This window comes from Amblyomma maculatum, chromosome 10 (genome assembly GCF_055883805.1).
Source record: "Amblyomma maculatum isolate TAMU_Amacu chromosome 10, ASM5588380v1, whole genome shotgun sequence".
Taxonomy (NCBI): domain Eukaryota; kingdom Metazoa; phylum Arthropoda; class Arachnida; order Ixodida; family Ixodidae; genus Amblyomma; species Amblyomma maculatum.
In genome coordinates, this window is record NC_139353.1 from 120,878,334 (window position 1) to 120,950,422 (window position 72,089).

The 72,089-nt window shown below is 47.1% G+C and overlaps 1 protein-coding gene and 1 pseudogene across 1 annotated transcript; one reads left to right on the forward strand and one right to left on the reverse strand.

Moving 5' to 3' along the window:
* Window positions 1-3,142: 3,142 nt before the first annotated feature.
* Window positions 3,143-52,142, forward strand: LOC146177361 (neprilysin-3-like). Its single transcript, XM_084581533.1, has 4 exons — window positions 3,143-4,096; window positions 5,112-5,543; window positions 26,719-26,898; window positions 51,713-52,142. Exons 1-4 carry the CDS (start codon window positions 3,158-3,160, stop codon window positions 51,899-51,901), a joined length of 1,740 nt encoding a protein of 579 aa, XP_084437659.1. The 5' UTR covers window positions 3,143-3,157; the 3' UTR covers window positions 51,902-52,142.
* A 19,812-nt stretch (window positions 52,143-71,954) lies between these two features.
* LOC146177362 (uncharacterized) overlaps window positions 71,955-72,089 on the reverse strand; it is a 5,045-nt pseudogene continuing 4,910 nt past the window's right edge.

Below are 72,089 nucleotides of genomic sequence, written 5' to 3' on the forward strand. Positions count from 1 at the left end.
TTTCCACCGATTTAGGAGGCCCGGTACTCCCCGCTCCTGGCACGCAGGCCTGAGGAACGGGGGCTGGAACCTCCGCGACTAAGGAATATACATTGGTTATTCGCGGCCTCAGACGCCAGGCGGACGGCTTTTTGCTGGTCAGTGGGGACGTCGCTTCGCAGCAGGGTTACCCAGGCTTCTCTACTTTTAATGTTGTCCCTAGCGCCCGGAGACTTAGGGCATTCCCAAAATATATGGTCGAGGGTCCCCCTCGCTTCGCAGGTTTTACATTTATCATTTTTTCTCTCATCTATCTGGGTGTGAAACAACCAGACAGGGTTCGGGAAATTTGCGGCTTGTAATCGCCGCCAGGCTATGGCCTCTTTATTATTTCAGCTAGGATATGGTGGCGGCATCAGACGTCTTCCTAATCTATAATTTTCGATTATTTATTTATAGGTTTGCAAACGTTCGTCCATCGCCTGGCAGTCGGGCAGCTCCGCGTTTGCCCGGCAGTAGAGATCTCGGGCTAAATCATGGGCCGCCTCGTTGCCAGGGACGGACATGTGTGCTGGGACCAAAATTAGGGTGATTTTGCGATCGAGTTTAGCTGCAGCTGTTAGAATTCGGGCGGCTTCTTGCGAAACCCTGCCTTTTCCGATATTCCAGAGAGCAGTTTTACTGTCGCTAAAGATCAATCTAGCCTTCGCTCCGACGCAAGCGAGTGCTGCTGAGAACAGTCTCTCGCTTATGACGTGTGATGCGTGATCTGTGATCGGCGCTGCAGTGGAGGGCTCTTGATTTATTCAGACAATCTTCGATTATTTAACATGCATGTAATGTTTATGTGGCTGAAACGTAGAGGGAAATGAAAAGGTTCTACTTAAGTTGAGATTAAATCTTAGAGCTATGAAGCGGAAAACGATAGCTATAACATTATGTTGCGTTAAGAGATAGGAAGCCTGCAGAGTGGGTCAGAAAAGAAGCTCGAATTATTGACATTCGCATCGAAATCAAGAATAATCATTCATACTCAGAATATGTAGTCCAAAAGATAGAATAACCGGTGGTCGCTGGGGGCAGAACGTTGGATTCCAAAGTGCAGGAAAGCATCATTTTAACAAGAAACTCTGAAATCTGGTTCATCCCGCGTTTCCGCACTAATTATAAAAACCAGTCACTAATATAACCTCACAACACTTCTAAATAGGTACATCTATGATACAAAGCCTACACTACACCAGTTGAGGAACCAATTTATTAACATATAGAATAAAAATCACACGAGAATGTACTCTACGTTGATCTGTTTCAACACATTTCTCTCTGTCTCTTGTATTTTATAACTTGAGTGTTTTCCTTCAACTTGCATATGTGCTATAGTGTTTTAAATACTGTATAACTGACGAGTGTTTGACATTTCATCTGGTATCAGTGATTATGTATCTGGAATTATTTATAATCTGCTTTAAATACTGTATATCTTGGTTTTTTGAACGTCTGTGCATCGCACGTGCGAACATGTCGGTTTTCGTTGTTCCGGTTGTGTTTTTACCGAATTCTTTTCATGCTTACCACGCTCTACATTGATTTTGTTTTTATTTTTATTTTTATTTTCTGTAATGGTCACCTGGGCCTCGTCAAGCTGCCCGAGCAGCTTTTAGCCCGGGTGCTAAAACCAGCACGCACCTGGTGAAAATATACGATTTGATTTGATTTGATTTGAAAATACGCGCTACAGGAGGCGGAAAAAAAGTAGGTTGGAGGTTAAGTTTTCAGGGTAAAGTAGATGCAGATAGCACAGGACGGAGTAATTAAAAGAATATGGGAGAGGCATTTGGCCTGCAGTGGGCCTAGCCTGGCTGATGATGATAATGATATCGCCTGCTGACGTTGAAAAATGTTTGAATGGGTGGATGAAAATTTCATGCCCGCGGTAATGTAACTCTAGCAGTGGACCGATTTGCTTGTAGAGGCGAAGGCGTGGTCGCCATATATTACAGAGAATCAATAGTGCTTGCATAAAGTCTGCATCTCTGCTTTCCGGACACCTGGCACAAAACATTTCAATGGGCGAGCAACATATTATTACCGGCTACATAGCCAACACACGCACGACCGGTGACAATGCGGAAAACACGTGCCAATCGCCTGTGGCTCTGTCGCGAAAGCTTGTTACAATGGAGAAGAATTGATCTTTGTATCCGACCGTAAAGACAGACGCAGCAGTGCCCGAACGCCCTCGCACTGCTCTTCAAGTTTATTAGTTTAGCTCTCTGTACAGCTAGTCCTAGCCAGCATTGCCGAAACACGAAGGCAAATGCCCTGCACCTCTACCTGTTTCTTTTTAGCCTTTTAGCCTTCACTGCAGAGCCACTGAACACCTTCAGTGAGTATGCGATGGCCTGTCCCGTGCAAAACCGTATAGTACATCAGGCGTATCAATTCAGATTTCGTGCATTGAAGCGTACTATGCAGAGATTGAGTTGTTTCTAACAAGTCTCTCCCCTGGTTTTGCGTTACGCTACATCAATAGCGGCCAGCCTGTCAAAAGATAGCGAATTAAACGCAATGACGGATTTTAGGAGGCTTGTGGACCATGCTGCTACCAGGAGCGCAAATACACGTGCAAAACTTTTGCTTTGAATTTCAATTACGCATTCTTTCGGTGTACTGGGCGTGAGGCTCTTAATAATCGCAGGCTTAACAAAGCGACTAAGCTGAGGAATATTCCGAATTAGAGGCGTAGTTACCGTCATACTACTGCGGCGTGGCTAGGCTGGATTCGTTGATTATTTCTAGATATTTTTTTATAATTCACAAGCTCACGATTAAAAAGACAACGCAATGAAATAAAATCCTCCGGCTATCTTCGCTGCGGTCAATGGCACACTGCGCACGTATTCGGTGATCAGTTGCACTCGTTAGTACAAGCACGCTAGAGCCTTGTAGATGACATGAATACCAGTTCTAGGAGACGATGTCATGTGACTGGTTTATATATATGCAAGCGTACCATAACATATAAGCAGCATTACAGATTATCGGTATTTATCACAGGGGTCTCATTGAGAGTCAGCTGGACAATATGGTGGATCCATGCGACGATTTTGCTGCCCACGTCTGTGGAAAATGGGCGCCGCCAAAGGATTCCTCGGTTCTCTCCTACTCTGCACTTATGAACATGGTCACGATGTGGCTCAGAAAGCTACCCGGTACATTGGACAAGAGCTCCACCCAGCTGCCAGTAGGGAAGAAAGCGGCAGCCATGTTCAACAGCTGCATGACGCAGTCCGGCTCGTACATAGGCGTCCTGAAGGATTTCATGCGTGAGCACGGCCTTGCGTGGCAGGAGACGCCTAGCGATAAAGATCCTATTGAAGTGCTCTTCGATCTCGCCTTCAACTGGTTCGTGAGCATTTGGTTCTCGCTGAAAATTCTCCCAGGTACCCCAGACAACCACCAGAAGCGGCGAATACTTATCGCTCCCAATGAGCGCATGCTCCAGTGGCGGAATATATTCATCTCAATACCAAAGAAGTATTTCGAAACTGTCTACAACAGCATGTTCCAGCTTTTCAGCAACGACAGCAAGGTATCTCCATCGCCTGGAGAAATAGAGGAAGACTATAAAATGCTCCAGGCCGTTTTCGACATTTACCTTACAAAGCCCTCGCGTAAAGCCCTCCTTCCCCTCAAGGTGACCTTCGGTGGTGTGGAGAGTCTTAGGGACGTAGTGGGTTTGAAGTCTATCAAAAATTCCCTGAACACCAAACTAGGCATCACCCCGCCCTTCACGATGGACGAGCTAATGCTCGTAAGCGACTTGTCGCCGCTCAGGGCTACCTACAAGGTATTTCGCCAAGCCGAGGTTCATGCTTGGCGCCGCCACTTTGCCCTACTCTTCCTGCACGCGTACGCGCCTGTGGCGGACCCAGAGGCCATCCTGTTGTTGCTACATGGCAGCAAGCACTGGGCGCGAGAGCAGCGGCGGCTTTTCTGTGCCAGTCAGGTGGAGGCCAGCTACAAGCTGTTGGTTGCAGCAATGGCGACGGTCGCGTACTTCTCTCGAGACGAGCGAAGGAGCGTCGACAGGCACCTGGATGGCATTCTGGAGGTACATGTACACGTTTTTCTCATGGTGCCAAGATATTATGTTGAGAATACGATTTGCAGCGGCTGATATCTTGTTTTTACGCGCAAGGTGTTTCGCAAATAACTGTGATAAACCGGTAAACAATTTAGGTAAACGAAGTTATTTGCAAACTTACCAGGCAGAATAAACACGATTTGAATTTTTGTAAAACACATGAAATTAACCAATATTTTATTTCGCACTGTTTAGTACACCCGCGCGCACTTTGCGGAAAATACTGTAGATAAGGCATTTACAACTGCTTTTATGATTTTTCTGAAGACAATATACTGGATAACTTCCAAAAAACAGCGCAAGGATGTTGAGGGGACAGCGTTAACGGCTTCATCCTCCAGAAGCTCCGGCGCCGGCGTGCTCGCTATGGGCTCATTGGGAGAAAAATCACGTGGATGCCTTGGGAAGATTGTATTTGCAAGTGATATGACCGTTAATTGATTGATCAGCGGAATTTGTAGCATTAGCTTTCTCTTGAAGCGATATTCCGACAAGCAATCATTAGACAACGCCTGAATGTTCCTACGATTTGGTTAAAGAATGCTATTTTACGATGGTATCCAAAAAAATTTGAACGCTGTAAAAGATTTCTCATTAATCGAACTGCAATGAGCATGCGCTCGAGCGAAAGCCCGTAGACGCCAAAAAGACACCGTCACGTCAGACCCTTATGTGTGCATTCAGTTTCCTCCGAACGTTTCTTCGGCATATATTTTCGGTGCACTCCTAGTGCCCTCCAGGTTGAAGTAATCTTTTTACGATAAATGAGTAGCTTCTTGGATTGGTGGCCGCGGGCTTGAACCACTGTGCGTATGACGTTTTACTTTCTTTAACTGAGCTCTTTCAGCAAGCGTTCTCAGTATTGGAGGCTGAAACCGCAGGGCGCAAAGTGATTCTAGACTGAATAGATACCAACATTTCAAACCCATTTTAGGCGTGCGGTAGATAGCAGAAAAACACTAAGCAACTCCTCTATTTGCAGATGGTCGTGGAAAAGACCCGAGGTGCATCGTGGTTGGACAAAGAAACCACTCACGTGGCCGTTGAGAAGCTGAGCAACGTCCGCAGGGTGTTGTGGCCAGCCGATAAATTCTTAACGGCGCAAGGACTTGAAGAGGCCTATGCTAACTTCACTGAGACCGCCTCCTCATTTGCAGAGTTCTGGATTAAAACCCGTCGAAGTTTGCGAGGCCTAGTCGGCTCTGACATTGGCTTTCTGGAGCAGCGGATCCGCGACAGCACTACGGAGCCTTACGTCCAGTACATGGACTTGCTGAATGAAGTATCCCTTTCTGTGGGAGCTCTCGCACCGCCTATGTACTACAAAGACGGAACAAAAGCCATGCTGTACGGTGGTCTGGGCTACGTCTACGCCAAGCAGCTAGTAGGAGCTCTGGACTCTGAAGGGGTCAAGGTAGGGGGACTCAATATGGTTGTAAGGAGTAAAAATAATGGATTATCCTTGTTACGCGGTAATATTTTGATGGTAATATTTCTTAGAGAGCAGCTCTTTGAGGCCCGTTCTTTCTGCGCGGCGTCGCCGTCGGCGATCGCTCGTAACCACGCTCTGCACTGCGCATGCGCGCTCCGCCGCGAAGGGCTCACCGAGTGGAGCAGGTGAGGAGCAGGTTTACCACCACCACCGGCAAGCGACTGCCGCTGGTGGTGGTAAAACATTTATTGTGGGAACCAGCATACATTACAAGGGTTGAGGTGGTTCCTTATCCCGGCTGATGTCTGTCAGGCCGTGTCTGGCAGCGACCGCTTCAACCCAGTCAACCAGTATCTTTTGCGCTGCTGGGTCCGATCTGGAGACCGCGATCTCCCAAACCTCTTGGTCCGTGAGGCCCCATCCGTCAGGCCGTGTCTGGCAGTGACCTCTACAGCCCAGTTAACCAGCATATTTTGCGCTGCTGGGTCCGAGCTGAAGATAGCGATCTCCCAACCCTCTTGGTCCCTGAGGCCCCATTGTGGCACTGGCTTCAAATCTTCGCACAGAAACATTATGTAATTGAAGGTGGCTCTAGGTGCGCCACATAGAGAGCATGTGGGGTCGTACAAGCCTGGGTGTTCCAAGGCCAACCAAGCTGGGGAGGGAAAGGTTCTGGCTTGTAACTGTCGCCAGATTATGTATTGGGGTTTTGAAAGAGAGGTGTGAGGTTGGGGATATAAGAGTTGTTGTTCTAGGTAGTGAAGTGTTATGTCATGATAGGTGAGAAGTCTGTCCCGTTTGCTTCCCCAGTCTTCGGTATGCCCAGGTCGGTTGACGTGCGCTCGAGCAGTTGAGTGGGCTGCCTCGTCACTGGGGTTGCCTGAAAGGCCTGGTACCCAAACAATGTGAATGGGTCGGGGAGCTGTGGAACCAGAGGTTAAGATTTTAGGGGCGGCTGCGTGTATTTTCCCTGTTGCGAAATTTTGAATGGGCGTTTTAGAATCGGTGAAAATGAGTGTGGCAGTGGAAGAGAAGATGGTGTTACGACCGTGCATCATCCGCACTCGCGCGCTCTATTGTTCGCCTGTGGGCATGGCTAAGTGCTGTGGATATGTGCTGTTAGTACAAGGGCGCTAAGTGAGCCTGTTTCCAGGAATCCTTTTGTGTAAGCCTGTTTTGCTTTGTGGACACCCTGCAAATCCCAAATTGACCCTGTCAAGAGAACGTCTAGAAAAACACAAAGAAATGCCCCCCTGCGGGAAATAGCCGGAAGTGCTTTCGTTCAATTGTTCACCCTTCCCGTCGAGAAGCGCTATGGTCAAGTAAGGAATTCCTATTGTCCAAAGGAGGCGACAGACTGACACGTCCGCTGACGTACAGGACAAGAAAGGAGCAAGGTGATTACGGCCATTAGAGGATTTCCCGGGAATGCAGGAAAGATTTGCAATTGCCGGAAAGGGACAATGCTGGGAGCAGTAAGCGGCGCGCACATGCACTTGGGTTTCTGAGAAGTAAATCCACTTGCCGGAACCAGCCTATCGATTCTTGGCTGAAGAATAGAAATGTACCTCCTCGCCGTTCCCAAGCTTTTCCCGCCATCAAGTGACCAGGCCCAACGAAACAATGCCGGGCCAGTCAGTGCTTCAGACCATCAGTGCAGTGATGTGTTCGATTGGATGCCGATATCCGAGGGGCGTGCCCTGGATTTGGTTGGTCAGCATCTTCAGAGAGGGGCTGGACATAGGGGGTTTTAAGGACGTTGCAGAGCACGAAATGTCGCTCTGAGCCCTGGGTAAATGGCTCATCCAGTCGCTTCTCGCTATGAACTCTTAACGCTTGCCATTTTGCTGTTGTACCCTTCTTTTTCGTGTAAATAATCATGTAAATAAGTTTTCTCAAAGTGCCATTAAACCTGCTTGTATATATTTTACCAACTTCGAAGATTCAGTCCTTCTTCAACCCCGAGTCTCTGCACGCTACCAAGTGAAGGCCGGGTCGACTTAGCTCCAGCGTCACGACAACTGGTGACCAGCGTTGGGATCTGGATCTACAAGCTACAACATCTGGTGATTCGAGGTGGATCAGAATCTACAAGCCACAACATCTGGCGATCGGAGGTGGCATCTCAAGCAACAAGCAGGAGCAACAATCGGCCAACAAGAGGGCAGCTCGGAACGTCGATCGCATGTGTGGGTGAGTGCTTGGCTTTTCTTCTGATGTGGACCAGGTTCTAGAACAGGGTTAGATTTTAGAACTGGTCAAGAGAGTGTGGAAACGCCTTTAGGTTTGGTAGTTTGCACAGTTGTTTTGGAAGTAGCCGACACTCGGAGCGATCATGGACCTACAAAAGCTGCAGAAACCGGACCTGTTGCTATTGTGTGAGGAATTGGGAATTGATACAAGTGGTTTGGCACGAAAACTCTTGATTATAAAGGCAATCACTGATCTGGGAACCGATGATGAGGAGCTCAGTGAAGCATGGAAGCTCATCGGTCAAAAAAAGGAACAGCTCAGACTGCAGAAAGAGCGTGAAATTAAAAGAAAAGCAAAAAGGCTGGAGCTAGAAATTGAGCTCCGGAAATTAGAACTAGAGTTGAGCAAGAGGTCGGGCAATTGTCCCCAGCTAGCGGTACCTCTTCTCAACAAGGAGGCAGATTTCAAGATGTCAAAGTACATGCAGCCATATGTGATATCAGGGGATATCGGTCTGTATCTGGCTACCTTTGAGCGAACCTGCGAAAAACTGTCCTTCCAGCGAGACACTTGGTCTCAGAGATTATTGACGGTTCTGCCCTGCGAGGCAGCGGAGGTTGTCGCGCGGCTGAGCAAGGAGGACGCGGACAACTACGAGAAGGTCAAAACTTGCCTTCTGAGAAAGTATAGGCTTAGCGCCGAGGCGTTCAGACAACGTTTTCGGAACGCTACTAAGTCCAGGGACGAGAGTTACCCTGAATTCCTGTACAATTTAAGAGTCAATTTGGGCGAGTGGCTAAAGAGCACAGATTCCTACAGTGATAGGGACGCTGTAGTCGAGCGAATTCTTTTGGAGCAGTTTTATAACTGCCTCCCAGAAAAAGAAAGAAATTGGTTACAGGACCGAGGCGACATTAAGTCGGCAACTGAAGATGCCGAACTCATTGAGGAGTATGCTTCGCGCCGACAATTCAGCAACCCAGCAGTGGATAGGCCGCGCAATCCCAAGTTGAGTGTGAATAACCGTCAGGAAAGGCACTTTGCTAGAGTTGGAAACGAAGAAAGGAAGGTTTCTTCTGGCAAACTCCCTAGCAAGGACGGCAGTGAGAAAAGTGGGGAAGTGACCAACGCGCAGCACACAAAGAATAAGCTTGAGGCTAGGAAGCCGCTCACATGCTTTAGGTGTAATGAGCAGGGTCACATTGCCGTCAACTGCCGGAAAGAAAAGATTGCTTTCTCGTGTGTCAGTGACTGCGATGAAAATATGCAGCTTTTGGAACCCTACCTGCATGACCAAGTAGTAAACGGGAAGCCTTGCAAGGTACTGCGCGATTCGGCCGCAACGATGGATGTTGTCCATCCGGCGTATGTGTCGCCTTCCGACTATACAGGACAGTGTGCGTGGATCCGCCAGGTAGTGGAGGAACAGAGTGTGTGCTTGCCAATCGCGAACGTGGTCATCGAGGGCCTTTTCGGCAAGTTAACAACCGAGGCTGCCGTTTCAGGAAAGCTTCCTAAGTGCTATCCGTATTTGTTCTCCAACAAATCGGACATGCTACTGCGAAAGAGGGGCATCCTTTTCGGAGACAGAGTTGTGCAAGCCTTAACACGTTCAAAGGCGCGAGAACTAGCTACACTGCTCATTCCAGAAGAATCCACAGCGGAGGAAACGGCAGTTAAAACAGTGGTAGATGCGGAAGATAGCAGGTCAGAAAACTTTGAGAGCGAGGCATCTCAGATAAGTCAACTTGAAAGTGAGCTTGATGAGACGCGGAATGAGGACGTTCTTGAGAGTAACCTCTTGCCGCCGGTGTCTAGTAATCTCACGAGACTTTTAAGTGGAACTCGAGAGGACTTAGCTATGGAGCAAGCCAATGATCCCAAGATACAGGAGATAAGGGAGCGCCAGCGCGCCACTAAGACAGCAAAGAATATTTCTTTTGAGATGAGAAAGGGAGTGCTGTATCGCTTATTCAAGGATAAGCGCGGAGTAGAGCGGGACCAATTAGTCGTTCCCCAAAAGTACCGCGGAGACTTACTGCGACTTTCCTATGGCAGCTCGTGGTCATGCCACCTTGGAATAAAGAAAACAAAGCAGAGGCTGTTGCAAGAATACTATTGGCCTGGATGTTTTAAGGACACGGAAAATTTTGTACGGTCATGCGACACGTGCCAGCGGGTTGGAAAGGCGCAAGATAAGTGGAAAGCTCCGATGGTGTTAGTACCAATCATTACCGAGCCGTTTCACCGGTTAGTAATAGATGTAGTTGGGCCACTTCCTGTGACAGAGTCAGGGTACCGTTATATCCTCACTATGTTATGCCCAGCCACAAAGTTTCCAGAGGCTGTTCCGCTGCGCGAGGTGACGTCCGAGAGTGTAGTGGATTCGCTGCTGTCAGTGTTTGGACGAGTTGGATTCCCTTCCGAGGTGCAAAGTGATCAGGGTAGCGTTTTCACGAGTGTCCTCACCACCTCATTTCTCGAGCGATGCGGCATTAAGGTAGTGCATAGCTCGATCCATCATCCGCAGAGCAACAGCGTAGAAAGATGGCACTCTGTTCTCAAACGAGTCCTGAGGGGACTGTGCTATGAAAACAAGCGCGAATGGGATACCTGCCTGCCTGCAGCGCTTTTCGCTTTGCGGTCATTGCCGCACGAATCCACTGGATTTAGCCCAGCAGAGTTGGTGTACGGAAGGTCACTGCGCTCACCTTTGCGAATGGTGCGCGAAGCCTGGGAGGGGCGCGGAGAAGACCCAACAGTAGTAGAATTCATTCTGAACCTCTTGAATCGCTTACATAACACTAAGGAACTCGTTGAGGCCAGCATGAAGTCAGCCCAGGCTCTTTCCAAAGTGTACTATGATAAGTCAGCCCGTCAAAGGACGTTTTGTATCGGAGACCAGGTGATGTTGCTGAGAAGTTCAAGGCAGAATAAGCTCGAGGTACAGTGGGAAGGACCGGCTGAAGTCGTTGCAAAGCTTTCTAACACTAACTACGCAGTCCCCGGTAGGCGTAAAGAAGTGCGCATTTATCATTGCAATCTTATGTGCAGAGGGAAGCAGTGGTAAATCTAACGTTAAACCTTCCGGAGGAGATGGGGGACAACTTGATTTGCCTCAGCGGAAAAGGAAGCAACGCTCAGGAGCTTCTCAAAAAGACGGAGCAGAGAGGAGAACTAAAGAAATCCCAGCTGTCCGATCTGGGGGAAATAATAACAGAGTTTGAGGCCTGCTTCGTGGACAGGCCAGGCAGGACTGATTTGACTGAGCACGATATTGAGCTGACTTCAGACGTGCCAGTGCGATCAAGGTGCTACCGATTTTCTCCAAGGCAAAGAGAAATTCTGGATAGGGAAGTAACTCGCATGCTGGAATTGGGAGTAATAAAACCCTCGGAAAGCGATTATGCTTCGCCTATGATCTTAGTAGAAGCTCCAGGTAAAGACCCTAGGCCTGTGGTAGACTACCGAAAGCTAAATTCTCTCACCAGGGATCAAGTGTATCCTATTCCGAATATTGAGGAGAGAGTAGAACAGGTCAGTAGAGCGGCATATGTGACTACGCTGGACCTTACTCGAGGATACTGGCAACTACCGCTCACTGAACGCGCCAGCAGATACGCGGCTTTCGTCACTCCGACGGGCAGCTACCAGCCAACAATGATGAGTTTCGGGCTCAAAAATGCTCCATTTTGGTTTTCCCGATTCATGGATAGGGTTTTAAAGCGGTGTGAAACATTCGCAGTGCCTTATTTAGATGACATTACGGTTTTTTCCGACTCATGGGCGGACCATATGGTACATCTAAGAGCTGTACTGAGCCTTTTGCGTCAAGCTGGACTTACCGTAAAGGCCGAGAAATGTTGCCTGGCAAGGGCGACCGTGGACTACTTGGGTCACAATGTAGGTCAAGGTTTCAGGAAACCCAGCGAGATTAAGATTTCTGCGGTAGCAGACTACCCGCGGCCGAGCACGAAGACGGAAATTAGAGCATTCCTGGGTCCTACTGGGTACTACAATCACTACATCCCTAACTATTCAGCTTTGGCTAGCCCTCTGACCGACACTCTCCGCAAGACAGAGCCGACAAATGTAGTCTGGAACGAACAAAAGGAAGCATCCTTCTTAAACCTCAAGGCTGTGCTGATTAGCCGTCCGGTATTGCGAGCTCCAGACTACGACCGAGAATTCACGGTCCAGTGTGATGCAAGTGATCGAGGGCTAGGTGCTGTTCTCTGCCAGAGAGATGACGACGGTAATGAGCACCCCATGCTCTACCTGAGCAGAAAACTGAGTTCTAGAGAGAGGGCTTATTGCGCGTCAGAGAAAGAGTGCGCTTGCAATGTATGGGCCATTCAAAAATTGCAGTGCTATCTTGGAGGGGCCAAATTCACCGTAGAGACGGACCATTGTCCTCTGGCTTGGCTGCAAACTGCGACATCGAAGAACAGTCGCCTTCTTAGGTGGAGCTTGATTTTACAGCAGTACAATTTTGAAATAAGATACAAAAAGGGGAAATTAAATGGGAATGCGGACGCGCTTAGCCGCTGTTTCTAAGCGGTCCGAGGTGTTCCTCACCATGTATCCAAATTGATAATCAGGATTTTTTTTTTTCTCGTGCACTTGTACATGTGTGACTATGTAAAGCAGCACATTTGGTTTTCTAGGAATACGTGGGTCCTGAACGTCTTGAGAGTGGGCTTTTCTCGAACAACAATGGCAGTTTTCTTTTAACCTGGTCTCTTCAGACGGGAGCCGAGTGCTTGCTTCGACATGTGGTTGAGTTTCAGACAGCTCGAGCAATTTGGCCTACGACAATCAAGACAACGCGACAAGCAACAGCGAGCTTCAAGCGTTCATGTGCAGGCCATTAAGTCGTCTCTTCATGCAGCAGCTGCGACTGCTGCCCTCCTAGACTCTTCTGGCGGGGGAGGAGGCTGTTACGACCGTGCATCATCCGCACTTGCGCGCTCTATTGTTCGCCTGTGGGCATGGATAAGTGCTGTGGATATGTGCTGTTGGTACAAGGGCGCTAAGTGAGCCTGTTTCCAGGAATCCTTTTGTGTAAGCCTGTTTTGCTTTGTGGACACCCTGCAAATGCCAAATTGACCCTGTTAAGAGAACGTCTAGAAAAACACAAAGAAATGTCCCCCTGCGGGAAATAGCCGGAAGTGCTTTCGTTCAATTGTTCACCCTTCCCGTCGAGAAGCGCTATGGTCAAGTAAGGAATGCCTATTGTCCAAAGGAGGCGACAAAGTGACACGTCCGCTGACGTACAGGACAAGAAAGGAGCAAGGTGATTACGGCCATTAGAGGATTTCCCGGGAATGCAGGAAAGATTTGCAATTGCCGGAAAGGGACAATGCTGGGAGCAGTAAGCGGCGCGCACGTGCACTTGGGTTTCTGAGAAGTAAATCCACTTGCCGGAACCAGCCTATCGATTCTTGGCTGAAGAATAGAAATGTACCTCCTCGCCGTTCCCAAGCTTTTCCCGCCAACAAGTGACCAGACCCAACGAAACAATGCCGGGCCAGTCAGTGCTTCAGACCATCAGTGCAGTGATGTGTTCGATTGGATGCTGATATCTGAGGGGCGTGCCCTGGATTTGGTTGGTCAGTATCTTCAGAGAGGGGCTGGACATAGGGAGTTTTAAGGACGTTGCAGAGCACGAAATGTCGCTCTGAGCCCTGGGTAAACGGCTCATCCAGTCGCTTCTCGCTATGAACTCTTAACGCTTGCCATTTTGCTGTTGTACTCTTCTTTTTCGTGTTTTCGTGTAAATAATCATGTAAATAAGTTTTCTCAAAGTGCCATTAAACCTGCTTGTATATATTTTACCAACTTCGAAGATTCAGTCCTTCTTCAACCCCGAGTCTCTGCACGCTACCAAGTGAAGGCCGGGTGGACTTAGCCCCAGCGTCACGACAATGGCTAGCGCTATGGCTGCCTCTTCGGCGTCTGTTGACGTTTTTGCTTTCCATCGCATGCCCCCGGTATGAAAGTGAATTGTGCCCATAGCGTCGGTAAGTGATGTTTTCACCGGAGCACTGGCTGGCCAGCACCACCCGAACCGAAATGCGTAGCCGCCGCCATTTGCCACTGTGAACCGCCTGTCTATATAAATAGCTTACTAACGTGAAAGCGTTACTATGCTATGTTCACAGGTTTCTGTGCGTCCGCAAAATCGTGTCCGCAGCAGTTGCGGCTAATAAAGAAGAGATAGAGGTTAATTAGTGGTAAAATCGATGTACGCTGACGTAATTTTGCTGCAGAAAAAATATTGAGGCCAATAAGCTAATTAGGTAATAATTAGAATAACTGGTTCACAGGTTCGAGGGGCTTACGAACCTCGATGAAGTCGTGAGCTCTGCTGTGTAGGGCCACCCAAGATAGACAGGTCACGGCAGAGAGTTCTGACAAAATGTGATTCACTGGAGAAGGTAATATCAACCCACTCCAGTATTTCCTGCCAAGAAAACCCTATGGCCAGTCACAATACCATTAAAGATATGGCGCCGGAAGATGAGCCCCCCAGGTTGGAAGGCGTCCCACATGTTACTGGGGATGAACAAAGGGCGATTCCTTGTAGCTCCAGGGCGAATGAAGCGGCTGGGCTAAAGCAAAAAGGACGCTCAGTTGTGGATGTGTCGGGAAGCGACCGGAAAGTCCGATGTTGCAAGGAGATATATCACATAGCAACATTGAATGTAAGATCTATGACGCAAGGTAAACTGGATGTCGTCCAGCGAGAAATGGACAGATTCAACATTCATATCTTGGGTATCAGCGAGCTCAAGTGGACCGGAATGGGAGAATTTAACTCCGGCGACAATTATGTCTTTTATTGTGGGCACGAATCCAAGAGAAAGAATGGGGTCGCTCTCGTAGTAAACAGAAGAATGGACAAAGCAGTGCTAGGGTACAACCCCAAAAACGGCCGAATGATTTCACTTCGGATCCAAGGTCACCCTTTCAACATAACAGTTATCCAAGTCTATGCACCCACCACTACTGCTGAAGAAGCTGACGTTGAGAGATTTTTTGCGGACCTACAATGCCTTTTAGACCGCACCGCATCATCAGACGTCGTTTTTCTCATAGAAGACTGGAATGCTAAGGTCGGGAGTGAAGAAATATCCCGAATTATAGGCAAGTTCGGTCTTGGCGAGCCAAATGAAGCTGGGCAGAGGCTAGTAGAGTTTTGTCAAGAAAACAACGTGACCATAGCGAATACTCATTTTCAACAGCACAAGAGGCGCCTGTACACATGGACTTCACCGCACGGTCTGTACAGGAATCAGATCGATTGTATTCTTTGCCGGCACAGATGGAGAAGCGCTATACAAGCAGTAAAACAAGGCCTGGGGCCGATTGTGGCACCAATCATCAGCTTCTTGTTGAAAAAATTAAGCTTCGATTGATAAAAACGAAGAAAACTAGAAGGCCTTTCAGGTATGATCGGGATCAAATTCTATTAGAATATGCTGTGGAAGTGAGGAATCGATTTCAAGAATTAGATCTAGAAGACAGAGCGCCCGAAGAGATGTGGACTGATGTTCGTGATATAATACAAGAAGTTGCTACTAAGGTAGTTCAAAAGCAAAAGAAATGCATGAAAGCAAACTGGTTATCTGAAGAGGCTTAGCAAATAGCTGAGGAAAGGAGGATGGCAAAAGTTATCGGGGAATGAGAAAGAGACAAGGTTCTCAATGCGGATTTTCAGAAAATAGCAAGGAGAGATAAGAATGCCTTCCTGAACATACAGTGCCAAGCCGTTGAGGGCAACAGCCAATCAAGGAACACAAGAGCTCTGTATAAGACAATCAAAGATATCAAAGAAAGCTTCTGTGCTAAGCTGTTCGTGATAAAGGACAAACGAGACAAGGACCTCACTGAAGCCTCAGAGATAAAGAAGAGGTGGCAGGAATACACAGAAGAACTGTACAAGAATGACCCGAATGTGCAAACCCAACATAAGACGGTAGTGATTACTGATCTCGAGCCGGGCATCCTGAAGAGTGAAGTTGAATGGGCCTTAGCCAGCCTTGCTAAGAACAAAGCCAGCGGAATTGATGGCATTCCAGCTGAGTTGCTTCACAACCTCAACCATGGCGCTGTTAACATTCTGCATACATTATCTCAGAAGATTTGGACAACCCTGCAGTGGCCACAGGATTGGAGGAGGTCAGTTTAAATCCCCATTCAAAAGAAAGGCAGTGCTAAAGATTGTTCTACCTACCGCACGATCGCGCTTATTTCGCATGCTAGCAAGGTGATGCTGAAAATCCTCCAAGGAAGGCTGCAGCAGTATGCGGATCGGGAGCTTCCGGACGTGCAAGCTGGGTTTCGCAAGGGCGAAGGAACTAGAGACCAAATTGCCAACTTTCGTTTGATCATGGAAGAAGCAAGAGAGTTCCAGAAACCCATCTACTTCTGCTTTATTCATTATGCGAAAGCGTTTGACTGCGTAGATCACAGCAGATTGTAGCAAGCTCTCCAAGAGATGGGAGTTCCAATTAACCTCATCTGTCTCCTCAGGAACCTGTATGAAGGACAAGAGGCCACAGTCAGAACTGGACATGGTCTTACTGATTGGTTTCCGATTGAGAAAGGAGTGAGGCAAGGCTGCATACTGTCGCCCTGCCTATTTAACCTATATGCAGAGTGCATCATGAGGAAGGCCGGTCTGGACGAGTCTTCAGCTGGAGTGAAGATTGCTGGAAAACGTATCAACAACCTTAGATATGCGGATGATACCACTTTAATGGCAGAAAGTGAAATGGAACTCAAGAGACTTCTGATGCGCGTACAAGAAGGGAGTGAGAAGTTTGTGCTGAAACTGAACATTAAAAAGACAAAGATCATGGCGTCTTGCCCTATCAGGTCCTGGAGCATCAATGGACAAGAAGTGGAAGCTGTGACAGATTTTCTCTTCTTGGGCTTCAAGATTACCTCGGAAGGAGACTGCAGACATGAAATTTGGAGGCGCCTGCTTCTGGGAAACAGAGAAATGGTTAGCCTTGACCGCCTAGTAAAGAGCAGAGACACTAGTCTGCCAACCAAGATCCGTATAACTCGTGCTATGGTCTTTCCAGTTGTGATGTTGAAAAAGGCTGACCGCCGAAGAATTGACGCGTTTGAATTGTGGTGCTGGCAGAGACTCTTGAGAGTTCCTTGGACTGCCAGAAGATCAAATCAGTCGATATTGTCGACCATAAACCCTGACTGCTCATTGAAGGGTCAAATTCTAAAGTTAAAGCTCAGCTACTTTGGTCATCTCATGTGAAGAGAGGAGTCGCTGGAGAAAGATTTGATGTTGGGAAAGGTTGAGGGTCGCCGGAGAAGTGGTAGGCAGCGAACGCGATGGTTAGATGGCATCCTCGAGGCACTGCAGATGAAGTTATGGGATGTTAGGAAGATAGCGAGAGACCGGAAAGCGTGGCGTGACATGGTCCATAGGGTCACGAAGAGTCGGACACGACTGAACGACTGAACTGAACTGAAGCAGTGATTTAATGTGAGGTAGAGGACGTGATATCACGCACCCGAAAGTAGAGCCGGAAAAAGGCATAGGAAGGGACTGACGCACAATTTAAAAGTACAGTCCCGATCAATATGAAGGTGATCGCGCGAGCGTCGACCAGCGGGCATTTTGATCTGCATAGCGGCTGCTATCGGAACTGCGACGATAAAGATTACGTTGTCTTCTTTCTCTTGTAGGCTCTTCCGGGCTACAACCGCCACCCCTATGACTATCTCGGCAGCCTTTTTCTGTGGTTCTCTGGGCTTCAGCTTATCTGCATTGCACAACATTTTTCAATTTTTGCCAATATAGCAGGGGCAGGTTTTTCTTCCGTCACAGGTTTTGATAACACTGTAACTGTTTCTACAGCTCACATGCGCCGGACTGGTAATGCATAGAAAAAAAAGTCACCGGGCGTCCTCACAAGATTACGACACGTGCGCATCTGTGTGCGCCCCGCCGGGGTGGTGCAGTGGTAAGACACCCGACTACTGTCCGGAGTTCCCGGGTTCGAATGCGACCATGGCGGCTGCGTTTCGATGGAGGCGAAACGAAGAGGCGCCCGAGTGCTGTGCGATGTCAGCGCACGTTAAAGATCACCAGGTGGTTAAAAAAACTCCGTAGCCCTCCACAACGGCTCCTGTTTCTATCTTTCCACCTTCGCTCCCACCTTCCTCCCTTCCCTTACAACGAGGTTGAGGCGTCCACAGAAAACAAGTAGGATAGTTACCGCGCCTTTCCCTTCCTATAAATCAATCAATCAATAAATCGACAGCATGAGCCATTAAAGTTTTTCGCCTTAATAGCGAAGAAAGAAAACGAAGAGCGAGAAAAAAAAGACGCGCGTCGCAACAGCCGTCGTCCACCACCAAACGGTAGCGGGTGCAATGACGGCCTACAACAGATAAAAAATCTGATGGCAGGCTTGCCCTCGTCGCAAGCAACGGTGACCTACCAGTCTCAGCCCCGTAGGGCCGGGGACAGCCACCCCCAGTACTAACGCCTCCTAGACATCTGGGTCTGTTTCTGTTTTCTGTGTGGTGCGGCATTGAAGGAAGCGGCAAATGAAAGGGCGCACGGGCACCTGTATCAGACGCCCCGTGGGATCAGCTTAGTATATGCATGAATCACTTTGCGACACCATGACCAGTCATGACGGTACATCGCACGCCACTTGTCGAACACAACCAGCATTTCGTTGAACGCATTAAATTGCACGGTCGTTGTGCAATTCAGCTGCAGAAAACAAAAAGCGCTGTATCTGTCACTCGCGGAATCCCGCTATCATTCTCTATGTAGACGAGGAGAATCATGAAGACCGTTTCACGATCCGCGGCGTGGCGAAGTGGTAAAGCGCTCGGCTGGGGATGCAAGGGATGGAGGTTCGGTTCCCCGGTGGAAGATAAGGCTTTAATAATTTATTTTATTGCGAAAGCAATACTACTTTCACCTTCAAGCCTTTGCGATGCGACGGCGGAGCACATGAAATGACCTTTCGCATGACCTCTGTGTGACGTCACGCCTCAAAGCTGGGCGACCAACTCGCGCCGTCCGTGAGAGATGGCGGTGCGCATGAACGGCGGCCTAACTCCCACTCACTCCTCCAGGAGCGCCACAGGTGTTATGACGTCACGCCTCAAAGCTGGGCGACCAACTCGCGCCGTCCGTGAGAGATGGCGGTGCGCATGAACGGCGGCCTAACTCCCGCTCTCTCCGCCAGGAGCGCCACAGGTGTTATGACGTCACGCCTCAAAGTTGTGGTAGAGAATCTTTCATATTGGGCGATTCTCACCGCTTCAGCAACTTCCGTTCAGCTATTATGCACTCCCATTTCTATCAGGCGTTCCGTAGAAGAGAGATGGGTAGACCCAGCGCCCTCTTGACGCAACGCCTGATGAGTGCGTCTATCTTATCTTTTTCATTGGTCCTGATATTGAGGAACGGTGTGGCATAGCATATTCGACTTATTATGTACGCCTGCATCAGTCTCAAGAGGCTTCTCTCTTTGAGGCCTCTGCCTTTGAATGCAATCCTCCTAAATATCCCTGTTACTTGCGTCGCGTAGGTAGTGAGTTTTTTATCGTTCCGTCATTATACCCGTCCTCTTGAATAAAAAGTCCGAGGATTCTGATTTGCTGGTCTCTTGGTACGGTTTTGCCGTCGACCTTAATTTATACGTTAATGTCGCCCTTGCACCTCATTGAGTTTGGATTATATATGAAAAGTTCGGATTTTTGCAGAGAGCACGCAAGACCCCTTTCGGCCGCGCAGGACTCAATGGTGTCCGCCGCCGCCTGTAGGCGTTCCTCTGTGCTGCCATCGCTGCCATTGTTCATCCAGAGATTAACGTCGTCCGCGTAAATGCTGAACTTCAGGTCTTTTATGACATTAAGAACGACAGGAAGGCCTCTCATCACCACGTTAAAAAGGAAGGGGGAGAGCGCCGAGCCTTGCGGAGTTCCTTTAATTTTTTATTTCCGAGGTGGACAGTGGGGGATTCTAGGTCCTGAAACTTTAGTTTCAACGTCCTGTTCGTCAGGAAATCCATTGCGTAATTATATGTCCTCTCGCCGACTCCTAATTCCTGTAGTCCCGCGAGAATTGCCTGGTGTTTTACGTTATCAAATGCTTTTGTTAGATCTAGTGCTAGAATTACCTTCGCGTATCTGGATTTCGAGTCAGTTATGTCATGTTGTAATCGGAGCATTACATCCTGTGTGCACAAGCCCGGTCGGAACCCGACCATATCGTTCGGCCACAGGTCGTTTTTCTCCATGAAATTAGTTAGCCTTCTTTGTATTACGCATTCCATAAGCTTTCCAATGCATGAGGTTAGAGAAATAGGTCTGAGGTTTTCTGATTTGGGGGCTTGCCAGGTTTTGGAATTAGCTGGGGAAGCGACCGCTACTCTATACTTGCATGTAGTTGGTGAGTGCCGTTATGGAAGCGTCGTCTAGGTTTCGTAGCATTTTATTTGTTATTCCATCGGGGCCGGGAGCTGATCGCGTCTTTAAGCTCAGGATTTCGGCTCTAACTTCCGCTTCTGAGATGGGCGCGTCGAGGGCCTCGTTAGGTGGGCCCGTGTATTGCCTAAGAGGGAGGGATGTTGTATCGCCGACATATGAATCTACGAGTTTAGTTATTAGTTCCGCGTCAGTCCCCTCGAACGCGTGTCTTGCCTTTGCTATTGTTGTGTTTGACTGTGTTTTCGAACTGTCGGGATCAAGAAGATATCGTAACAGGCTCCACGTCTTTGAAAGGCTCATGTTGCCCTCCATTTCATCGCACCTGTTACACCAGTTTTGCTCGCAGAGTTTAATTGCATAATCCTCAATTTCCTTATTGTGCCTGGCTATTTTTCGCCTTAGGTTTCGGTTCCATCTCTGACACCGGAGGCGTCTTTCCATACCTTTTTTTGCTTCCCACATGTGTAGGAGTTTCCTGTCGACTGTTTTCGGTGCATCGTCCCCCTCTAGGGTAATGGTAGCGGATTTAACGTGGTGCATGAGGGTTTCTGCCCAATCGTCGATATTTTCGATATTTTCGTCCATGTTTGCAGATTCCCTAATTTGTCTGAATTTCTGCCATTAGATTGCGCTGATGATCTTTTCTCGTCTTACTTTGACTCCCCGTTTAAGCGTTATTTCGAGGACGTAATGATCGCTTCCAAATTTGAGCTCTGTGTTCTTCCACCTAAGTTTCTCTATTTTTTGGTGAATGTTAAGTCTGGGGTTGTGTCTTTGCTCACACTGTTTCCCACCCTGGTCGGGCAGCCAGAGTCTGTCTACAGGGTGAGGTTTAATTCGTGAAAATCTTCCCATAACTGCCTGCCCTTCATCATCATCAGCCTGATTATACCCACTGCAGGGCGAAGGCCTCTCCCATATCTCTCCACTTAACCCGGTTCTGTGCTAGCTGCATCCACTTGACCCCTGCGAACTTCTTAATCTCATCCGCCCACCTAACTTTCTGCCGCCCCCTGCTACGCTTTCCTTCCCTTGGAATCCAGTTTGTTACCCTCAGCGACCATCGGTTATCCTCTCTTCGCACTACATGTCCTGCCCATGTCCATTTCTTCTTCTTAATTTCCACTAGAATGTCGTTAACTTGAGTTATTTCTCTGACCCACTCTGCACGCTTTCTATCTCTTAATGTTACCCCTACCATTTTTCGTTCCATAGCCCTCTGGGTTGTCCTCAACTTAAGTAGAACTCTCTTGGTTAGCCTCCACGTTTCAGCCCCATAGGTGAGTACAGGCAAGATGCAACTGTTGTATACTTTCCTCTTGAGCGATACCGGTAAGCTGCTAGTCATAATCTGCGAGTGCTTGCCAAATGCGCTCCATCCCAATCTTATTCTTCTTGCTATTTCCTTTTCATGGTCCGGATCTGCGGTTACTACCTGTCCTAAGTAGATATATTCGCCTACTACTTCCAGTATTTCGCTACCTAATGTAAACTCCTGTTCCTTCCCGAGGCTGTTGAACATTACCTTAGTCTTCTGCATATTGATTTTCAAGCCTACCTTTCTACTTTTCCTGTGTAGGTCATCAATCATTATTTGCAGTTCATCTCCCGAGTTGCTTAGCAAGGCAATGTCATCAGCAAATCGCAGATTACTGAGGTATTCTCCATCTAGCCTTATCCCTAACTGCTCCCATTCCAAGTCTCTGAATACTTCCTCTAAACAAGCTGTGAATAGTACTGGGGAGATTGTGTCTCCTTGCCTAACACCTTTCTTTATGGGAATTTTGTTACTTTCTTTATGCAGAACTATGGTTGCTGTGCAGCCACTATATATATCTTTCAGCACTTTCACGTACGGCTCGTCTACCCCCTGATTTCGCAATGCCTGCATCACCGCCGAGGTTTCAACTGAGTCAAATGCTTTTCGTAATCAATGAATGCTATGTATAAGGGCTGGTTATATTCCGCGCATTTTTCTATCACCTGATTGATGGTATGGATATGATCGATAGTAGAGTACCGTTTCCGAAACCCTGCTTGATCCTTTGCTTGATTGCAGTCTAAGGTTGTCCTAAGGTTGTCCTGGCCTGCCCTTCGGATCTTGCCTATTATATCCCCACTCTTGGTGGCAGGCGTTGAAGTCTCGTACAATTAGCAGGGGGTTAGCTCCGGCTGCCTTCACTGCTTTGCGAAATAATGTCTTCAACCTAACTTTGCGCTGCTGAGGAGAGCTATATATGTTTAGGACGAAAATACTGGGTTCCTTCTTCCTGCCCGTGATGATTTCAACGAAAACCGCCTCATTGTCGCGAGAACTAATTTCATGTTCGATCACCGCTACGTTCCTTTTGACGAATGTAGTAACCCGGGATTTTTCTCCCCGTCCACTAGCAAACGCTTGATATCCTGATAATTTAATTACTCCTTTGCCAGTTTCCTGTAGGGCTACGGCTAGAGGTTTTTCAACTATTTACTCGAGATGTTGTTGCACTAACGCTCGTTTGCGCGGGAATCCTCGGCAGTTCCACTGCCATACCGTCGAATTAATCTTTGGTTGCGTTTTGGCCATGTTGGAATTGGTCAAGCATCCCTTCTCTCACTGTTTGCCTTTCTGCCATAGCAGCAAGAGCCGCGTTTATTTGTTTAGATTGTTCCTGTATTCGGTTTAGGGCGCCTATGATGTTGGTCGTGCCTGTCTCGAGCCGCTCGAGTCTCGCCCCGTATTTGGCGTCTAGTCTACGCTCTATTGCCGCCAGCGAATCCGTTTCCCCGCCTCTTCGTTTCTGCGGGGGAGGTGGCCTGCACTGTTCAGTGATCATTGCGTCCTCCTCCGTTCCTGACGCTGCGGGTGGTGTCAGCACCTTTGGCGTCGCAGGTGGAGGGGTCGGTTTGGCTACTTGTTTTGAGGGGGGAGCCTGGCGAGGGAGCCCCGAAATTTGGCTGTGATTTGGATTGGTGGAGGTCCTGGGTGAGTTTCTTAATTATCTCCCTCAGTTCCTCAACTTCCTTTCTTAACTTTTCTATTTCTTAATCTTTTTCTATGTTTTCCTCATCTTTGGCCTGGGGAACCCCACAGCTGAAAATCACGGTTTTACTGTCCCCGCTCGGGCTTCGATTTTGGGTGGTCGACGGGTTCCTGGGTCCCTGGAGTTAGCCATGACTCTGGATTTGGACCCCGACCTGGACTTGGATCCGGCCGGACCGCTCCCTGCTGTTGCGGGAGCTTGAACTGTGCAGTCGGTTGGCATCTTCCAACTGGCTGGCTGGCTGGCTGGGCTGGGCTGGGCTGGGCTGGGCTGGGCTGGGCTGGGCTTGGCTTGGCTTGGCTTGGCTTGGCTGGCTGGCTGGCTGCTGCTGCTGCTGGGCAATTTTCTGCTCCCAGTGACATTTTTTTTGTTCTGGTAGGGAGTCCTTTAGAGTTCTCTGCACTTCTTGTCGCCAAGCTGATGGTCTTTAATGCACAGCTGACATTTTATTTTGCAGGTGTGTCCCTGATCTGGGCGCTCTTCTCCGCATCCTCTGCACTTAGCGTTATTCGGATCTGGGCAGAAATCTTCGCGGTGCCCTAGGCGCCCGCATGCGTTGCAAACCTCGTGTTTCTTCCTATATAATACACATCTTTGCCATGTAAGTGAGAGTTTCACCCACCTCGGAACCTCTGTTTTTTCAAACAGTATGAGCACGGTGGTTGAGCTCCTGCCCAGGCGCCTGGCTCCAGCACGGGGGGGGGGGGGGGGGGTTGCCTTTTATCGTGCGTAGCCGTTGCACTATTTCTTCCTCGATGCGAAGGGGAATGTCGTGTACCACCCCCTTACTGCAGTCTTCGGGCATAGCGACGTACGTCGTGATTTCAATTTTCTGGCCCTCGAATTGAGGACGCGTAGTGCGACGTATTTTCTTTTCCGTTCTTCGCTGTCTATTTCGATGAGGATAGACTGCTGTTTTGTGTTGACCGAGAAGGTGTCTTCCGCGGCCTCTCTGATGTTTATATTCGCGGTGCGAGCGATAACTCCGCAAGTTCAATGTTGCCGTACTTACGTAAACGGCTGACTACTCCCCGTGGGCGGATAATTATTTTGTCAGTTCCGTCGGGTATCTTGATCGATTGCCTTTCAACCGACTTTGCTGCCAGTCTCTTTCCGGCGAGCTTGGACGCAGAAATATAGACACGAAGCAGAAACATAGACACAGCTGAAGAAGTCGCAATAGCGCTCGCTTGCGTCGGAACGAAGGCTAGATTGATCTTTAGCGACAGTAAAACTTCTTTCTGGAATATCGGAAAAGGCAAGGTCTCACAAGAAGCCGCCCGAATTCTAAAAGCTGCATAAAATCGATCGCAAAATCACCCTAATTTGGGTCCCAGCACACACGTCCGTCCCCGGCAACGAGGCGGCCCATAATTTAACCCGAGATCTCTACATCCGCGCAAACGCGGAGCCGCCCGACTGCCAGGTGATGGACGAACATTTGCAAACCTATAAAGAAATAATCGAAAATTACAGATTAGGAAGGGATCTGATGCCGCCACCGGATCCTAGCCTAAATAATAAAGAGGCCATAGCCTGACGGCAATTACAAGCTGAAAATTTCCTGAACCCTGTCTGGTTGTTTCACACCCAGATAGATGAGAGAAAAAACGATAAATGTAAAGCCTGCGAAGCGAGGGGGACCCTAGATCATATGCCCTAAGTCTCCGGGCGCTAGGGACAACATTAAAAGTAGAGAAGCCTGGGTAACCCTGCTGCGAAGCGACGTTCCCGCTGACCAGCAGAAAGCCGTCCGCCTGGCGGCTGAGGCCGCGAATAACCAATGTATATTCGCCAGTCCTTAGTCGCGGAGGTTCCAGCCCCCGTTCCTCAGGCCTGCGTGCCAGGAGCGGGGCGTAGGGGGCCTCCTAAATCGGTGGAAATTAAAGTTTTAATCAATCACCAATCAATTGTGGTAGAGAAGCCTAGGAAGCCCTGCTGCGGAGCGAGGTCCCTGCTCCACAGCTACAAGCCATCCGCCTGGAGGATGAAGCCCCGAAGAGCCACGACCTCTTTGCCTGCTTCTGATCGCGGAGGTCTCTGCTCCCGTCCCTTAGGCCTGCGTGCCGGGGGCGGGAATTGGGGGCCTCCTTATCTGGTGGAAAAATACAGTTGTTATCATCATCATCTAGGCGACGAACTCGCGCCGTCCGTGAGAGACGGCGGTGCGCATGAACGGTGGCCTAACTCCCGCTCTCTCCGCCAGGAGCGCCACAGGTGTTGAGACGTTACACAGCTGTATAAAGCGGCGACCGATTCGCGCCTTCCGTGAGGGCGCGCGTCTTTCTCTCTCTCTTCCTTTTCTTTCTTCTCTATTTTCTCTCCTGTCTGCACGAGGCAGTGGAGGTGGCTCAGCTACAGAGCCAGTAACAGGTCCGTGCATTTTCGCTTCCTTCTCCCTACAGCCACAACAACGTCCGTGAGAGACGGCGGTGCGCATGACTACGATGCCGCCTACTGCTAAGGATGCTTTCGCAACCTACCGGGCTTAACCAAACTAAGCCTCTGCCAACTTTTTTAAGTATCCATTCAGTGCCGATGGGGCATAAGACTTCTGGTTGGTCGCTTCGAATGGTGACGTCACTTCTTGGTCGGCCAATCAGGTGCGCCGCTCGTGCGGACCGCTTATGTCAAGGAGCCATTGTTGTGGCTGTAAGAAGAAATGCACGGGCCTGCTACAGGCTCTGTAGCTGAGCCACCTCAGCTGTCTCGTGCAGACAGAAAAAGAACATGGAGAAAAAAAGAAGAGGAAGAGAAGAGAGAGAAATAACATTTATTGGTACATGTCAAGAGGTTGGCGAGGATGCGAGGCGCAGCTCTTACCCAGCCATGTCCTCCCCCTCAGCTGTACTGAACTAGAATACTCATATTCTAGTTCACTATACCCTCAGCTGTCGACCTGGATCTCTTGGATCTGAGCAACGGCCAGGGTGAGGCGAATGACTTCACGTGGCCCTTCTTCGTCCTGCTTGAGAGGTAGTGCCTCCCAGAACTCATTTGTTCTGTCAGGTCCTTCAAATCTAGCACAATTCCTCTTTCTACCTGCCCGTGTTCTAGCGTTGTTTTAAAACTATGTTCAAGCAATTCGCCCGACAAGCCACTATGCTTGATCCTTATGAATGCGTCTGCTTAGCCTAAGATTAGCGTGCCTGTCTCGGCCTCCAAAATCTCTACAAGATTTATTCTTATTGCCACTTGTCACCTCAAATGAGCAAACCGAGTCGCAGCTCCTGCCAGCTTTTTGATATAATATGGTCTAGTAACGCGTCACGCGCCATAGAACAAGCTATGCTCGCCCATGTCAGCTGCCAGCTACCATCTGCCAGAGCCATATGCCCGTAATGTCTGAACAAAAATGTGACGCTGGCACCTGATCCTCGTCGACATGTGCCCGCAAACGTTACTTCGTCAAAACAAGGTTACATATCTTTATTGCATATATTACACAGGTAGACCCTCTCGGAAACGTCGTGTCCTCCTGGCTGAGTCAGGCGGTGAAGCCCGAGTTCGAGAAGCGCGTCTTCGGCTGTCTACGAGGTGGCACCAATCTTTTCCCTGAGGTGCCTGGGATGGAAGTGGCCTATGCCGCCTTCAAGCGAGACTACAACAGCGGCTCCCAACTATCTGAGGTGGGAAACAGAAACGAAAATATTTCAGGGTACCACTGAAATGGAATAATAATAATCAATTTTTTTATAAATGTAAGGATGAAGTTCCAATAAGGCGGACAGAGAGCCGAGAAAGAGGAAGAGGAAGTGCTTTTGCGGACCACCTGACTCCAAGTTTAGCCACCACCGTTATTTTGTCAACAACAATAATAATAATAATAATTAGTGGTAATAATGAGAATAATGATATTTATTATTATTATTATTTCAAGGAAGGACAAGGCGCAGTATCTATCACTTGTTCTTTGGACAGGTGAGTCAAAGTTGAGAGAGAAAAAGGTGCTGTAGTGGAAGGCTTCGAAGTAACTGTAAAAGAATTTTGATCATGGGAAGGCCCTAATCTTTTTCGAGAGAGGGAGAATGAGACAGGGGAATGTTCTTTTCTCTCACTTTCTTCTCACCCTCAAGACAGAGAGAGTAGAGTAAGGTAGAAATGGGAAAACAGAGGGCAGGGAAAAAGGAAGAGGAGAGGGATAGAGAAAGTTTCTCCCTCTTTCCGTCTCTCTCTCTCAGTGAGAGAGACCTCTCCCTCTTTCTCCAAAGAGAGAGAGTAGAGATTCTGTTTCTCGGTACTATTATTATCAACACTAATTATAACTATCTGTAACTATACGCAGAACCTCAGTGATATCTCTGGGAATTCCGCGCAGCCTCCCAGACACATCTCGCGCACGGATCTTGCACACACTCTCTGCGGGTACCACTCATGAGCTGTTAAAAAATTTCTCCTTCATAACTAACTGTAATATTAACTAAGAGCACTTTATCGTGAGCCGCGTGTGTCGATGGCCTCGTTATTTCATTATGGTTCCTTTTTATCATTCTTAAAGGTTATTTTCTGAGCAAAATTAAGACATGCCGAACTTCACAACAATGCGTAGGCACAATGCCTGAATTATTCACGACCAAACTAGTTTTGAGGACTGTTCTGCATCGACCACTGCTGACTCTACCGAGTTTCGCGATCAAATGTAATTTGTGTCTTTTTTTCCAAAATGTTTCAATTCTTGCAACTACAACGCTAATAGCTCTCAGAAAAAATTGTCACTTTGATCTTGGGCTTACAACCGACAATCCGAACGGCTTTCCATGTCATCGGAACAACAGAAACTGTAAACATTTAGTTGCGCACATTATTAGGCTTTTGCAGCTTACAATTTGAAATCATGCTATTCAATATTTTTTATGTTCGCAGATAACGTACAAGTAGGGCTTCAAAGAATTCGCCTCCAAGGAAATAACGGAAGCAGGTGCAAAGCGCATTGAATGCTGATGTGAAACAGATATCCAAATTATGTGGCACCACCATGCATCCTGCATTATATTTTAGCTGAAGACATTTTTTCTACTGGCTTCATGCTGAAAAAAAAATCTTGTAAATGAGGGTCGCACCGCTGCCGTGCCTCTGAGCAGTAGAACGTTTTCTCCATATTTCGCAAGCAGTGAAAAGGACAGCTTCGAGCCGCCCTCTGGCCAGCGAAAATACGTTTTGATATGGCAAGCTTTGTTCACGTAGCCATAAGATGTATTTAAGTGGAATTTGCTGCGATCCATTTATAGGATGATTTCTCTCGTCCAAATAGTCATTATGAAATATTATTACGATGGGGTATTGACGTCGGAGCGCTGCACAGGTCGAGGCGGCAGAGAGCTCAGTTGGTAAACGGCTGCGAGTCCGGCACGGGCACGATAGTATCCTCGTCTTTCTCAACGTCTTTTTCCCTTTCTTCTTCTATGTGTTTTCCTCTTCCTCAGGATTGCTAAATTTCCCCCCGGGAAAGCCGAAGCCCCCCTGGGCGAGGGAGTTAGTCGTTTCCATGGGATTGGCACGGCTTCATCTGGGCGACATGAGAGAATTCCGTTGTAGCTGAGCGACGACCAGATGCGGTCATGCGTGCGATTTCGTAAGTCAGGTCACTGATGCGATCGAGAACAACGTAAGGGCCACCGTAATGCGCCAACATTGTCTGGTCTAAACCACGTTTCCGGAGAGGTCGCCAAGGCCACACTACGTCTCCAGGTGCGTAAGACACCTGGCGATGCTGTCTGTCGTACCGAGCTTTGGAACGGTTTTGCGAAGCCAGAATCCGCAAACGGGTGAGACGCGAGCTTCTTCGGCCCAGCAAAGAGTTTCGGCGATGCAATGTTCATCATGGACAGAATAGGGAAGAATGGTGTCGAGGGAATACCGAGGATCACGGGCATAGAGAAGAAAGCGACAGAATTGTATCCCAGTTCTTGTGGTCGGATGCAATGTACATAGAGAGCATGTTGACGAGTGTGTGGTTGATGCGATCCGTCAAACCGTTGGTTTTAGGGTGGTATGGTGTGAAGTGTCGAAAATGGGACGAGCACAAACGGAGAACCTCTTCCACAACATCTACCGTAAACTGCCGATCTCGATCACTGATGATCACTCGCGGAGGTCCATGGCGCAGGATGACGGAACGGAGCAAGAACATGGACACGTGATGAGCGATGGCTGAAGGAAGAGCGGCCGTTTCGCAGTAGCGGGTGAGATAGTCGGCGCTAAACACGATCCAGCGATTTCCATTACAGGATTTCGGGAAGGGACCCATAAGGTCGAATACAACTTTCACAAATGCACCATGTGGTGGAGTCGCAGGATGCAGCAGGCCTTGTGGCGTGGACGTAGGCCGTTTGTGCCGTTGGCATTCAGTGCAGCTCGCTACATATCGCTCAGTCGTCTGGCGCATCTTCGGCCAATAAAACCGGTCACGGGCACGGTGGAGAGTTCGTGCAGAGCCCAGGTGACCGGACGTGGGGTCGTCATGCATGGCACGCAGGATGCACGAGCGGTAACTCTCGGGAACCACAAGTAGAAAATTCGTGCCGGTGCTGGAATAACGTTTTTTGTACAGAAGGCCATCACGGAGACAGAATGGGCTGGTATCTGTGGAATCCCGCGCAGCCGCAAGCAGTGGCTCGAGGCTTATGTCAGTCTCTTTCGCAGTCCACAGCGCCGAGGCGTCAGGAAACTGGAACAACGGAGGAGATGTAGTGATCGAAGTCAGCAGAGTCACATTCGGTCGTGGGAAGGGGGAGACGTGATAGGCACTCTGCATCGGCATGTTTGCGGCCACTCTTGTACGAGACAGTGAAATCGTATTCCTGCAGACGAAGGGCCCAGCGTTCCAGACGACCAGATGGATCACGAAGGTTGACGAGCCAACAGAGGGCATGATGGTCCGTCCCAATCGTGAAATGGCGTCCATATAGATAGCACCGAAACCGCTGAACAACAGCGAGACACTCTTGCTCCGTAACAGTGTAGATACGCTCAGGTTTGCTGAGGGAACGGCTTGCATACGCAATTACACGCTCGCCTTTTGGCGAACGTTGCACAAGCATAGCGCCAACACCGATCCCACTTGCATCAGTGTGAACTTCCGTCGGAGCGGAGGGTTGAAGTGGCTTAGTATGGGACGTGACGTAAGCAGAAACTGAGGTCCAGTCGAAAGGGACGTCCTTTTCTAGAAGGAACGTCAGAGGGTAAGCGACATCGGAAAATTTTGGGATGAATCATCGAAAGTAGGAGCAGAGCCCCAGAAACCTGCGGAGCTCCTTTTGATTCTGGGGTCTTTCAAATGCTGCGACTGCTGCAGTTTCTGTGGATCTGGCCGAACTCCATCGCGGTCGACGAGATGTCCGAGTACCAGCGCTTGACGCTCGCCAAAACGGCACCTTTTAGAATTCAGGACAAGGCCAGCCTTCTGCAGGCAATCTAAACAATAGCGAGTCGCGTGTTATGTTCAGTAAAAGTCTGGCCAAAAATAAGAACGTCGTCTAAATAGCACATGCAGATTTCCCACTTGAGGCCATGCAGTACTGTGTCCATAAATCTCATAAATACTGTGTCCATAAAAGGGGCCGGCGCATTACATAGGCCGAAGGGCATCACATTGAATTTAAATAGGCCATCCGGCGTAACAAATGCAGTTTTTTCTTTATCAGCGGGGTCCATCGGAATCTGCCAATACCCCGATCGCATATCAACCAAAGAGAAATAAGATGCAGAGAAAAGGCAATCTAAGGCACCGTCGATGTGCGAGAGAGGATACACATCCTTTTTAGTAATGGAGTTGAGGCGACGGTAGTCGATGCAGAACCTCCATGTTCCGTCCTTCTTTTTCACCAATATCACGGGAGCTGCCGAAGGACTGGAGGACTCCTGAATTACGCCCCTGTTCAACATGTGTTTAACTTGCTCGGTGATAACCTGGTGCTCTGACGGCGACACGCGATACGGCTTTTGGCGGATCGGTTGGGCAGAAGCCAACGCTTCACGTTCGTAGTATGCACGCGCGTTTATCTTATGGTGAAAATTGAGAAATATATCTTGCCACCTCTGGTCTTCTAATGTTGAGCTTACACCATGCGGTGCCCCGTCACGGTGGTGAAGTGCTTAATTTACCCGACTACTGCGCCAAATTGCCCGGGTTCGAACCCGACCGCCGGTGGCTGCGTTTCGATGGAGGCGAAACGAAGAGACGTCCATGCACTGTTTTTGTTGTCGTTGTGGCTGTAGGAAGAAGGAAAAGAAAATGCACGGGCTTGCTACTGGTTCTGCAGCTGAGCCCCCTCCGCTGCTTCGTGCGAACAGAAGAAAGCAGAGAAGAAAGAAAAGGGAGACGGAGAGAAAGATGCGCCGCAACAGCCGTCGCACACCATCTAAGTGGTGGCGGGGGCAAATACGGCCTACAAAAGATATAAACTCGGTGCCTAGCTAGTCCCCTCGCAGGCGGCATTCACCTACCATCCCAGCCCTGCAGTTGTTGTGGCTGTAGGAAGAAAGAAAAGAAAATGCACGGGCCTGCTACTGGCTCTGTAGCTGAGCCACCTCCGCGGCCTCGTGAGACATGAGAAAATAGAAAAGAAAGAAAAGGAAGAGGGAGAGAACGGCGCGCGCCGCAACTACTGTGAACTAGTCACTGTACCGGAACAACAGCCGTTGTCCACCACCGAAGCGGTAGCGGGTGCAATGACGGCCTACAACAGATAAAAAAATTCCGTGGCAGGCTACTCCCCGCTGCAAGCGGCGGTGACCTACCTGTCCCAGCCCCATCAGAGGAGTTCCCCCGAAGGCCCAGGAACGGTTCCCCAGGTTGTTGAAATTATTCCGTAGCCCTCCACTAGGGCTCCTCCTTCTCTCTTAGTGCTTTCACTCCCACCTTCCTCTCCCTTCCTTTACGGCGCAAAAACGTGTGACAGATAGTGCGCCTTTCCTTTCCTCTTAAGCAATTGTTATTATTCAGGTTCCACAGAACAAGTGTGACGATAGTTCGCCTTTCCTTTCCTGTGAACCAATTATCATTGCTGTATTACCATGCGGTTCTGCTGGGTACCTAAGTGTACTTCAACTGCAAGAAAGAAAGCATGATAATAGCGCGAAAAAGACAGACAAGACAGGGTACGAGCTGGATTCTGGCTGCAGACTCCCGCTATTACATGCTGTCATTGTTTAAGCACACTGTGGGGTCCGCGCCAATTAACCTTAGACGGACTTGTGCTCCTTTTAGAGAAGTCCGGCTCTTTTCTTGGCAGTGACTTCTCTAAAAGGCCCAAAACCCTTGGCTCCCTGTTGTCACAGTCAGCGGCTTCAGGAGCAGTGACACAGCTGGCACTAGCTCTAGAAGCAACTGAATTCGAGGCAGCAACATCAAGTCAAACAACGGGCAGCAAGTTACTGTCGTCCGCAGTTTCTTCTGGAACTGTGCTAATAGCACTCACTGGTACCTCTGAGTAGCCTCCAGGGCCCAATGGGGCTGCTGGATTCCCACCGGTCTGTAAAAAATTACCGACGATTACGTTACTTCCTAATGCGAAATTTGAGCGCAGCAAATAAGCTGTTTCACCTTTTCGATAGATTGAGGCAAAGAAATCGAGCAACACATGTATGCGCTATCACAGAATTTTTTTTTATTTTTCACACGTATTCCTTTGCCTAAGCGCTTTTTTTTATTTTTCACACGTAGCCTGCCTAAGCGCTTTGACTGTAGGCGGCATCTCATGGCTTGACGAGAGGAGCGGAGTCAGGCCGTAACTGCCACCGCGGAAGGCGACGATGAACCCCCGCTCTTATGGTATGACGTCACGCAGTGCGCAGCGCCACTAGTGAGAGGAACGAAGTCAGGCCGTAACTGCCACCGCGCAAGGCGACGGCGCGAGTTGAGCCCCCCCTCTTACACAGATGGTAGGACGTCACACAGCCAGGTCACGGTAAAGGTCAAGCGTGGCTGCCACAGCCGCGCCTTTTGACGGGCTAAGGTGGCAGCTAAAGTAGTATTGCTTCGCAATAAAAGCAAGTCAGTAGTGATCCAGTTACGTTTGACAACGCTGCAGATTGCGCCATTCATGTGACGAGTGTCTCAAGCTTCTGCATAAAGATCGCACTTTTCTTGCTGTGTTGCGTTGCGCAACTGCAAATATTACAGGATGACTCAGTAAAAACAGGGATAAAAGTCTTTGCTTCACCTCTGTAATTTTCTTTTATTTTTTGTGGTGATACCGCGTGCATAGCTACTACTCCACAGTTTACATGTGTGCAGAGGCATTGAAGTCAGAGGGGAAATTTTTAGAAGGCCAGAAAGTTCAGGCTACATACACAACGTAAACAGCAGCCTACCATACTATAACAATAAGTAGTACAGACTGGACATAAAGATTCGAAGCTACAGAAATAATTACTGTATAAAACTTATCCGCACATCAACCTGACAGCACATTGCTTGCAAGTGTGGCGAGTCCAAAAAAATTCAAGCATTGCAAACAGACAAGCTACAACAATTATTTAGGATAAAAAGCCCCGTAGCCTAAATGAGGATCATCATTATGTCATGAAGGTATGTAGATAAGGGTTTACACATTGAAATGAAATACAAACAGAGCTGAACTTTATAAAAGAATTCTTCAACAAAATGCGAAAAAAAAGAAACAGTACTATGTGAATGTCGTAGTGGGTGCAATTAAACTAAACGTCTCTCCAACAAGCACAACATACATGCATGTATAGTGGCAAGGCAAACGAGCCTCTGATGTGCTCTCTAGTGCAGACGTTTGTAATGTACTGCCTACTAATGCAGCACCTCTGTATTTTGCGGAAACATTGGCAATGTAATGCTCAGCACGTTTATACATGAAAAGTAATTGTATTTTTATTGTCGGTAAATATTTGATTTGTATTAGTGTTCAATTCGTTATCAATAATTTTTGCTTTTTAATGACGTCACGCTTTGGTGGGTGATGACATTTGATCGACAGCCTGAGTGTTTCAACGGACGGACGCACAGTAATGAGCCTTGGCGTTCCTTGGCGCACGTTTGTTGCAGCGCTCATTCACGTTTACGATTAGCGGTACGGCGTCGCTCCTGTCCGCGGCGTTCTATAGCTACGGGGCATTCTGACACAAGCCTGAAGCAGATTCGACACGCACAAACTTGCTACGTTTGACAGCAAATCTGTATAAATCTACGACCGTTCAGATGAACAGGCGGCCATCTTAATCCGTAACAATTGTCCCTCCACAGCTCTCGCTTCAATCCCTTTGCTCTCCCACTCGAGATATTGTTGAAGTAAAAATCTTCCCCCTGGTCAAAAACACTTCGACGTGGCATCAGCCTATTTCCGGCCGGGTAACGTCATGTCACAACCCTGTATCTGGCTCCTTGACCTTGAAAACGCAGCCCACCCCTATCCTATTCTTATCGGCAGAGCTTTCAACGCACATCACGTAGCCTGGAGCTCATCTCAGTCTAATCAACGTTGTAAATATCTATATGACAACCTCGATTAAACTCCTTACCCTATGCAGCGAACCTAACACGCCGGCCCGTATCGACCTCCATCCCTCTTAAGCGGACACGACACTGGACCTTACATTCTCATCTCCGCGTCTTCTTCGCCGCTGGCAAGTCCTTTCTAATTCGTGGGGTAGTGATCACTTGCCCATCTTGCTCAATCTCAATCGCAGATATTGTCACGTAGTGGTGACGAGGTCGACGACAAAATAAAGGGGGTCGATGATTGCACTAAGGAAACTCTTTATTTGGGCTGACTTGCGCCCGCAAAAGAACTAAGCAACTCGGCGGCGGCGATAGAAACAAACGTGCTCGTCGATCGTCGAACAAAGAATGCTCGTCACACTCGTCAAAGCTCAATTTAAAGGCTGCACAGAACAATCTAGATAACGTCGCAGACTGCTACCAGCACGGGCTGGAACATTGTGGAAAGGCACCCGAGTGGCCGGAACCTTCGCGACAGATCTCGGTGCATCTTGCGCTACAACAAAACTGATAAAGGTGTGACTCGCGACATCGAGCAATAACAAACAAAGGTTACGGAACTGATACGCGGTCCAGAATCAGAGTGATAAGCCTGTGTGCCGGCGACTGTTAAAAAAAACAACAAATACGGTTTTGAAGGTTTCGCGGCAATATCTTCGCGTTCGAACAACACGTTCGTTTTTCAACTGGGACAAGTTTCGGGCCATTACTACGAACCCCTTTTCTAATATTGACTCCTTCCTGTCTGTACTCCGAGATGCCCGCACTCGGATATATCCCCTGTGACGATTTCACAGTTGTCATGGATGCTCACCTGGCTAACCTTTGGCGTCGCACAGATCACCTCATAATATGTTTTCGGACTCGTGGAAAACGTCCCGAAGATCTCGTACTTCTTCGACGACAATTCAAGCTTGATCGGGCCTACAAGCTTCACCTGCAAAGAGAGGCTTGGCACTCTACATGCGACCGTCTTGGACAAGTACCAGGCCTATCACAACTTTGGCGCATCTTTCGTGTCCTAAATGGCAAGGCATGCGGGGCACCACCTCTCGCCGAGCTCCTTCTCAATGGCAACTCGGCTAATGTTGAAGATGAAGTTATACGCACATTTTTCACACACACCACCCTAACGCCTCCACCAGCAGTTTCCATTTTCCCAGTCAGAAACTCAGAGAATGGGCGATCCAGGCCTGGGTCAAAGAAAACTGCAAGCAGCCCTCGGAAGAGGCCGAGCTCGCGCCACACCCGGGCATGACCGAAGCAGTTGGCAGGAGCTTCGTAATAGCGACTAGGCAGCCTAGAATGCCTTCTCGGCATCATTATTTCTTGCTGGGAGACCGGAACGGTACCGGATGATCTCAAGCTTTCTGTTATTCCAATCCCTAAACCTGGCAAAACCCCTCGACTTCCGAGTAATTTGCGTCCAATCACCCTGACTTCAAATCTCTGTAAATTTATCGAGCGCCTGCTACATACGGGAATTAGTCACTACATTGAATACGTCACTCCTGGATTTCATCGAGCTCAAGCCGGCGTCCGCCCTAACCTTGGAACTTATCACTGCATTTGGCTTTTGCGAAGAGTTCTGAATAGAGTTCATCGTGAAGTCATGCCTGACAATCCCTTGGCTGTCGATACACACAAAGCCTTTGACAACGTTCGCCATGAAGTTATCCTGAAGGAACTCGCCAAACGCTTTCCTAGTACTCGTTCCCAAATCTGGATATGCAATTTTTTTACATCTAGACCCACTAAGCTGTATGGCAAAGCTCCAAGATGGGTGCCTAAAACGTATTACTTGGATAAGGGTGTACTCCAGGGCTTCATTCTAGTATCCCTATTGTTCAACTTGGCAATGACACGCGTCGCCAAGATTCTGGAACTCGGCACAAGCGCACGATTCGCTATATATGCCGATTATATCACTTTCTGGAATGAGACAGCGGATTACGTAGACATATAATCTATGCAAACTAATCTTCAGGCTTCCCTTCTTTGTTTTCAAGGCACACTAACCAACATTGGCCTTGAACTCGATCCACATAAAACAGAACTGATCAGTATCGACGGAAAGCAAGATACCCTAGTATGCAGATCCATCTGGGGTTGCAAAAGTCCCCAGAAATGGGTTCATCAGCTACAGCGCCTTTGGCCAGCACTACTGCACACTATTTGCCGCCTGTCCAACCGGCACGGCAGTGCGCGGTCTTTTGGCCACCGACCAGTGCGACAGCTGACGCGGCCACAGCGCAGCAACAGGCAAAGAAGCGAGCGTTTTGGCCATTTGAGCGCCGTCCGGCCGGCCGCCCAACGCTTCCTTCGCGGGCATGTCTCGGCGTGTCCGTGCCACGCGCCGAATACGTGTGCGTGCGTGTGTGTGCAAACGCTGGCCAAGCCCGGCGCTCTAGAGAGGGAGCGTCGCCCTCACCCGTCTGCAGGAGGTGGAGGAAATTGCTGTCGCACCACCGACGACTGAGTCATCTCGTCTTGTTCGGAAATGCGGGCTCTTCCTTTTTCTCTGAACTGGCAAGCCTATACAAAGCAGCGGCAGGCTACTACCCTGATGGGGCTGGGACAGGTGGGTCACCGCCGCTTGCAGCTGTGGCTAGCTTGCCGCAGAATTTTTATCTGTTGTAGGCTGTCATTGCACCCGCCACCGTTTTGGTGGTGAACGACGTCTGTTGTTGCGGCGCGCGTCCTTCTCTCCCTCTTTCTTTTCTTTTTTCTCTATTTTCTCTTCTGTCTGCACGAGGCAGCGGAGGTGGTTCGGATACAAAGCCAGTAGCAGGCCCGTGCATTTTCTTTTCCTTCTTCCTACAGCCACAACAACACCAACGCTGAAACAGAGTGTACTGGGAAGACGTCGCAGCGCCGACGCCAGACACCAGCTGTGTGAGCGCGTCAGTATTCCCTTCGGGCCAGCTTCTCTGCCGGTTCCTTCATGAAGTTGTATTAAACGTTGTTTTGTTGGTCGACGCCTCGTCTTTGCTGGGACCGTTGATACCGTTCGCAGAGCTACGGAGCCGCCAGGCCAACGCTACCCAAGTGCAAGCGAGCCGCATGTAATAACTGCCGTCAGCGGTGGGATGAGCCACGCGAGCCCCAAATTTAACAACTGGTGGAAGCGGTGGGATGAGCCACGCGAGCCCCAAATTTAACAGCCGCAACATACCTGCCATGCGCTAGCCCGAGTAGCGGTGGTCGGAAAAATTCTGTATGGCACACCCGTCCTCCAACTGTCGAATACTGACTTCGCTAAGGTCGAACGCCTTCATCGCGCAACAATGCACACTATTACTGGTCTACCTAAGCACATGTGAGCGTTTGCGCTCTTTCACCGCTCGCTACCATAGTTTCCGAGTCACAGACGCGTCATCGAATAGGTCTAGAAAGCACCGAGCGCCTCTCTACCACCAAGACAGGCTGCAGTATACTGACGTCCCTGGGTTACCATCCCTGAGCTCCCAGTCGGCAATTGTGCGAGATCAGCGATGAGGTGTGGGCCCACATCCACGTGGACTCCATCCCGAAAAACATGCACTTCAAGTACAACCATGAACGGCGGTAGGCGCGCACCAAAGCCCTCGTCGAGCAACATGCCCAGGACCCGCACGCCCGGTTCGTGGACGCTGCGGAATACAAGCGAGAAGGATTCGTGGCAGTGGCTGTTGCGGCGGCTACCGGCATCAAGACAATGGCAGCGAGCGTGCGGTGCACTGACGCCACAGATGCCGAGGAGGTTGCCATCGCTCTGGCGATCTCGGAGGCCGAGTGTAGCACCGTGCTCAGCGACTCGAGGAACGCTGTTCGCAACTTTACCAAGAGGAGAGTGTGCGCGCCGGCGGCCGCCATCATCAGTAAGCTCCAGCTTCAAGGCCGCGGCAACACTATCCGCATCAAGTGGTTCCCGGCGCACGCGGGAGATTGCGCATCCTCACCGTACCACAGCGAGACGGCCCATTCGGCGGCGCGAGCGCTTACCTTCCGCGCCCCCGAGAGGGACCGTTCCGAATGGTGGTTCGAAACAAACGACCGAATCACCAGTTACGAGGAAGTGACTAAATTTTACCGCCTAGCTCGACGGACAATGCCGCCGCCTCACCCGGCATTTAGTCGGGAGGAAGCGGTCATCCTAAGGCAAATTCAAACCGGGTCACTCCTAGCCCCGGCAGTGCTACACCTCCTCCACCCAGACATCTATACGAGTGATATGTGCAGTTTATGTCAAGTGGGTCCGGCGGACGAATGGCACATCATTTGGGACTGTGCCAGGTTCCCGACCGAAGCTGCATCAAGGACATACCCACCGGAGCTTCAAAGTGCTGTGCAGAATACAGACAAGGACATTCACCTATGGGCCGTCCAGCCGGCCCGGGGTGCGCTCGAAAAGCACAAGCCTCACAACCCAACACAAGCGGTCCAAAAGAGGTAGTGCAGAGTCGGGCTTAGCCCCGGGTAGACGCTTGGCCAGCGTCACGACCCTTTAACCCGTCGTTTGCCGGCTCCCTAATAAAGTTATACATACATACATACATACATACATACATACATACATACATACATACATACATACATACATACATACATACATACATACATACATACATACATACATACATACATACATACACACACACATACATACATACATACATACATGCATACGTACGTACGTACATACATACACATACATACATACATACATACATACATACATACATACATACATACATACATACATACATACATACATACATACATACATACATACATACATACATACATACATACATACATACATACATACATACATACATACATACATACATACATACATACTGTCCAATGTCGTCGCCTGCTGGCCTGGGACGAACAGTGCGCAACGACATAGCATGAACAATATATACATCTTATTCCATCTTGGGAGATGCCAGTGGTCACACGCCTCCGTCGCCGACCTATAAACCGGGATTTCGTCCCTCCCCGGGAGCTCCTCGCTGCCCTTCACCGACAAGAGCGAATCCCTGATACGACTGATATATACACCAACGCTTCAATTACTAGCTAATTTGCATCTATGGGCAGGGTATGAGATGACAATTCTTACCTTTCAGGCGCTTATGCCTGCCACTTACCTCAAGGTACCCCTCATCATGCTGAACTCCGCGCGATTTGGGGAGCTATGTCAGGAGTGCCTTTGCACCGGAACTGATTCAAAATGTATTCTTACTGATTCTTATGAAGTCTACGAGGAAATCGCTACTCCAGGTTCGCAAGATGCAACTGCTACGACCATACAGCGCCTCCTTAAACGCCACCAAATCGGACCAGAATGGTCGTTATTCAGTGGACCCGAGGTCACTCGGACGAATCAGGGGCAATGCGGCGGCACGCCGCGGCTGCCTTGGCAGTTTAGATGTCCACATTTACTTCCCCACCCCCATTGCTTCATCCTTACTCGACCTTGGACTGGCAATACACCCCTTCTCTTGCCCTTATGCACCCTACACGGATCAGCCTTCGTAGCCTCAGTCAGCATCGCATGCAGGTGGCCACACCAGGCTCACCTTTTACCCGAAAAACCCACCTCACCAGAAGTCAAGGAGTCTTCTCATTGCCCATGCGGCTTACACTCCACGTATTATGGCCCGCTGGTGTAAGTATATACAGAGGAAATAATTACGTGCCCCCCCCCCCTTACGACTGTAACGCGCGGCGGCATATCTCATCTTCTCTGGGGTTGCCCTGCCTTTTCTACTGAACGCTCCGAGATCGTATCCTACCGCCTGAACTACCGTTCCTTTCTAGGAACTGATGGTAACACACAAATGATATTTGCCAAGTATGGCTCTCTCCGTGGCCTGGTCAGAGCAATATGATTTGAGTGACGACCTGTGCAAACAATGAAGATTCTGCCTACTCCCATTTACCTCCGTCCATGACCATGAGCCTTCCTATTCAATAAAGGACGTTCAATCAATCAATCTATGGCCCGAGAACATTTTCATGGCATCTTCGTAAGCAACAAACGCTAGGCCTTTGAGCAGGTGGCCCCGTGCATTTCATTCGTAATGGTTGCTCACCCTGGTTGGTCGTTAGGTAGCGAAGCACTGGAAGTAATAGGCGAATATGTCTACTTGGACAGGTAGTATCCGCAGATCCGGGCCATGAAAAGGAAATAACAAGAAAATAAGATTGGGATGGAGCGCATTTGGCAAGCACTTGCAGAATATGACTAGCAGTTTACCGGTATCGCTCAAGAGGAAAGTATACAATAGTTGCATCTTACCTGTACTCCCCTATAGGGCTGAAACGTGGAGGCTAACCAAGAGGGCTCTATTTAAGTTGAGGGTAACACAGAGGGCTATGGAACAAAACATGGTAGGTGTAATGTTAAGAGATAGGAAGCGTGCAGAGTGGGTCAGAGAAATAACTCAAGTTGCTGATATTCTAGTGGAAATTAAGAAGAAGAAATGGGCATGGGCAGGGCATTCTGTGCGAAGAGAGGATAACCGATGGTCGCTTAGGGTAACAAACTGGATTCCAAGGGAAGGAAAACATAGGAGGGGGCGGCAGAAAGTTAGGTGGGCGGATAAGGTTAAGAAATTCGCAGGGGTCAAGCGAATGCAGCTAGCACAGAACCGGGTTAATTGGAGAAATATGGGAGAAGCCTTCGCCCTGCAGCTGGCATATTCAGGCTGATGATGATGATAGTTGGTCATCCGAGGATTGGACTGGTGTTACATGGCTTGTTGAGTTAACGCACACAAAATTGCTTGTCGAGTCGAGCTTTGTCAGTGTGAGGGAATCCTACCGGCGATTTCTGGTCATTGAAACCTTAATCGAGGTGCTGTACGAGGGGCTCTGAAATTTGCGTCAAAATAGCGCGGACATCCTCATAGCCACTGGGACGAACGAAACGCCCGGCTGTCAGAAAAGAAAAAAAGTCAAAATAGAATTACAACCACCGGTTTTGTGTCGGATAGAATAGGAACGTGTAGTAACGACGCTGTAATGCTTAACATAACCATTAAGATATAATTGATATATACTTTTATATATAATTTATATATCACTGACCTTCGAAACGACTGACGAAAACGACGAAACGAAAAAAGGACTGACCTTCGAAAGGGGCTGACGTTATTCGTAGCCCTCGTGTGAACTGCGAACCACATAATATACGATAAGATCACTTGCAAACAATTCCTTCTCCCCGCGTGTGTTTCTTGGTAAAGATTCTGGTTGCTTAGGAGGGGGACTCACAGGCATTTCAGCGATGACTATGATGAAAAGGCTGGAGCAGGTTTGTGCAGTGTTGTGTGCTCTGCCCTACTGCGTTTGTAGTATCTAAAGCCTTTATAGTCTACTGAGTGCGCGTCTGTGCGTGCTCTCGTCCGCAGACAGTGTCACGCTCAACCAGCCAATAAAGTGACGAACTGGTTCTATTTTACTTTTTCAACAAAAAAACAATAATCCTATAACGTGTATCGGCCTCCTTCCTCCCCTATCACCAGCCAAGTGCATTGTTGGACCAATCCACGGCCGCAACGTGAGAAACATACATTATTTATTGTCTATTGTGTGTGTGTGTGTGTGTGTGTGTGTGTGTGTGTGTGTGTGTGTGTGTGTGTGTGTGTGTGTGTGTGTGTGTGTGTGTGTGTGTGTGTGTGTGTGTGTGTGTGTGTGTGTGTGTGTGTGTGTGTGTGTGTGTGTGTGTGTGTGTGTGTGTGTGTGTGTGTGTGTGTGTGTGTGTGTGTGTGTGTGTGTGTGTGTGTGTGTGTGTGTGTGTGTGTGTGTGTGTGTGTGTGTGTGTGTGTGTGTGTGTGTGTGTGTGTGTGTGTGTGTGTGTGTGTGTGTGTGTGTAGATAGCTATAGACGATATAGTGCACAACTTCTGTGACTACGAGTGCATTGGATGTGTTGAACTTTCGGAAGGAGTGCGCAAATAAGCATTTCCAGCACATCCTATCAAGCTACACCGATCCAAATACAGCTAAAAATCCTAGCAACGCGCGCTTGAACTGGCCAGCAAGCGTTCACTCGCGCGATTTGCTTTTATGAGTGGCCGCGTTTATGATACCGCATCGAAATGGTCGAATCCAAACCGACCTAAGAGTTTTTATGTCTTGCGTTTAAAAAAAAATACACATCTGCTTCGATTGGAATAAATACGTAATTCCGTTTTGTGCACTGAGCGCTTGCCTCCATCGAGCTTTAAAAAAAATCGCACATATTCGCCAGCTGAAGAAAGAAGCAATGTCCAATGTGTTCCAATGCTATCCGTCATACAAGCAACCTGCCGCCACTAAGATGCGCAACGTTTAAGGAGTTGCAAACGCGCGCCGGAGCTGAACAGCAAAAACCGCGCCGCGAAGATTAATGTCAGCCGCAGCATGACCACTAAGAATCAGTTGAGAATATTATGGAGCCCAATGGTTATTCCACTCTGGTCGAGGCCCGACACCGAACCACTCTGCGACAAGACGATCCATGTTAAAGTCCATCCACGTCTCCGATGGACAGCGGATGTTTATCAGAGCGTCTCATGCATTGCGTTTGCAAGTTTGTGGAGTACGAACACACGCAGCTCTAACAAGCTGTCATAGGTTCCTGCACCATAGTATGTGCAAAAATAAAAAGGAGCCTGCCCTTCGACTTCTGTTTGCTAGATTGAAGCATATAATAATAATAATAATAATAATAATAATAATAATAATAATAATAATAATAATAATAATAATAATAATAATAATAATAATAATAATAATAATAATAATAATATTAATGTTTTATTTACACCCAATGTGTACATAGGATGAGAGAGCACAGCAGAAAAAGTTGTAATTACAACTTGACAAGGCCGCAGGCCCCCAAAACAATAACAATGACAGCTTCACATCGGCAGTGCAGAAAATATACAATCACAAAGTATACACACTAAAATTAACATAACGTTGCAACAGACAACATTATTCACTAAGTGTGGGGGGGGGGGGGGAATAGAATGAGAGAAAAAAATAAACTAATACAACACTAGTGCAGACTTCTAGCATAGAAAACAATAATGCACACCTCTAAATGGACAAAAAATGTTTTCTAAGCTCTTTATAAGTGATTGATTCCAGTTTAATGTGTTTTCTATCCAGATCGTTTAATGTTCGTGGCAGTATGTTGTGTAATGTTTGGAGACCATAGTTTGTTCTGTATGTGTGTACCTTCCAGTGTTCATTTTTGCGTGTAGCGTACGCTCTGTCGTTTGCTTTCAGTTCAGCTACTGACTGCAGATGTCTAGAATTATTTATGAAATCTCGTTTAAGTGACTTACATAGTGGATAGTCGTAAGCTTTAGTAACTGGCATATTATTGTATTTTTAAAGAGATCATGAGTATGAAAATAACGTGGGACATTTTCAATAATCCGAAGATACTGCTTCTGTAACACATAAACTTTTTGCGTGTCTTCTTTAGTGGTTGAACCCCAAACTAAGCCACAGTAGTTAAGCCGCGATGAAAATAGGGAGTTATATATTAGTGTCATAATATTACGTGGCAGAAAATTATTTCAATAAGCCAGCCCCACTACCTGCGCGAGTTTACTTGTAAGGGAATCTACATGCGCAATCCATGAAAGGGTTTAATTAAAGATTACACCTAACGTCTTGAATGTCGGTACGATTTCTACTGGTATGGTCTGCATTGATATTGCTTTCGTTATTATTATGCTCTTGTTTCTAGGGCGAAACAAACTGCTTTTGTTTTCGTTTATTTATTTATTTATTTATTTATTTATTTATTTATTTATTTATTTATTTATTTATTTATTTATTATTTATTTATTTAGGAATACTGTCAATCCCGGGCGGGATCGTTACAGGCAGGGCTCAAAACGCGAACAAAAGTCAGACAATATTTGGAACATGTTCAAAGGCAGAGACAATCATTTAAAATGAAAGGAAGATTGCGGTCAGAAATAAACGAACCAAGACAATTATCAGTGTACAGTGAAAAGTACAGTGAACTATTGATACATGAAAACAAAGAAAAAGGTATATGAATGGACACAGAATGAAAATAACAAAGCAATAAGGGATTAGTACAATTTGCAAGTTATCAATGTATGCTGACAAGAAACTGTTTAGATGAACATTCATGAATTTGTGTGTAAATGATCCTTCACTAGCTTTACAAATTCATCCAGTGTTGAACTTTGTGTTATTGATGGTTTCAAGGTGTTCCACTCTCTAATTGCAAGGGGGAAAACGAGTTTTTGAAACTGTCACAATGGCAAGAAAATTCATTTATAGTCAAAGAGTGTTCATAGCGCATGAGTCTTGTATCTTCGATGACGATGTACTTTGATGTATCTATATCAAAGTGGTTATGCACGAGTTGATACAGAAAGTTCAGACGTGCTTGTACTGCGCGTTTTTCCAAACTCAGCATGCCGGCTTTCTTAAGTAGGTGAGTTGGCGAGTCAGTCATTTTATATTTGTTAAAGATGTACCTTATCGCCTTCCGTTGTATTCCTTCTAGTTTTTTTTATTTTTTGTTTAGTTGCCGGGAACCATAAGACGTTTGCATATTCCACTGTTGATCTTATAAAGGCATTGTAAGCTAACATTTTAGTTTCGGGTGGTGCATCTCGGAGACGACGTTTAAGAAAAAATAACTTTCGTGTAGCAGCTGCTGTTACGGTATTTACGTGCGAGTCCCATCTTAGGTTATGCGTGAGTATCAAGCCAAGATGTTTGTGTTCGCTGACTCTGGTTAGTAAAGTATTGCTTATACTGTACGGAAAATGCAGGCACTCTTTTTTTCTTGTTATCGGCAGGAATACACATTTATTAACATTTAGCACCATCTGCCACTCTGTACACCACTGTGACACTGTTTCCAGTGCGTTGTTTAGAGGTATATGATCTTCAGAGGAGTTAATTTCACGATAAAGGATGCAGTCGTCTGCAAAAAGCCTGATATTTACTAGAACATTTTTAGGAAGGTCATTTATAAAGAGTAAAAATAATATTGGCGCCAGTACGCAACCTTGCAGTACTCCAGAGGTAACAGGTACTATTTGTGAGTTCTGGTTATTTATTTGTACAAACTGGTGACGATCTGTTAGATAGTCCTGGATCCAATCTATGACAGGGTTAGCAACGAATATGAATTCTAAATTCTTGATAAGTTTTACATGAGAAACGCGATAGAAAGCTTTGGAGAAATCTAAAAAGATCAGGTCGATTTGTTTTTGGTTATCAATGCTAAGGGAAATGTCGTGTATTCGCTCCAGTAGTTGGGTGACGGTTGATAGCCCCTTGCGGAAACCATGCTGAAAGGGTGATAACAGATGTTCCTGCTCAAGATGTATGTTTAAGTGTTTTAGAATTATGTGTTCTAGAAGTTTGCAGGCGGTAGAAGTTAGCGATATTGGTCGAAAGTTAGAAATATCATCTTTGCTACCGGATTTGTGAATAGGAATGACCTTTGCGGTTTTCCATTCCCTTGGTAATTTACCAGTTGTGAGTGATTTGTCGTACAATACACATAAGTATTTCGCTACCCATTGTGAGTACCGTTGGAGAAAAACATTCGGTAAGTTATCGGGCCCAATCCCTTTCTTAACATCAAGGTCTAGTAGGAGGTTTAGTACTCCCGATTCGGTTACTGATAGTGGTTTTAAGCCATTTGTCAAACTGCACTGGTTTAGATGTGGGCAGCTGCCATTATCTCTCGTGAAAACAGATTGGAAGTAGCTGTCCAGCTTGTTTGCGCTAGTTTGGCTCTCTTGGTCGGCGGCAAAGTTTACTTGATTTTCTTTAGGGTTGGGGTATTCCCAAAACTTTTTAGGAGAACTTCTTTAGGAAATTGGGAAGGGTGTGGGTAAAATAACTTTTTTTGCAGCTTTTATTTTTAACTTCATGTGGCGGATAGTGATACTAAGCCTGGTTCTATTTTTTGTCGTAGGATGCAGTTTCAATGTTTTTCGGAGACGTTTTACCCTGCGTTTAGCGTGGATGACATCTCGTGTAATCCACGGGTTGTGTGTTTTAGGCACTTTTGTTTTTATCGGTACATAGTTCGCGAGACAGAATGATACGATATCTTTGAACGCGTGCCAGACTGTCTCAATGTCTGTGTGGATGTCCCTTCAAAGGTTTTCGAACGGTGTAAAAGCGAAGGCAAGGTTGTCTAAAATGCTATTATCGTCAGCCCTGCTGAAGTTGTAAAATGTAGCTTTCGGTTTAGCGTGAAATGTAATGAGTCGCGACAGTACAAAATGCTATCTTATGGTCCGATATGCCGGTAATTATCTCTACTTCGGATGTTTCAGGTGGAAAGTGTTCACTAAGAAAGACTAGGTCCAGAACATTTGAAGTACATCCATGTGCTCGTGTCGGCTCTTGCACGATTTGTCGTAGATTGAAGTGCAGCATTGCGTCGAAGATAATTTCCGAACAAGCACTTTGATATTGCATGCTCTGCCAATTTATATCCGGGAGGTTGAAATCACCAAGCATGATTAATCTGTTTCCTTGAATCTGTTTTTGCATGTAATTTAGGAGATTTTTCATGACATCGCAGTCAGGTGAGGGGCTGCGATAGACGCTACCTACAACTATAGCTCAAGAGCCAAATATTATTTTGCAGAAAACTGCTTCGGCGCCTTGAACGTCGGGGAGAACCGTGAATGGAAATTCTTTTTTTGTCAAGATTGCCACCCCTCCACCACGTGTCATCCTATCCCTTCTAACAGCATTGTTTTTGGGGGAGTTATATCAGTATCTTTGATGTCACTTGTAAGCCACGTCTCCGTTACAGCTACAAAATCAGGTTCCAGGCTACGAAGTAAAGGTTCGAATCCTTCTAACTTGTTTAATAGGCTGCGGGCATTTACATTGATAAAAGTTATTTCGGACACTTCTGTTGACGGCGGAGGCGTAGTGTTCGCTCTACATTTTGCTCGTTTTTAAGCATGTTCATGCGCGACCATTCTTCTAACACAGCAAGTGTTAAATTTGCATTATCAATGAGTTCATCGGCCAATCGTCCAGTTAGAAATACACTGGTGTCATAAAGTTAGCTGCGGGACAGCTATTCACTATGTCGTTTATATATAAATTAAACAAAAAAGGTCCCAAAATGCTTCCTTGTGGTACTCGACAGGCAACTTGTAAAAGGTTGGAGAAATGGCCATTAATCCCTACAATTTGGATTCTATTACATAGAAAAGATTCTATGAGAGATGCTGCTTGTCCACGAATGCCATAATGCTCCAATTTTAGTATTAGTACATGATGATTTATGGAGTCGAACGCTTTAGTTAAATCAACGAAAAGGCCCAAGAATAGTCTGCTGTCTTCGAGTTGAGATAATATAAACTCGTTTTGGGCAAGCAGCGCAAATTCTGTGCTAAGACCTTTCCGGAAACCGAACTCACAGTCGACTAGGAGGTGATGTTTCTGTTCAAACTGAACTAATCGATTTAGAATAACCTTCTCGAAAGCCTTAGAAAGCACAGGAAGTATTGATATGGGGCGTTAATTCCCCATATCGTTTCGCTCGCCTTTCTTAAACAGCATAGTTATTCGTACCACTTGTATCTTAGACGGAAATACGGCCTGAGAAAGGCACAGGTTAAAAATGTGCGTAAGGCAAGGCGCGAGAACATCAATGACATGCTTTATTGGTACAACAGTGAACCCGTCAATATCTTTACTAGTGCTGTTGTTTATGCTTCTAACTAATTTGATCACTTCCTCGTTTGTGACAGGATCAAGAAAAATTGAGGTCCCATTTCTATAGAAATTCTCAAGATCATTAAATACCAAATTGCTCTCTACAGCGTTCATCAGATATTTGTTAAACGCATCAGCAAGCTGCTTCCCGGACAACTCAGAGCCATTGATTACCATTTTTTCAATTGTTTCAGTGCCGACGTTTCGCTTTAGCACAGAATTAAGCCTTTTCCACAATACATCCGTACTTCCTACAGCAGAGTTGAATACGTTATTCATATAGGAACGCTTTGCCTTCTTCAGATCACTGCCTAATTTATTACGGTATGTCTTAAATTCTTTGAGTATATTAATACCCTTAGACTTTATGAACTGGTTGTATAAATTATTCTGCTTGTTTATTCTGCTAATAAGCTCGCTGCTTATCCAAGGCTTACGTATCTTTCGGCAGCGCTTGGTGCGTACGAAAGGAAAGCTTGCTGCGTAAATAGACTTCAGTTTGAAAATGAATGCATCATAAGCGCAGTTTGCATCTGCTGTGCTGTAAATGAAATTCCAACTCGTGGACATTACCTTTTCGCAAAAAATTGAGAGGCTACCGCATGTTATAGGTTGAAGTACAAGAATATCCTAAGTGTGTTTTCGACGAGCATACCTCCTCGAGCAAAAAAATATTGGCAGGTGATCACTCAGATAAAATGGAAATACGCCAGCTTTAACTTCATCAGAACCTATATTTGTGCAAAAACATCAATTAGTGACGATGAAGTCTCAGTTATTCTGGTAGGGAGGCTAATGGCGTTATAGCAGCCGTGGGATTTTAATAAAATAATTAGACAGGTATCGAGAGGAACTGTGCAAACTAAAAGTAGATTGCAAATTTACTGCCTTCGTGATGTTGTTGCTGGTGCTGAGCATAATAGCGTCACACCTCTATTCATAGTTGACAAAATAATGAACCGCATCATGAAATGGGCTATGTGGGGAGAACAACTGCCAGGTACTGCAACGTATTAAGGAAGTTGTCTACCAATGCGTACGAGTACATTTCCTCTGAAGGGCTCCTACCGCTTGCCTTGCCCAAATACCTTGTACCTCTGTCTTGTCCCCTTTATGTGTTGAGCTAGAAGTATCCCGCTTTGATACCTTGTACAAGTACATACTTAACAGAACGCCTACTGACGGCTTTGGTTTCAGTCGTTTGGTTCCTTTGATTTCAAACAGAGCTTGAAAGCTGACATTGTTTGCCAGATGCCAATAAGGCTGAAGCTACAATATTATAAGCAGCTAGATGATTTATAGATGATGTCAATGTCATCCGGATTTAGACCACCTGGTGGCTGGTGCCTTGTAATCGAAAATGCCACCTCGCGAATGGGCTGCCATGATATTTGTGGCCTGGCTGCATATTTAAATCCCCGCTTATTATTACGGGTGTCCATGAGTATCTGAAACGAGTGGGTTTTAAGCATCTGAGTTGATTAAGTTTCTTGCCATGCGTATACTAACACCAGTTATCTTTTATAGCCTGGTTAAGAGTTTTAATATATTCTATTCTATAGTAGCCTTTGCACAAACCTGCTTTCATGTAGTATAAGGTTCTTATACTACATGAAATTATCAATAGTTCTTTCGCTGTAGGTATATTGTATAAATTGTTTTTTTTTTTTTTATCGTACGTATGGATATTATTGTGAACCATTGAAAGCTTTAATTTTTGTCTTCGACAGCCTCCAGCACGCGGCCTTCTCATTGTGGTTGTAGTGCAAAGAACGATCATGTTCCTGCTCGTTGTCGCAAAACACGGCGTTATCACTTTCTTTATGGTGCGAAATGCGCAGAGATTTTTCTCGAGCGGTCACAGTGAAGAACGACAGTTTTGATGGCTTGCTAGATGTTTACAGATTCCTTTGGCAGGTTATCTACATGATTCTCTGTCGTCTTTATATTCGACGCTGCATAATTCAGCGGACTTCCGTTCTTTGACGTGCACCAAGCACTTTGTTATCACCACTGTAGTATGTATTGCTTAGTTCTTTAGCGGGCGCTACTCTGCCCAATAAAAGGATTGATTTCTACTGAAATCCAAGTCTCCTTGACTATGCCTACTGCTTTTTTACTACGACCAGCCAATATTACATTCTTAATTTATCTTAACAAGGCGGCCGTCGTGTACTATCAAAGTAAACTAGTTTGTTAAAGAACAAACAACCGGCGCAATGAAAATATAATAATCACGAGAAATACGAACGGTAAAAAGAAGTGCACAGCAGGGATTTAATAGGGTACAAAATATAAATATATGAAAAGTGCTTTCAAGTGCTCCAGTGATTTGTTATAAACGATCTTTAGTATCATCATTCTTGTGTGTAATGACTTCGGAAAAATGAATATTGTCTGTGTTATTTACTGCATTTATTGGCATTTATCAAAACATACGTCTTTGTTTTGTCATAAAGATAAAGAAGAATGGCATGGTGTTGGACGAGTCAATGCTTCAATGGTTGCTAAGGATTGAATAGAAATGGTTTTAGATGACAGTAGGCAATTTGTATTAAACAAAAATATTCAACACATTGAAGAAAAAATGAGCCGTGTGCGACCATACAAGTTCTAGAAAAACCGTATCACTTCCACTTGAGCAATAATTATGATGGCTAATTATGTTTAACGTATCGTAGAAGTAGAGCGAGTTGGTCAGCATCTATTGCATCGAGCAGCGGTACAAAACACGGGACAGAAGAAAGAAGACAGTACGAGCGCTGGCTCTCAACAATCTAGATTCATTAAAGCACACAATACTTATACACATGAGTCCTTACTTCTGACCCCGTATTTTGTTTCACTGTTCAATGCGATTAATTTTATCAATCAGAGATTATGACACCAAACAATGTAGAAGGGCACGAGAGGTGCCTGAGGTTTAAAGAAGAAAAATATTTGCATAGGGTAATTGTTCTGAAGTTCTGGACGTGATGTGCCCAGAAAACGAAAACTCAAGATCGCTCGTAGGTGGTCACTTGGGAACATACCGTTTGCATAGATTAATATGAGTGGCTTTTTTCTTATCCGTTCACATAAACACTGTTTTATCAATGTACCGCATTAGTTGGCGAAACCAGGATATCACCACTGTAGAATCATTGTCAAGTGTGCGACTGCAGCGCATAGCTTTGCAAATAGCCCTTCTTTATACACAAAGCTTGTTAAACTGTGTTGCCTTTAATGCAGGAGCTGACCGAGGAAAAGGTCTTCTTCATCACGGCCTGCCTATCAAGTTGCGCTAAGTCGCCGAGCTTCAATCTCTACGGTGGCGACTGCAACAAGGCGATGGCGAATTTCATGCCTTTCGCGGAAGCCTTCCAATGCGCCGCGGGATCAAACATGAACCCCGCGGAAAAGTGCACCTTCTTCACCTGAAAACTCTTTTCTCCGTGACGCTCTTCCTTTCCACTGTCTCTTTCACAATATGTTCAAATATTGGGGTGCGCTTTTGGTATCTAGACTTTAGCCTTTAAGAAGTCCACCCTGAATATTTGTTTTGCCATGACTCACCTTACAACGCAATATTTTCAGACTTATCAACTTTCACATCAGTTTCAAAAACTGTATTCAATAACCTGTTGTTTCAGCTATTATTTTCATACCAATTAAATTTGTAAACGGCGTCATTTAGTTCCAGATAACTTTTCATGTTATACACGCCAAATTCAGAATGCAATGCAGTGCTCCAAGTGGAAGTGTATGGCCGGATTTAAGATATAGCTTTTTTCGGCTGGACGTTACATTTACAGGTGCATCGCACTTTACAGTCATCTTTGGTTCAGAATGAAGGTTAAGGCACTGGTGGACCTCGCTATCTCAGTATATGTGTATCACCATGGCAAGAGACATTTCGTAATTATATGAACCTTTCCAGTGCTCTTGACAGAATATTTCTATTTCATCTGACTTGTACCTCACATTCATGATTTATGGAATGCTCGCTGGTAATAATATTAATGGCTGAAAGATTTCCAGTGTGTTGTGGGATAAAGCTGCAATGATGCTGAAATATCGCTGTTCTGTTCATTCTGCATTACCATTGTTATGTGCTCCCTACTGACAGTCAGAGTACAAACTTGAAAATTGAAATTCTAACATTCCTAATGAACATTACCACTAGCTCTTGAGAAAGCTTATAATGAACACACATTTCTGTTTTATATCAGATGAAATAATCTTAATACGTATATGATTATATAATTAGCTTGTATGTACAACCGTTATTAAAACTTTACAGCCCAGGGGGTCTACTTTTAAGCGATACTATATGGCTCGTAATGCGTTCCCAGGTTTCCATACTTGCTGAAGGCAAGAAGATTTTTTGACCTACCCTCTCCAAAGGCTGGGACTTCCACGATTATTACAGAAGTCATATTATACGGCTTAAAAGCAAACGCTCTGGGCTATACATTTTTGATAAAGGCTGTACATTCATCAACCTCTACAAGCACGTATATGCATACTAAAAGCTTCCTTTTTCTCCTTTCTGTTGTAGTTGTAAATGAAATTGTTCGCTATTTTTTTTATTTAAATAAATTGAGGTATATACGCATTTGTAAACGTACTCTCACTGTGTGTAGATAACCTAAAGGTCAACTCCGGTGGTTTTTTCATCATTTTCTGTTTTTCATTGAATTACATTCCTCGGCATGTCCTGACTCCAACACAAAAGACCGTTTTTCGAAATTCCAATTACAAGTATTTTTAAAAAAGAAAAACAGCAAATCGAAACCGAAACTGCTTTCACGGCCAGAAACGACGTCCCAGGTGACGCAATGGTGACGTCACACTCAGTATTAGAAAAACACGCGTACGTGCATTGGATGGTGAAAATAACGTAAGGAAATCGTGAAGCATTGCATAAAATGTCTGAGGTAGTTCAATATAAACCTCACAATTTCATAATCATGCGGGAAGTGGACAGTAACGCCGGTATACTGTTTGTGATGTCAGAAACTCAGTGTTGCCGGCAGAAATAGTCTCAACTTAACCCATGAAAACAGCATATTTTAAAGTCATGTTGCACGCGAGCGGATTATCGTACGGCGCCCTGGTGTCCCCATGTTCTTGCTGCGCCTGGAAGAAGAGGACACTGAAGTTGACTCTCGCGTGCTGTGTGCCGAACTTCGCCTGCTGGTGCAGCTTCGTCCCGGCGTTTTAGTCAAGTCTAGCCCTGTTGTCCGTGACATATTTTGGTGTCGGCGCAAGGTATCGATCCCAGTATATGTCCCGCACTCCTCCGCATACCCAGGATTCAGGTCCTGTGCCAATCGACACCCCTGTTCACCGCGCTAGCCGGAGGAACCTAGGCCTACCACCTGAGCACGGGCCGTTGGAATTCACCACCGCAGCCGCCCCTCGACCTGTCATGCAAACTCCAACGTACTACACTCTACAGAGCCCACGACTGCCTAAGACTTTCCACGGCTGTCAGACGGAAGACGTCGAAGACTGGCTCACCCAGTTTGAACGGGTCGCCGCATTTAATCAGTGGGACGACGCCGCAAAGCTCAGGAACGTCTTCTTTAGCCCGGAAGATGGCGCTCGTACCTGGTACGAGAATCGTGAAGGCGTGCTAACATCGTGGCGCGAGTTCTGCCGCTGCATCCTGGACACCTACACCAGCCCGGATCGCCGAGAACGAGCGGAAAGGGCCTTACGCTCTCGAATACAGATGCCGAACGAGACCATAACCATGTACGTGGAGGACATGACTAGGTTGTTCCGACGATCTGACCCGGCCATGCCCGAAGAGAAAAAGGTGCGCCATCTCATGCACGGCGTTAAGGAACAACTGTTCGCTGGGCTCGTGCGCAACCCGCCGAGCACAGTTGCCGAGTTTCTTTCGGAAGCTATCACGATGGAAAGGATGCTCCAGCAGCGGTCGGCGACCTACGACAGGCCGGTACTCGCCGCTTCGCTCACTGAGCCGCATTCGGCCTTCGGGGCTAGTCCGGATCTTCTTCGCGACATCATCCGCTCCATTTTGCGTGAAGAGCTCCAGAAGCTTTTCGGTGCTCCCCAGCCGACGGTCAGCTCTGTCGCTAGTATTGTCCGAGAAGAACTCCAGCAAGCACTTCGGCCTTCGGTACCAGCTGCTAACCCGCCATCCTTTTCCAGCGAGTCCTGTCGGCCAACGTATGCGGACATCTTGCGACGTCCCCCGACTGATTCCACGCAATTACTGCCACCCGACCAAGGCTCACTTTATTCGGCCCACCCCGAGCCGTACATCGACAACCGCCGACCACCCCAGCGAAAGGCAGATCTGTGGCGTGCCCCAAATCGGCAGCGCCTGTGCTTCCACTGCGGGGAAGCTGGTCACCTGTATCGACAGTGCCCATATCGACAACTGGGACTGAAGGGTTTCCCCATCGACATGCGTAACCCTCCTTTAGGCCAACGACCCCGGGATATTGAGGACTACGTAGCCCAGCAGCGCATGGCGCCAACTTTTAGACAGTCACGATCTCCGTCTCCACGCCGACTATCCTCGCAGCCCAGCTCATCCGGGATGGCGCAGCGACGGTCGCCTAGTCCGAGCCGGGAAAACTAAAGACAGCGACCTCAGGGGGCGAGGCCGCTTCAAATCGACGCGACGAAGACCCCCCGACAACGCGACCTGTGAGTGACCGCGACTTGACGGCCCCGACGACAGTTCGTACACGTGAAGACAGACTCTCGCTGGATATACCCGTGCTCCTCGACGGCTATAAGGTTAGCGCATTGGTAGACACTGGTGCTGATTTTTCGATTTTAAGCGGGAAGCTAGCGGCACTTCTAAAGAAAGTGATGACGCCATGGTCTGGCACGCAGATTCGAACCGCTGGCGGACATGTAACTCCGAGCGGTCAGCGCACGGCGAGAGTCCAAATTCGCAACTCCACGTTTGTTGTCAGCTGCCTTGTGATACCTGACTGCTCCCGCGACTGTATCCTTGGTGTCGATTTTCTCCGGGAGTATGGGGCCATTATCGATCTCCGGAAGCGCACCGTGACCTTTTCGACCGAGAAAGCTGATGATACTGACACCGCAGACCGCCAAAGCCCTGCCCCTCTTCGAATTTCTGCCGAGAGCGTTTCTATTCCGCCACGTTCTAGTGTTTTTGTGACTGTTAACTGCGATGAACTACGTGACGGAACGGCGGTCGCTGAGGGCAACCAGTCCCTTTTGCTCACCCACGGCGTCACCTCGGCGCGGAGTCTCATCCATCTGCATAACGGCCGATCTAAACTCCTGGTGACTAACTTTACGAACGAACCCCGCCATCTTTTCCGCGCTACTGCAATCGCATTCGCCGACGCCTTAGCGGACGTTTCTGAATGTTTTACGTTTGGAGAAGTTGAAAATGTGCGCCCATCCCTTGATCGTCTGAATATTAGTACAGATCTCTCGGAAACACAGCAGCACGATCTGCGTTCTCTCCTTCTAAAATACAGTGCTTGTTTCGCGACGTCATCGAAAATTCGGCAAACGCTTCTTGTGAAGCACCGCATAATTACTCCCGACGATGCCCGCCCTATACGCCAGCAGCCGTACCGCATCTCAACGACGGAACGTGAAGCGATTCAGACACAGGTTCAGGAGATGCTTCGTGATGGTGTCATCCAACCCTCCAACAGTCCGTGGTCGTCCCCTGTCGTGCTGGTGAAAAAAAAGGATGGTACACTTCGCTTCTGTGTTGATTATCGAAAATTGGACGACATCACTGCCCCGCCGGGGTGGTGCAGTGGTAAGACGCCCGACTACTGTGCCGGAGTTCCCGGGATCGAATCCCGGCCTCGGCGGCTGCGTTTCGATGGAGGCGAAACGAAGTGGCGTCCGTGTGCTGTGCGATGTCAGCGCACGTTAAAGATCCCCAGGTGGCCGAAATTACTCCGTAGCCCTCCACTACGGCTCCTCTTTCTCTCTTTCCACTTTCATTCCCACCTTCCTCCCTTCCCTTCGGCGCGGTTCGGGTGTCCACAGAGCAAGTGTGACAGTTACTGCGCCTTTCCCTTCCTGTGAACCAATTTATTATTATTATTATTATCACTAAAAAAGACGTCTACCCGCTGCCCCGTATCGACGATTCGCTCGACAAGCTTCGCCGTGCCCAGTACTTCTCCTCCATTGACTTGAAGAGCGGGTACTGGCAGATTGAGGTCGATGAGCGGGACCGCGAAAAAACAGCTTTTGTCACCCCAGATGGACTGTATGAGTTTAAAGTGCTGCCATTCGGCCTATGTTCAGCGCCAGCTACTTTTCAGCGCATGATGGACACCGTTCTCGCCGGCCTCAAATGGCAAATCTGTTTAGTTTATCTCGACGACGTTGTGGTGTTCTCTGAAACCTTTGGAGAACACCTCGAACGCCTTCGCGCAGTATTAGACGCCCTCCTGTCAGCTGACTTGACGCTCAAGCCCGAGAAGTGCCACTTTGGCTACAAAGAGTTGAAGTTTCTCGGTCATCTTGTGAGTGCCGCAGGCGTTAGGCCAGACCCCGACAAAACTGCCGCTGTCGCCAAATTTCCCGTTCCTGCCACCGAGAAGAGTTTAAAACGTTTCCTGGGTTTGTGTTTGTACTACCGCCGCTTCATCGCCGACTTTTCCAAGATAGCCGCACCCCTGACCCGCCTCACGCGGGATGATACACAGTTCGTGTGGGCTGCCGAGCAACAGGAGGCTTTTGCGGAGCTGCGGAGACGACTGCAAACTACCCCTGTTCTTGCGCACTTTGATGAAGACGCTCCCACCGAAGTCCACACCGACGCCAGCAACATCGGCCTTGGCGCTGTACTCGTACAACACCAAGCTGGCGTGGAAAGGGTCATTGCGTATGCCAGCCGCACGCTATCCCGCGCTGAAACAAATTATTCCACTACGGAAAAGGAATGCCTCGCGGTTGTGTGGGCAACTATGAAATTTAGGCCTTACCTCTATGGCCGTGCGTTTAAAGTCGTTACTGACCACCATTCTTTGTGTTGGCTGGCCGATCTCCGTGACCCATCGGGGCGCCTAGCACGATGGAGCCTTCGCCTCCAAGAATTTGATTACTCCATTGTGTACAAATCTGGTCAGAAGCACGAAGATGCTGATGCGCTCTACCGGGCACCCATCGGATTTGTCGATAACGTCACGGATGACAGAGGGTTTCTTGGACTAGTGAATGCCTCAGACATAATGACCCGACAGCGAGCTGACCCAGAACTTCGACCTGTCATTGACCACCTGGAGGGTCGCGCTGCTGACGTCCCCCGTCAGTTTGGAAGGCACCTGTCTGCATTCTGTCTTCGGAATGGCGTTTTATTCAAGAAAAACTCCAGCACTGTTGATCGAGCGCACCTCCTTGTCGTGCCGGCCGACCTTCGCGACGATATCCTTTTTGCTTGCCACGATGAGCCCACATTCGGCCACTTGGGCTTTGCACGCACACTCGCTCGAGTTCGTCAAGCCTATTATTGGCCTAAACTTTCTGACGCTGTCCATCGCTACGTCAGAGGCTGCCGCGAGTGTCAGCGTCGAAAGGTGCCTCCTCTCAAGCCCGCGGGTTTGCTCCAACCTATTATTCCACCTCGGTCGCCATTTGACCAAGTCGGCATCGACCTACTGGGCCCATTTCCGCTGTCATCGGTGGGTAACAAATGGATTATAGTCGCGACTGACTATCTCACACGTTATGCGGAAACCAAGGCAGTGCAGCGGGGCACATCAATTGAGATCGCCCAATTCTTTATGCAGCAAATCGTGTTGCGTCATGGTGCACCGTCCCTAGTCGTAACCGATCGAGGCACCGCGTTAACGGCACAGCTCATGCATGACGTGCTCGAGCTTAGTCATACCAGCCACCGAAAAACTACTGCATATCACCCGCAGACGAATGGCCTCACGGAGAGACTCAACAAAACCATCGCCGACATGATTGCAATGTACATAGACTCGCATATCAAAAACTGGGATGAAATTCTCCTCTACATCACATATGCCTACAACACGGCCACCCAAGAGACGACGCGTTTTACACCATTTCGCCTAGTCTACGGACGTGACGTTCAGACGATGTTGGATGCCATGCTTCCAAGCTGCACAGATGATCATCCACTCACGCCAGACGCCGAGCAGTTTGCTCAGCGCGCTGAGGAAGCACGTCAACTTGCCCGCATTCACATTCAACAACAGCAGGGCACGGATGCACGCCGCTACAACCTCCGTCACCGACACGTCGCATACCATCCTGCAGAGAAAGTTTGGGTTTGGACCCCGGTGCGTCGGCCCGGCTTGTGTGATAAACTGATTTCTCGTTACTTCGGACCTTACGAAGTTCTGCGCCGAGTCACGGAAGTGACTTACGAAGTTCGTCCAGTGGGTACTGTGCAGCCCTCGCGTCGGCAACCACGCTCCGAGGTCGTGCACGTTGTCCGCATGAAGCCCTATTTCACGCGGTAGTGCGCTATGCGCTTGTTTCGTTGTCGCGTAGGGCACCTTACTCCGCCTCCGTTATCTATGCTGTCAATGTGCTGGTCTTTCGTTTCGCTTACATTGGCCATCGCTCGCGCTCCGTCCCTTATTTCGTTTTTTTAAGAGGGGGAGTAATGCCACCTGGTGTCCCCATGTTCTTGCTGCGCCTGGAAGAAGAGGACACTGAAGTTGACTCTCGCGTGCTGTGTGCCGAACTTCGCCTGCTGGTGCAGCTTCGTCCCGGCGTTTTAGTCAAGTCTAGCCCTGTCGTCCGTGACAGTAGAATGCGTCAGGACGGAGAGGAGAATATACAGTAAACTTTTTATTAGAATATTCGAATGTCAAAAACCTCCGGAGTTGCCCTTTAATTTGGTAGGCTTCAAATTTTGTATTTTTGAGATAGGTTAGTGACATTTTGCATTTATTTTCGTCTATAATTGCTGTTTTCTTTTCGAATAATAAAGACCATAATTCGATAAGCATGATAAAATGGCCTCAACATTTGTATCTGCAGTGCAAACATTGATAGCGCACTATGTTCAGCTGGAAATGGGATCTTGCAGCAACACATAAATGTGGACGTACGTGTGGTGCTGTTTAGCCTAGAGATATCTTGATCTACCTTTATATTTATACAATCTAACTTACTTCCAAGCGCAAAAGAATGACTTTCTCGTCTCGGATTTAATTTTGTTTCATGCTCTAGCACCTGGTTCATTACAGAGAAAGCTCCACTGTCGACGCATCAAGCGCTCCCTACAGCGGTCGCGCCATAGAACCCTCGTGTATGAGACTAGAAAAAACTGGCGGATAGGAAGCTGTTGTGTGACAGAAGAGGACGGTTGGAAATAACACTCTGCGGTCCACTCGAGTGAATCATCCGCGCGATGTGATTGGACCCAACTTTAATAAACAGAAACTAAAAATTTGTGCGAACTGCACGCTACTGCTCAATTTCACTATTCGCAACTCTCACGGTAACATATATGCAGAGTTGAAAAAGATTCTTAATACGTTTGCGTTAACAAGACTAGCCGCTATTTTCAGCTCAAACAATAGCCTTTCACAAGAAAACAGATAGACACAGGCCACTGGCATTTCTTGGGATTTTGATTTTTTTCCTTTCGCAAATCATTTTGCTATAATCGGCGGTACCAGAGTCATAGACGACCGCTAAATTTATCTTAATTCATACGAAATGTAGCGTTAAGGGCTTGAAAAATTACAGGCCAGTGAGATTACTATATATTTCATATAAGGTTTTTAATAAGGTAATCGCTAACAAAATCAGGACAATGTTAGATTTCAATCAAGTAAAAGAGCAGGTTTTCGGAAAAGGTACTCTACTATCAATAATTTCCATACCATCACCCAGGTGATGGAAAAGGCATCTGAATATAACCGACCCGTATAGGAAGCATTCATAGATAACGTAAAGCATTTGACTCAGTAGAAATCTCGATATGTATACAGGCATTGCGAAATCGGGGTGTAGACGAGCGGTATGTGAAAGTACAGGAAGATATCTATAAGGGCTTTAATGCAACCATAGTTCTGCATAAAAAAAGTAACAAAATTCCCATAAAGAAAGGAGTTAGGCAAGGAGACACGATCTCCCCAGTACTATTCACAGCTTGCTTACTGGAAGTATTGTGATACTTGAAATGGGAGCAGTTAGGGATAAGGGTAGATGAATAATACCTCAGTTTTTGCGATCTGCTGATCGCATTACCTTGCTAAGTAACTCGGGGGATGAACTGCAAATAATCATTGATGACCTAGACAGGAAATGTAGAAAGGTAGGCTTGAAAATCAATATGCAGAAGACTAAGGTAATGTTCAACAGCCTCGGGTAGGAACAGCTGTTTACATTAGGTAGCGAAATACTGAAAGTAGTAGGCGAATATGTCTACTTAGGACAGGTAGTAACGCATATCCGGACCATGAAAAGGAAATAACAAGAAGAATAAGATTGGGATGGAGCGCATTTGGCAAGCACTCGCAGATTATGACTAGCAGCTTACCGGTATCGCTCAAGAGGAAAATATACAACAGTTGCATCTTACGTGGAGGCTAAAGAAAAGGGTTCTACTTAAGTTGAGGGCAACACAGAGGGCTGAGGAGCGAGAAATGGTAGGTGAACGTTACGAGATATGAAGCGTGCAGAGTGGATTAGAGAAATAAGTCTAAATAATGAGATTTTAGTGGACATCAAGAAGAAAAATAGTCATTAGCATGGATGCAGCCAAAAACGACCAATTGCTAGGCTAGCTGGTACATCTCACAAAAAGGAAATTCCACAGCGCAACAAGATACGAACTCACCAATAGATACAGATAGGACCGACGCTGAAGAGTTACAGCTAGGATAACCGATGGTCGCTTAGGGTAACAAACTGGATTCCAAGGGAAGAGAAGCGTAGCAGGGGGCGGCAGAAATTTAGGTGAGCGGATGAAGTTAAGATGTTTGCCGGGGTCAAGTGCATGCAGCTATCAGAGAACCGGGTTAAGTGTAGGAATATGAAAGAGGCCTTCGCCCTCCAGTGGGTATGTGGGTATAGTCCAGCTGATGGTGACGATTGGCGAGCTGTAGCTACAGCTATAGAGCTATGGTGGCGTACGTTTCTAGCGTACGGCTTACCATTTAGTCAATCTCTCAAAATGTACAAGATTAAATATGAAAGTCCGTGTGAAACCAGAGGTTATCGCAGGCACACACTGAAAACAAAAAGTGGCAGGCGCACTCCCAAGAGACAATTTAACGAAAAAACCTAAATTAAAAACAAAAGAGTCAAACGACACGTGGTAAAACTAGCATTACCCGGACAAACCTGCCTGAAAGATAATAAAAACGCTACGGATGAATTGTACTTATTCCAAAGTTTCATTTCGAATTTGTCGCCGGTCGCCGCCGTGGCAGTCCTCCTTTAGCATTCTGGGGTTCGGTTCCATCATTTACGCACGCCACCGGATTTGTTTGCTGGGGAGCTCTATAATGTTTTGTCCTTCAAACAACCTATTAGCGGCAGAGAAATGTGTGTAGTCAGCTGTCATTATCATCATTATCATCAGCCTGACTCTACCCACTGCAGGGCGAAGGCCTCTCCAATATTTCTCCAATTAACCCGGTTCTGTGTTAGCTGCATCCACTTGACCCCTGCGAACTTCTTAACCTCATCCGCCCACCTAACATTCTGCCGCCCCCTGCTACGCTTTCCTTCTCTTGGAATACAGTTCGTTACCCTAAGCGACCATCGGTTATCCTCTCTTCGCACTACATGTCCTGCCCATGCCCATTTCTTCTTCTTAATTTCCACTAGAATGTCGGTAACTTGAACTATTTCTCTGACCCTCTCTGCACGCTTCCTATCTCTTAATGTTGCCCTTACCATTTTTCATTCCATATCCCTCTGGGTTGTCCTCAACTCAAGTAAAACTCTCTTGGTTAGCCACCACGTTTGAGCCCCATAGGTGAGTACAGGTAAGATGCAACTGTTGTATACTTTCCTCTTGAGCGATACCGGTAAGCTGCTAGTCATAATCTGCGAGTGCTTGCCAAATGCGATCCATCCCAATCTTATTCTTCTTAGTATTTCCTTTCCATGGTCCGGATCTGCGGTTACTACCTGTCCTAAGTAGACGTATTCGCCTACTACTTCCAGTACTTCGCTACCTAATGTAAACTGCTGTTCTTTTCCGAGGCTGTTGAACATTACCTTAGTCTTCTGTATATTGATTTTCAAGCCTACCTTTCTACTTTTCCTGTCTAGGCCATCAACCATTATATGCAGTTCATCCCCTGAGTTGCTTAGCAGGGCAAAATCATCAGCAGATCGCAAATTACTGTGGTATTCTTCATCTACCCTTATACCCAACTGCTCCCATTCCAAGTCTCTGGATACTTCCTCTAAGCAAGCTGTGAATAGTACTGGGGAGATTGTGTCTTCTTGCGTAACTCTTTCTTTATGGGAATTTTGTTACTGTCTTAATGCAGAACTATGGTTGCTGTGCAGCCAATATATATATATATATATATGTATATATATATATATATATATATATATATATATATATATATATATATATATATATATATATATATATATATATATATATATATATATATATATATATATTGCAATGCCTGCATCACCGCCGAGGTTTCAACTGAGTCAAATGCTTTTTCGTAATCAATGAATGCTATGTATAATGGCTGGTTATAATCCGAGCATTTTTCTATCACCTGGTTGGTGGCATGGTTCTGATCGATAGTAGAGTACCGTTTCCGAAAACCTGCTTGATCCCTTGCTTGATTGCAGTCTAAGGTTGTCCTGATTCTATTAGCGATTACCTTAGTCAACTGTATACCGAATAAAAGTGGCAGGGTACTGTCGATCTAACTCTACTGAAACTTCCCGCTGCTGTGTCTTGCGTCTGTTCAGGTGTCGCTAATTGTGTGCAGAATCCTGTTTCAAGCTGAAGATTTTCTTGTGCCAAACAGCAATCATATGCTGTTCGTTTATTACAACGACCCTTGCACCGAAAATAGCTGCCTCGTCAGCATCCGGCTTGAAATGGTACACGCTATACGAAAGGAAGGTTTCCATGATACTCACATTATGCCATTCGTGTTTGAGGCCGTTTGACGCCCATTTGAGCGAGGTTGCTCACGCACGGACACTGATGATACCATGCGCATAGATCTGACCTGATGTAATTTGTGCACATGATTGCTTAGATTGCGGCATTCATATTTAGCCCACCGGCGGGCCGATAGCAGTTTATTCTGAACGGTCTCATAATTGCAAATTTCCCGCCGGGCGGTACTAAACGTTTACTCGCAGCGTTATATCACCTTATTATTGAAGCGAGTAAAATGTTAGTGAAGAAAGGACAGACTATGACATGCTATTATAAGTTTATTTTGTAGGATCTTGAGTTTCCAGATAGCACCTTCAAGCTTCATATTTATGTAATTAGAGAAATCATTGAAGCATTCTGCCTGTTACCTGGTGTCCAACCGTAGCGCCTCTGTGTGTGTGTGTGTGTGTGTGTGTGTGTGTGTGTGTGTGTGTGTGTGTGTGTGTGTGTGTGTGTGTGTGTGTGTGTGTGTGTGTGTGTGTGTGTGTGTGTGTGTGTGTGTGTGTGTGTGTGTGTGTGTGTGTGTGTGTGTGTGCGTGTGTGTGTGTGTGCGTGTGCGTGTGCGTGTGCGTGTGTGTGTGTGTGTGTGCGTGTGCGTGTGTGTGTGTGTGTGTGAAAACATTTTTCTGTACATCAAAGAACAAATATCGCATTTTGCTTACCGTTAATCATTTCATAATTTGTTTTCTTTGCCGTGGCTGCGACATTAGGAGTAAGAAGTGTGCCGATTGTTGGTGAACGTCGCCGACGTAGCTTTAAAGGATCCGTCACCACATTTTTTTTATTCGCGTTGACAGCGCAAGGAACAAACATCCGGTAGCGAAAAAAAAAAGGTAAATTTCGTGGGAAAGTAGCAATCTCTCTGAGGCCGCTTTCCTCGGTTTTTCAACACTGCTCGAAGTAATCAACCATAAAGAGAGACAAATTGGTTATTGCAAATCTGGTGTTTATTTTTTTTTTGGTGGCCTTTTTCTATTTAATATATTTAGAATGTGCTATTTGGTATACCTATATGCACTCCAGAGATGCTGTCCACAGCTAAATAGCTGCTACGTCGAGCTGCGGAAGGGCTTTTCTTAATATTGGTCTTGCTATGAGCAGGGCCCGCATCACCACAAAGCACAATACAATATTGCCAACGTTTTGATGGCCAATGCCGGACGTAAATAAATAAAAATATTGCAAGCCACTTTATTTTGTCGTTGTCGTTCCTTCTTCAGAGACCAGCGTAATGCATGCACCAGTCAGGCATGTAAAGCTGTTGCTTCGGGGACATTATGCGTTATTCTATTCAAAAATGCTAAATTGGGCGAGTTGGTGCATTCGCATTTTAGGAAACGTAGCGCAAAGAAGACAAGGACAAAAGGTTATTCTGTTCATCTGATGCCCAGCCAAGAATTGTCTTGGAAATGTCGAATTTGAAAAAAAAAAGTATTTTCAGTGCTTCCCTGCGCTACCAAATGTCTCTGCAATCCACCCTCCCCCCTTCCTGAAATATTTTGGGCAGTGTCAACTAGTACCAATACCAGTCAGCGGCAGAGCAACTTCACTCTGCACCATGGCGCCCGCGGTAAGTACACTTATTTTCATCAACATTTTCCGTCAACTCCCTGCTGTTGAAACCACGTTACAAATTCTCAGTCTTTTTTTAATTTTCTGATGCTGATGTTTCAAAACAATGCCGCTTCGCTACACCATCACCAATTAATTGGTGATAGTATGCTGATGCGTTTAGAGGAGCGGTTTCTGGCCTGAGGCGCAGACACATCGGTAAGAAACTTTTTGTTTACGCCCATGTGCAGAAGTGGAATTCATTATTAATTTAAACAGCGCGAACACGAAGACAATTAATAAGGAATATGTACTAACTCGCCCAACAAAGTATCTTGGTAAGCAGATGTGGAAAGCAGATGTGTACCGAACTGAATTGTCTTCTTAACACTTTCGCCGCACAGAAAGCCCTACTGTTATCCCGGGCGCCAGGGCAGAGCAGATCGTGGATCGGCTTGCGCAGGGTGGCCACAGTAAAGCCCGTGTTCGTCGTCCTGGTTGGGACTAGCGACCTTACCAGGGTACGCTTTTGTGGATGTGTAACATTTGTGCACGCGTTTTCATATCTTTGTTTATTTACTTGCAGGCGCGGACCATGGGCGATGCCGACCGGCCTGTTTCCACCCTGGCACTTATTGTGGAGTGGCTGCGTGGGCGCTGTACGGCAGTTGTGCTGTTGACGTTGCCACCAGACGCCCGCGCAGCCCGCAATACCATGCACTGGCGAATTCTCAATTTCGTCAACCGATGGATCCTAGAGCAAAGCAGAGGTAAGCTCGGGATCATGAGCATTTAATCCAGCAAATGTTAATGACTGCTTTCATACCTTCGCAGGCAGCGTGCTGGCGTTGGAGATTTATCGCCTCTTTGTGCGCGGCAAGCGGCGCGTGAATTATTGTTTTTTTTAGAGGTATGTAAGAGCTTATATACCGTGCTGTTGGGCAAGTAATTGGTTCGACATTCTTCAAACCACTGGCGAAAAAAAAAAAAACGGACAATACGGATGTAACGCGCTTCGGCCAGGCGATAAACAAGAAAAAAAGGTTCGCCTTATGCACAACTCGTGAAAACACATGCCATATTATAGCCGTTTTTGCGCTGAACCGATGAAATGTCAGCTCCTGAGCTGATAACGAAACTGAGCTAGGGACTACTAATGCAGGAGTCGCCACGCTTTCCCATTTGCACAGCAATTCTTCTGTTGTTTGGCTTTCCGCACGTTTCAAAAAGTATGCTTACGTTGTTGAAGTCAGGTTGTTGTCCATGTTTTTTGCAGTGTTCTGATATATAACCTTTTTTTTCCAGGAGGATCGGCGCCGACAGGCGAACTGACGGCATTCATAGGAGTGCCAAAGGAATCGACGCCGTCTCAGATGCTTTCATCACAGCAGCAACTAAATAAATTGTGTTGTTTGGAAACAGTGGTGTCTCACGCCATAGTCCCTAAGCAAGCAGAGCTGTCATCCTGGGGGAGTGATTGCCGTGCAACGCTTGATGTGCTACATTCGTGTTCTATGTTTACATGCGTGTATAGTGCTCTCTGACTGTCGCGGCTTACCTGATTCGGAAAATGTCTTGTGAGGACTGTTAAGAATGTGTATAACCGGTACATTTTTTCCATGTAATTGTTTTCTCTACAAAAGTGGAGAAGGGCGAAACTATCTTGCTTGAGATGGGGCACGTCAATTACTTCTATCCAACCAAGTGGTATGTGTGTTTTTAAATGTGCATCTGTTTTGGCTATCGGTCAGATACTCTTGACTCGCACCAAGAATCGCGCGGCTTATGCGACCTCGGAACAATGAGAGCCGATGGGTGGACAACAATACAGAAAGGGCGCTTTGAGAGACGACTGAACGTTCGACTATTTTCTAGGCTCTTTCCGAGCGCTTTCTCACAACGCGTGTGGCCACTGTACATCACAGTGGCTATTCCCGCCAATCCCAGCGCGGCGTTTTCCGACAGCGATATGCGATGGGACGGTCGGCGGGAGAAAGAGAGGGAGGGGTCGTCGGCAGCGGGAGCAGATGCGGCTCGTTGACAGTAATTTGTTCTTGCACTCAATTGCTGCACATGGATTGGCGCGGGCCGACGCGTCGACGGAGTGCATAGCGGAGCAAACAATAGATGCGATGTGTTGCGGTAGTTCATGACGTCCATCTTTTCCTGAATAAATTTAGTTGGGATTTGTTTTACAATGCTTTATTGAGACAGACATAACTCTCATCTTGTGTGATCGACTGATAGGCTACGCTAAGCTCTAAATATCATGTGGCACTATATTATGCCACTTTGGTATTCTCATTGCAGTGCAGTGCTCGTGGTCTATAAGGTGCTTGGTGTAACCCCGAAAAATCTTACAAAGTTCTTATGGCCACGGGGTAGTGCACGCACCCGTGAGCGAACGATATTGAGCCTTTGTATTTCAAGCAGATGACCTCCATGCCCCGACTGCTCCTTGGCAGATAATCCCGCTTAGTGCCGCCCCAAGTGCGTTACCGAGGAATGTATTAAATCACCCTCCTCCCTCTTCGTGGCATCCAGGGTTGCTTTGTTTAGTGCTCTGAGCGGTTTGTTTTTTTTTTTTTTTTTGAGGTGACAAGACATGACACGCACGCTCTTGCAAGCACTGCTTATGTGTGCATGTGTTTCGCGAACAGGTGCACTGTCGTTTAAGCGGGGGCTATTTGCGCGCACGAAGCTCCTGAACATAGTCATTGCATCACCATTTGCGCCCCCGCATTGTGTGCTAACAATGGGGGCTTCCCGGGGGCTTCGCGCCGTTTTGTGCTTTTCTGAATATACTTCTGGCCCTATACTTTCTCCCTCACGCATTCATATTTCGCTAGGCGCTTCGGGCTCGGATAGCAAGTGACACGGCTAGCAAAAACCAAACAGAATGCGCAGAATCTTCCGGTAAATTTGCATGCCTCGGGCTTGCTTTTCGGCTAGCGACAAAAGTGCAAATTTATCAAAATGAAGACATGCCTTGACAGATTTCAGCTTGCTTGGACAAAGTTCTTTATCCGTGCGCGCGGTTGGTAGAGCTTGCAGTGGCACACGTGCACCTGTAGCTGTCCTCTCGGAAAGCACCGTTTTGAATATAGCTTCTCAGCCGCTACAAGAAACTCGACTGCAAAAGTACGACGTCGCATAAGGAGTACAAATGAAAAAAAAAAAACGATTCGCTTACGATAGACCAGTGGGTATGTTTCGCTGGGCTAGATTCGCCAATACTCGGGGATATCAGAGACGTAGCTTGCGGCAGATGTTTAAACGTACACGTATACCGGTTTACCGGACCACTCCTGCTCCCGCTAGCTCATCGGCAGGGGTGGGGAGAGTAGCGGCCACGTCGCCTGCGCAGATGTCCGGCAAACCGGTATACGTCTAGGTTTGTACACCCTCGGCAAGCTAAATCTCTCTATTGCGCCTCTTATAAAAGGGCTAGGCAGGATGGAGAATGGAGTAGCTCATTCAGTTCCCCCTTTCATCCCACTGCATCCCTTCTGCGAACAATACATACATCAGCAGGGAGACAAAGGCATACATGCTTCCATTTCCTACCTAGCTGTGCATTGTTTTCTTCCTGTGTTGTGCATACAACACGGTTTGTGTTTAGTATTTACTACAACATAACTGAAACGACTTACTCAACACATGAAATTTGTCATGTGTAGAGCCAGCAACATAATGCTCCATTCACTGCCGGCAATGTTTGTTTCTATAAGCAAAACTTAGCACATAAATTGGGAAAGCCATTTATTGCAACGTCTGCTGAATTTGTAAGCACGACCTTGAAGAGACACCACTGCGCATTGCATGATGGTCGCCTGCAAGGAAAGCACTGAACACAGATACATCACAAGTGAGATTTTTGTATTAGAAAGTGGCCAAAAACTAGCGCACACAAATAGTCATCTGCTTGCCGTACTTCCCAATCATTCACGTTACATTCTGCAGGCGAAGTGTCCCGACAACATAAACAGACTAAGTAAGACAAGAAAGCTTCCGTCTGATGCTGAAATGAGCGGGGGCAGTAATGTTGCAGGTGCACAAATCGCACAACTCAAGAGCCATTGGCGTACGAAAAAATCCAATCTACCACTGTAAAGGTGAGATGATAGACTAGTGTTCTGTGCTGCCACATTACAAGAAAGCACACCATGCATGGTGAAACAAAGGAATTTGGGAATTTGGGAGACAATATTGCAATGCTTGTTTCAGTGTTTCATCAGTTTGCCATGAGAGAACGTGACTGAAAAAGGTGCAATCCTAATGAATATTCAGCGATTACAAAAAAAGGCATGGTGTGCAAATTATACTGCTATGATATAATTTGCAAGGCGTATGCAACAAGCTGGCCACTCCCAAAGGATAGGAGAGAAAACCAGAAAATAATTTGCACGTAAAAGAAGGACCTCATGTCAAACACAAATCAGCACTTTTGGAATAAAAAACACAACGTAAGATATAGAACGCGTGGTGCCTTGCAATCCAGAATAAAAGCAAAATATTTACATTACCAGAAATCTCCGAAAAGCGGAAACCACATTACTGCCCCATATCAGTGGGGCCTGAAAGGCTTATATGTGGTGCTTTGTTTTAGGACTAACTAGAAAGCTAATTATAGCATGTGCATTCAGAAATTAAGCTTCAACGTCTTATCAACTAAGCAAGAACACGCAACCTATAAGCGGTGTACTGTAGCTTTCTTTAAAACTAAGTAATAAGGTTACAGCAAAAATTAACATATCATGTGTAAGGCTGTGCCTAGCCCATACTCACCCATGAGACTGTAACATGAAAGTTAACAAAAATTATAAATATACCCTATCAGGAGAGGAAGAGAACTGGGCTAGGTTCGATGGTCTGTGCTGGCCACACAAATGGTTTGTAAGAGTGACAATAAATCTCAAGGGAATGCAGGCATGGGCCAAGGCAGCAAGCAGTGACGTGGAGTAAAATACTAGAAATATCAGAGATTAGGCTTGCAGCAAAACTGCAACAGGCATTGAGATCACGATTGGCCACTGTCCTCCAGTTGATGGAACCTGGCTGATGAAAATAAAAGAGATATCAACACAGATCATAACTTCCAATACATAATTGTTCAATCCTGCACTCCTCACACAAGACAACCCATTATGAGCTATTGCAGTGGTTACACAGTTTTCAATGGTTGAATCAACTACCATTCTCATGCAGGGCCTGTCACGAGAAGGAGGATGATTTTGACAGACACTGTAGTGGTTATACAGTTCTCACTAGTTGAACTAACTACTAAATACCATGCGATGCCTGTCACAAGGGGACTTGTGACATTGTAGTGGTGACACAGTTCTCACTGGTTGAACCAACTACTCAATGTTACACATGGGTACGCCCGAGGAGGAGCATTTTGGCAGTCATTGCAGTGGTTACACAGTTCTCACTGGTTGAACCAACTACGCAATGTTACGCATGGCCCCGCCTCGAGTTGAACCAACTATTTAATTTTACGCATGGGTACGCCTAGAGGAGGAGCATTTTGACAGTCATTGTAGTGATTACACAGTTCTCACTGGTTGAACCAACTACTTATTGTCATGCTGGGCATGTTATGAGGAGAATTTGACAGCCATTATAGCGGTTACACAGTACTCTGGTTGAACCAACTACTCATTGTCACAGAGGGAATGTCATGAGAAGCATTTTGGCAGTCATTGTAGTGGTTACACAGTTCTCGCTGGTTGAACCAACTAGTCAATCTTATGCATGGGCGCACCTAGAGTAATGCATTTTGACAGTCATTGTAGTGGTTACACAGTTCGTACTCGTAGAACCAACTACTCATTGTCATGCTTGGCATGTCATGAGGAGGAGCATTTGACAGTCATTGTAGTGGTTACACAGTGCTCTCTGGTTGAACCAACTACTCATTGTCATAAAGGCATGTCATGAGGAGAAGCATTTTGGCAGTCATTGTAGTTGTTACACAGTTCTTGCTGGCTGAACCAATTACTCAATGCCATGCAGTGTGTATCATGAAATAAGAGGTGCATTATGACAGTCGTCACAGTGATTACACAGTTCTGGCTGGTTGAACCAGCTCTCTTTTGAAACAGAAAGTGTCTCGATTGTTTCGGCCATTGGCACCTTTTCTGCTTCGAATATGCAAGGCTCACTCTTGTGCAGACATTGCCTTCTTCCTTTTAGAAGTGGCGTTTTTGAGTGGCGTTTGTTCAATGGCAAGTCTATTCCATTCTGGTCGGTGGATTTACATTGAGCGAGTTGCTCGCGGGTCAATGATTTCTGGAAGAATGCAGTCTCTGCAAAATCGAATCAGAAGTTGCTCCATTTATTTCTTCCAGAAATCGTCATCTGTGAGATGACCATGCCATCATCACCAACCAGACCATCTGGTGAAGCAGCCAGAAAACCATGCTCAAGGTCTACAAAAAGACCACATGTCTATACTTCAGTTTGCGTCTGTTTTGTACAAGCTTAATACTTCTTTCTCATGGTGTCTGCCATGCTCCAGAGCTGCAGTTGTGAAGCACTTTCTGTGCACGAGGCCCTTGACAAGTACATCACATGGCGTAGAGTCCTTCCTCTTACAAACAGCATGGAAGTAAGATGCTGTAAGGCAATGCCACCTCTCAGCATGCAAGGCTGGATTGTCCGCCTGACCCCGTGTTGCCTCTTCTATTTGCTCACGCTGTTTGTGATAAACCTGCAAGCTCTGAAGCAGATCTGCTGTCTTTTCAGAGAACTGCTCAGGCAGCATATCTGGCTGCTCACAGTTAGGCCCATAGTGAATCAAAGAATCACAGGCTGTGGGGTCTTTGCGTCTAGGCCAAACGCATGACTTGGCCCATTCAAAATATCAGCTCTCAGATCTCGTGTGCTCTGCTTTATCAGCTTTTGCCTGCCCTCTTCAGAACCCTGAAACTC

Excerpts from the sequence above, each read along its gene's own strand:
- LOC146177361 (XM_084581533.1), top strand. The coding sequence starts at position 3,158 with ATGAACATGGTCACGATGTGGCTCAGAAAGCTACCCGGTACATTGGAC. Across the intron at positions 5,544-26,718 it reads TGGACTCTGAAGGGGTCAAG|GTAGACCCTCTCGGAAACGT; the intron begins GTAGGGGGACTC and ends TATATTACACAG. Across the intron at positions 26,899-51,712 it reads GCGGCTCCCAACTATCTGAG|GAGCTGACCGAGGAAAAGGT; the intron begins GTGGGAAACAGA and ends CCTTTAATGCAG.